Genomic DNA, 62541 nt, shown 5'->3' with positions numbered 1-62541 from the left:
TCTCAGGAAGTCAGCATGCTGCATCTTCACTTTTCACTGAGCACTGCCTCAGAGAGGCTGTCACTGACTGACTGCTTTTCATTGATTCAAATCAGCAAAAGTTTCTACCCCTTCAATGACCTGTCATCATGGTTTTTTTCACAGGCTTAGCAACATTAGCACTCTTGATGGCCGCTTTATGTTTTAATATAGTCCTAATCATCCATTTCACCAGCTAGGAAAGAAAAAAAACCCACAAAAATATTCATAGCATGATTTCTTGAGAGGTTAACAACAGGAGGGTTGGGGGAAAACTGAATCTCATTCTCTGGTTTGATTGTGACCTAAGAGATGCTTTTTGTCATGCTGAGATCTCAGCATGAAAGGGTTGTCAGGTGGAGAACCAAATCCTGTTCAACAGGAAGACATTTTTCCGTGAACATCTTGGTAGAGAAGTGAATTGTCTGAGATGGAAGAGCTCTGAGACCTCTGAGAAGGTCTGATTGTATTGCATTGTTTCATCTACACCCAAGGCCTGATGAACCACATCTGTCTCCCTACAGTCACCAGGGCATCTCGTGTTAGCAATGCTCTTAACCAGTGTCTCGGGGATTAAACAGATGCTCGAAAATGGATTGACAAGGGACTCTACTTCTGCAGAAGGGTACAATGCCCGGTAAGAATATGGTGGGCAAGCACAAAGAACGGGCAGTCTGTCTCCTTTGATCCCTTACGTGTTACTGCATTGTACCCTGACTGGCTTGAGGGCATGGTTTCACAATCTATCAGGAATGTCTAACTTCAGAAGGGCAGCGCGAGTTACAAGTGAGGGCTGTTTCAAAAGCCTGCCCAGAAATGGGGCAAACCTATGTCTTGTCTCCTACAGGAATGTCTGTGGTTTTAACTAGCTGTTGGACTTTAACTGTCTGCCAGGAAATGGGCGAGAGCTATGCCTTTGTCTTTTCCTGGAAGGGAGCCCTCGGTGGATTTGAGTACAAAATAAAGGGTTATAAAAAAAAAAAAGGAATAGAGTTAATATCTAAACTATAGCTTTGATAGGAAAAACTTTCTAATTCTTATATCTCTGTCCCCTCATCCCTGAGTGTCGAGCTCTCTCACATTCTCCAGGACGTTGGGGTCCAATGCCAGACTTTGCTCCTCTGACCCCGGCTTTCTGACTTTGGCCCCTCTCTTCAGGGGGACACATTCCTGACGGTGTCATTATCACTGAGGAAGCTAAGGCCAGGGAGCTAGTCCTATGGCTTGGAGGCCTGAGATGGTAGATTTCACTAGTTTACCTCTCCTCCTGCCTGTCACCCTGTGCTGTGCTCTCCACATGGACGGAGAGCCTCCCCTTAGCACAGGAAGGGGGTGTCCTGGAGCCTCCCAGGGGCAGTGTCCTCTCCGAGATGAGGACTTTCTGGAGGCAATAGAACCCCTTGGAAAATTCAGCCTGGTACCTTGCTTACAGAGTTCCCCACAGCCATACCTGGTGAGTGAGGAAGGCCCAGGAACCTCGATATATTTGGGGACCTTTGAGAATTCACCCAAATCTATGTGTATCTCAGGTGAAGTCTGATGGTGCGTCGTTGGTTGGGCTTCCTTGACTCAAGAATTTTCTGAACAGCCCAATCTGAGATTCAGCAGAGATTCAACAGATGAGGAACATAAATACTTAAAGGAGAGCCCATAACCTTCTCTTCTGTCTGTTCACATAACGTGGCTGTAGCAGAGATTGACCTCATACAGCTGAGGAGGGAGCCCTTTTGCCACTGAGTCTAGTTGCTGCCTATAATGCCCTATAGGTCTGTGGTGATCTCCATGTTTCTGAGTCAGAACTCCTGAAGCATTTCCATTACTTTCATATGTGAAAGGGAAGAAGGGAAGTATACAGCTCAGATGCCCCAGAGCAGGAGCGTCAGACAGTACTTCCTTGAGAGCCTCTGGCAAGCGTGCCAAACGTGACATGCCAGTAACTTTTGCTGGCACCCGAAACCCTCTCTTATAATCTTCCATTTACAATTGTGAATCTTTGTTCTCAGTGTTGAATTTTGTTAAGTCTGGTAATAGGAGTAGCCTGACGGATGAAAGTAGTAGCTCATGCATATCTCTGACGGTCACAAAATATAAACCTGATGCAAAATCTCTGTCATCAGTGATTCAGCAGCAAAAGTCCCACTGATAATATCAAACAGAGTCATAAAGTTTTCTGTCGGACTATCAGTGTACGTGTATACATTAAAAAATAAATGTATTTTTCATCATCATATACAGTACTGTGTTTTTGTCGCTCGAATGAATTTTATTATTTCTTCAAGGTTCTTCACATATGTACACCTTAAGAGATATCAAGTAGGCGTAACATGTTCTCAAAAAATTAGGGTTGGCACGCAGAAGAATTTTGAGTCAGAGATTTTGCTGGTTTTGGCACGCACTCACAAAAAGGTTGCCCACCCCTGCTCTACAGCTTGTTTCCCTGCAGGGCTCCATTGGATTCGAGAGGGTGGGTCTGACTTGAATAGGGCTTATAGAGGCTGGGCCAGCGGTTCTCAGCCTGTGGGTCGCGACTCCTTTGGGGGTCCAACGACCCTTTCACAGGAGTCGCCTAAGACCATCGGAAAACACATATATAATTACATATTGTTTTTGTGATTAATCACTATGCTTTAATTATGTTTAATTTGTAACAATGAAATTGGGGGTCACCACAACATGAGGAACTGCATTAAAGGGTCGCAGCATTAGGAAGGTTGAGAACCACTGGGCTGGGCTATCAATGAAAAGTTTGGAACCCAATTTCTACAATATCCAGTCAACCCCAGGAATCCTCCAAGCTGCTTTCTTGTTTTGGAAGAGGGAAAGATAGGGTTCCTCTAAGTCTTTCAGGGTGAATCAGTAGCCCATCTTTAGATATGAGATGGCCAAAGCATTTTATTGAGGTAAGCAAAATGGAATCTTATCCTTTGAGACCTTATGTACTTTATAGCTAGCTCCTGCAGTAGGTAAGTTGTGTCCATTTGAGAGTCTAGTAATGTCCTAGTACATAAATCATCTACATACTGGATTAGAGTGGAAACTCTAGGAAATTTAAATCAGCTTTTAATATCTGAGAGAAATAGGTGGGACATTCTGTATATCCCTGGGGCATTACAGTCCAATTAAACTGTTGATCTTCCAGGTGAGGTGCCAGCCTAAGACATGACTTCCCACCATAAACTGATTTTTAACTTAAAAAATTTTAATATCAGACCATTCTTTGTGGTTGCTTCAGGTCTCTGAGTTTGCAAGGCTGCCACGCAGGCCTTCCTTGAGCTAGTCAAGTTAGCATGTGGTCCTTTCTTTTTTTTCTTCTTAAAGCCAGTTATAACGTTATTAATTCTTCAGTCCTCTCAGAATCTTTTACATTACTAATCAAGTTCAAACCACAGCCACCAGAACTGAAAGCTCTAGTTCACGTTAAACAGTCAGAGACGAAGACCAGAGATACACAGGACATTGCAAAACTCACGGAGCACTAAGTGCGGGTGGTCCCTTATCGGGCTAATGAATAAACCGGCCCATTTCCAGCGTCACAGCTGAAAGGCTCCTGGAGGCCAATCCCAACCAGGCCGAGATGTGAGCGATACACTTCGACTTCAGCAACAGAAAACGGAAGTCACGGTGACAAAATCAATTTCTAATCACTGCAGAGTTTGTTCCTCCAGTTTAATCCAGTCCCAGTTTTTTCACAGGAAAAAAAATACATTTCAGGCAAATGAGACCGAATTCCAGAGAAGCATGGTTCAGTGTTTTTTTTCTTTTTTAATTTTACCTTTATCAAGGCAGGCCAAGGACAGATGCTGTACATTAAAAACATACGAATACGTCACTCGCGACATCACTTCCTCCGGGACAAGGCCTTCTTCTAGGTGCCGCTCCCCATGAAGCACAGATCGCCGCTAAATGTACAGAGAGCGTCTGCTGGCCCACGCAGCCGACTCCAATCACCAGGACATAGATTAGCGTCCATATCCCCAGGCCACCGACGCTGAAGAGCTTGCTGACGCCTTCTCTCCACTGGCCCAGGTAGAACCGATCCGCTCCGAAGCCACCGAAGGTGATGCTCACAGGAGGGCCGTGGACCACTTGTAGCCACTGGTCCAGTTGCAATACAGCATCTTGGGAAACGTCCGGTGACCCAGGCAATGCACGTGGTCCCGCAACGTGCAGTTGGCGGTGTAGCGCTGCCGAGGACAGGACCCCGTCATGCGGCTGGTGGAGTTGGAGCACTCGTAGTCGGTTTCCGGGAGCTGCCAGCAAAATCAGCAAGTCATGTTGAGGACAGAGTGCTTTGGGGATCTGAATTCCTGACCAACACAGGGAACGGAAGGTTTGACAGTGCAGTCGAAGGTGACAGGCTTCCTGTAGACACAGAAGTTCGTCCCGTACTCCACACGGTGGGCAGGGAGCCTGCTGCACAAGCCATTGCTCGGGCACTTCATCCCATAGGGCGGGATATCTGTGCTTTCTGCTGCCCTGGGAACCACTGTGAACGTGTGCGTGGCGCCCGGATCTCTTATTGCCGGAGCCAGTGGCTGCGAATGCTCTAGATCAGTGGTTCTCAAACTCTGGATCGCGATCCCTTTTGGGGTTGAACAACCCTTTCACAGGGGTCGCCTAAGACCATTGGAAAACACATATATAATTACATATTGTTTTTGTGATTAATCTCTATGCTTTCATTATGTTCAATTTGTAACAATGAAATTGGGGGTCACCACAACATGAGCAACTGTATTAAAGGGTCATGGCATTAGGAAGGTTGAGAACCACTGGTCTAGTCCCTGCCCCTTCCTCCATTATCTGGTCCTGTAAGATTTATTTACCTAAGGACTCCCATTTTACAGAGGCCACAAACCATGAACAACTACACAACCCCCAGAGGGGGTTATCAGTGCTGGTGCCAGGCCAGGTCTTTAGGTGTGGTCTCATGGCGCCCATCCCAACACACGGGCCTTTTTGCAAAGCCCACGAAAGGTCCGGAAGTGAAATCCATATCTGGGGGGCAAGGAAACCAAACGGGTATAAAGGGAAAGCTCCCTCCACATTGGTTTGCACGGGATTTGGAGAGAAACAGTCTCCCCTGAGTCATTGGACTAGTACATGCACAACATCTGAAAATAAATGGTTTCTTCCTATGTCTCCAAGTCTCCTGTGTACTTTTTCGGTCGCCTGGTAAATTCTGTAACATGACCACCAACCAGACCAAGTTCCAGCAAACTTCTGCAAGGACAGAAAAAAAGCCTCTCTTTTTCTTTGCTGTGGCCTTCCACGTTTATGAGAAGCACCTGGTAATTAAACCTCGAGATTGTTGGCTCCTTGTTCGAACTGTGGGACAAGATAAGCTACTCTCAAGCTACATTCTTGCATCCTCCTCCTACCTGCTGTTTCCACAATCAGAGATAATTCACAACAAGGAGTCTCCAGTTAGTAGAAAGTTCCCAATCCTCCTCCCCTTTCAGAGAAGCCTCTTTTGAACTCTATAACGTTTGCTCTAAGCGTGATAAGTCACCTCCTTGGGACATCTGATGGACTGTCTCCTGGAAAGCAAACAAAGTGTGACTTTTTAAGACCACCCCCCTGGTATCTGCTTAACTTCAGCACAATCTCCCTCCCAATCCCCTGCCTTGCTTGTTGCTTAGCAACAGCAATTGCTTGCTCTTTAAAAGCAGAAGCTACTCCTTGTTCCCTGCCCTGTATTGACTAGCAATACCTGGCCCTCTCCTCCCTTGGAAAGTGAAATAAATGTCCTCACTGCATCGGTTCCCTTAGTGTGAATTCTCTCATAGCTCGAATCATCAGCCAAACCTAACAATTTTCAGCTCCCAGAAGACTCCCTCATGCCCTCCCAGGTTCATTGTCCAATCTGAGGTCACCGAGGGTTCCCGTGTCACAGCTCCTTTTGGTTGCAGGAGCCCTTCCATGGTAGGAGCACCATCACTTGTTCCTTCTTTCTCCTGCTGGTGCGCACTTGTGTGGTTTCCTGTTTGGAGCTATGGGAGTGAGGCTGTCGTCAATGTCTGTGTTCATCTCTCTTGAGTTGTTCTCCAAAGTTGTGTTATTTCACGCTCCAATCTGCAAGGAATGAGAGTTCCACTGGGTCCATGTCCCCATCAGTGATGACATCGTCCCTTGTGTCCCTGCTGCTGGAGAGGATAGCAAAGAATTGTGCTTCTGTTCCCTCCTTTCTGCTCCAGCTGTGCTGTCTGCACCTTCAACTGGTTAAATCCTAGTTGACCCAGGGATACAATGGGGATGGAGGGTCGGCCAATGGGACAGGTGACCTCAGTTTACAGAAGCATCTCCAAGAAGTCAATCTTTGCAAATTCTAGTGCATGTAGACAAGGCTCAAGAGGGAACAGAGGTACAGATCTATGTGTGACCTTGGGCACCTTCTACCAACATGGGAGCTATCTGACCTTTAACGGTTCATTCAGGCTTGTCTGATACTCATTGGTTTTCTCTCTAGCACATTGCAGGGACCTGCTTGACTGCAGATAAGTTCATTGTCCCCTCTGCTCTACTTTCCAATCTACTTTTTGGACCCAGCATATCTTGCTAGTCTCTGTTTAATCATTTCCCTCAACTCGGTGCTGAAGCCAGTTAAAGGCAGTTCATTTAATGTTACCCTGACCTCCACTTCATTTGGAATAGACTTCTCTTCTGTTTTGTTTGTTTTTTTAAATCTTCACACGAGAATATTTTTCCCCCATTGATTTTCAGACAGAGTGAAAGGGAAGGAGAGGGTGTGTGAGAGAGAAACATCAATTGGTTGCCTCCTGCACACACCCCAACTGGGCCTGGGGATTGAACCTGCCCTGGAGGTACCTGCCCTTGACTGGGAATGGAACCTGTGACCCTTAGCTCCATGAGCTGATGCTCTAACCACTGAGAAAAAACATGCCAGGGCTGCTCTCCATGTTCTAAAGCACAGAAAGAAAAGGAAGAAAGGAGGAGAGAGGGAAGAGAGAAGAAAGATGTAAATTCACTGAGAGGGAACTCAGAAGCTCCCTGGGTACCACTATAATGGATATCATAACATCCATTATGAGGCTTTCTATTTGTAACACACCTTTTTCTACATGGTGATGTATTTGTAAGAGGAATAGAATTTTAAAGGAGAGAAATACTTTTTGTGAATCTAACTGTCCTCATACAGTCAGGCTGTCACTAGTGAGCCATGTGTCCTGGGACGTGTCTCTGAGCCTCAGTTTCTCTGTGTGGAAAGTGAGTATAACCTGGCCTTCCAGCACCACCACCACCCCTCCCTGTGGCCCTGTCAAGTTGCCCATTGTTTTCTGGACATTGTGACTGAGCATGCTCAGGAGACACAGCCGTACACACACGGATAGCAGCCTCATGACTCGCTGTCATGTCAGTGGCCAGACTCTGAGAACCTGGACACGAACCAAGAGGAAGGACAAGTCACTGGAGTGGGAGTATTTGTTTACCAGTCCCTGAGCCCCATCCTGGCCCCTTCTCCTCCAGCACTTTCAGTTTCTCTTTCCCTGAATCCTTGTCCTCTTGCTCCTGGCTCCTACCCGTTGAATAACTGCCATGTGACTTTGTTTTCCGTTTCTTGTAAAGTCCTTTGCAGTGAAGGGAACTGCCCGGCTGGTGTGAGAAGCAGCCGGGACCACAGAGGTGGTGGACAGATGGCCCTAATCTGCGACCAGCTTTCCGTCGTGAACCCAGTGAGTTCCCAGGCAGTGGGCACAGGCGATGGTACAGGGCTGAGCCAAGGAAGCCGCTCTGGTTCTCTGAGGAAACCAGGCTGGGGTGGCAGAGGGTGTGTGAGGGGCAGACATGCCTGATGGGACAATTCTGACACAACCTCTACCCCAGGCCGGTCTCACCTGCCTCTCAGGACCGAGGGATGATAATCACCCGCATTGGGGCATTGCATAGATGGTGGCAGAACTCCCTCTGGGCGCCCGTCCTGTCCTGGGTGCAGAGGGGAGAAGGGCACAGGTCAGCCCTGGGAGAGTGGGGCTTTGTTGGAATGAAAGGGGAGATCAGCAGGACTTCCCGGGGAGCCCAGCAGCCCGGCTTGGGCACTGACTTAGGAGATGGCCTCCCTGGTTCAGCCGTTTCCTAGCTTGGTGACCTCAGGCGAGGTGCTATTAGCTCTCTGGGCCTCCGTTTCCCCACATGTAAAATAGGGGTAATCCTTGAGCCACCTCCCAGGATTGGGGTAAGGATGCAGGTAGCATAACCAGGGTGTTTTCATTTGAAGTGTTGAGCATGGTTAGGAGTCTGGGGGCAGCAGGGAAGACCTCCTGAGGGGGGTCTGCTCCTTGGGGGGTGAGTTATCAGGGGCAGGTCCAGGGTGTGTGAAGGGGGGCTCTCTGGGGAGTGAGAGAGGAGGGGGCTGCCCTGCAGTGTGGGAGGCAAAGGGCTGCCTTTCCCACCTTTTGGCCACATGTGTGGGCCTGTCTGGGTGGCTGTGTTTAAACCCTCTGAGCTTTATTATCCCCACGCCATCCGTGGGAACCTGAGGTTCAGAGGCGTCGAGGCCACTTCCCAGGTGTCTCCAGATGGTCGAGGAGGAGGGTGCCTTCATTTACCCCAGAAGGGGAGGCGCCCACAGGGAGAGCAGTAATGGGGGAAGGCAGGCAGGTGGCAGCCCCAGGCCCAGGAGGTCACTGTGCCTTGGACCGGCCCGTGGAAGCCTCTCCCGGCCTCAGCAAACAGTTTCCCTGAGAGCCGGGGAGGTGGAGTGATAGGGCCCTTCCTGGGTGGGGTGTGGGGTAGGCGGGTGGCCTCAGGGTGAGAGCGTGTCCCCTTAGGCCCATTGTAAAATGGGAGGTCCCAGCCTCCTTCCAGGCACTCCATTTTCTTATCTTGGTGACTGGTTTTTAGTTTTCAGACCTTGGATTCAAATGCCAGCTCTTTCAAATTAGAATGAAAATCCTGCTTGGGTGGCAGAGAGTTCAAACAGGGCCTGGGAGTACAAACAGGAAGGGGGTGGGTGTAGCCGCCAGAGGTGGGAGGAGAGCCCTTCCACCCCACATGGTCACCCTCTCCCAGGTGACCCAGTGATTTCCATCCATCAGCATTCACCTCCCTCTTCCTCCAACGTGTGCCAGGAAGAGCCTCTGGCCTGGCTGTTCTGAGGTGTTCCAGGGCGTAGGGCTCCCTTTTCTGCATACCGTAGGGGAAAGAGAGGGTGAACCCGTTCCTTCAAATGGAGGAGCCTCGGGGATTGAGAAAATGAAAGACCGACACAAAATAGAAAGTACAGCTGGGCCTGGGTGCCCACATCTGGGTGGGCCTTCGACATCATTAGATTCATCCCCTTAACCCTGGGCAGCAGAGTCAAACTGGGTGGCACCCAATCTTTTGACTTGTCACGCCCCTCAAGGGAGTGGCTTTGCAGGCTCCCTGGGTCCAGCTGACTTAAATTAAAAGGAGTGTATTCTAATCGCCCTCAATATGGAGGACCAGCTGAACACCATGAGGTTCTGCTCGGGGGGCCTCGGCCCCATTCCTTGCCAAGCCCCGCCGGCCTCATCAGGTCCAGCCTCCTCAGAGGCCAGGGCGGAAGCTGGAACCACACGCAGGACAGGACTCGCTGTTTGGCGGGGGAAGCCCTCAGGGAGCCAGGAGTCAGGATGTCTGTGCTTCATCCTGAGAAGCAGCCTGTGTGGGGCTTCACAGCGTGGGTGCTGGACCCACACCCACCCTATTACTGACCGGCTGGGTGGCTTTGGGCAAGTTACCAGACCTTCTGTGCTCAGTCTCCCCATCTGTAGGGGTGGCCCTGATAATGGCCAGGGCTGTTGCCAGGACAACTAGGAACAGCCAGGGAAATGGGCCCAGAAGCACCTCAGAACCCCTGGGGCAGCAGCCTCTTTGCCTGGAAGGCTCCCGCTGGCCCTGCAGTGAGCCCCCTGTGCCAGCTGTGGCTGGGTGCCCGCTGGGGACACTGTGCCTCCAGAAGGAGGCTGTGCATCCTGTGGCCTGGGGGCCTGGCTCTGCTGTCTGAGCCTCCAGAGAGGAAGAGGGGGGAAGAGTCCTCAGCCTCCAGGCCTGGCCAGGAGCTGAGAGCAAGCTCTGACCCACAGAGGGGTTAATCCATCTAAATTAATTCATTCGTCCAGGTAAGAGCTGAGAGGATGCTGTCCCTTTAGATGAGAGAGATGGTGTCTACTTTGTCATGGTCTCTGCCACTCCCTATTGCCCCTACCTGACACTCTCCCTCCTACACATCACCTGCCTGGCTCCTATAAGCATTTCAGTTCTGTAGGGAGCTGGCTTAAAGGAGAAGTTAGAGACTATGTTAACTACTAGAGAAATGTGAAGATTGACTAGGAGCTAGAAGTTATCTCCTAGGTTAATGCAGGTTAAGAGCACATTAGATGAAAGGCATCCGGAAGGTTAGCTTAAAAGTCATGAAGAAACCAATTTTGGAATTTTGCTTAGAGAGACCAAGGGGGAAGGAGGTGGTAGAGACACCGACTATGTGCCAGTCTCTTCCCCAGCCCTTTTCTCACTAACTCATTGATCTTACGCAGAAGGTTAGATGTACCCCTATGGTACAGATGAGGAAACTGAGGCAAAAGAGGTGACATAAGCTCCCTGAGGTCACCCAGGAAATGAGCAGCAGAATTAGGCTCCAAACCTGGATGATGCCTGGCTCTAAAACGATGCAAGCCTCACCATAACCATTGTCCTTTCAAGTGGCCCGGGAAGGGATTTGACAAAACGGGCTCTATGGGGCCAAGGAGGAGTGCAGACACCTCACTAGGGCCTCGGAGGTTGCCTAGGGCCTGGGGAGGGACTGGGGAGCAGGAGCAGGAGAGGATACAGAGCATCCAGGTGCTACCTGAGGTGGCTGGGAGGACAAAGGTCATGGTCACACTGTTCTGTGGCGGGGTGGGCAGGAGGATGCCTTCTTCTTAGCCTTTTCAGGGAGCAGAAGGTTTATCCTTTAGAATAGGCTGGTGGCCTCTTTGGTCCCTTGGGTTTCTGAGTTTTCAACCAGGGCCCTGGTTCCTTTGCTAAGAGCCTGGGCTATGGTCCCGCAGCCTCTCTCTCTACCCTGGTTTCTTCCCCTCTCAGGGTCATGTTCATGCTACTTCCTCCTCTTGAAAGCTGCTCCTTCCCCTTAAGAGAGGTCAGCTCTGGGTTACATTGTCTCAGAGCCTGGTGGTCTCCTTATCAGTCTCAGAATGAAGGTGTAACTCCACGGATTCAGGTCCACTTCCTCACAAGTGGGAAGTTCCATGACACTGAGACTCCATATGCCCAATTTACAGCTGAATCCAGCCCCTGGGACATTGCCCGACACACCATGCTGGCCATTAGCAAGTGCCAGAGGAAACAGACAGAAGGAGCAGGACCCTAACTGACTGCCTTCTTCTCCCTGCAGGTGGTCCCCTTGTCTAGGGCCACACCAGAGGGCCTCCAGTATGGACATCAGATCATTGTCAAAGGGATGTTTCTTCCGTCCTGTGGAAGCAGGTACCTGGAAGTGTTGTTTCTCTCCAGCCTTGACCCTTAGTGAAATGTCAACTGTCTGCTCAGGGTGGTTCACTCTCCAACCCGCCTGGCTCAGGGGATGCTGGATGTTTAGGGCCTGGCCCTGCCAACACTGCATGGAACCCCTGCCCTCTGCCAAGAGAATCTCGACACCATGAACAGAGATTCCCCATAAACACTGGGAGCTCCTAGTCTAAGGCCAGCCCCAGGGCCGATCATGGGCAAGGATTGAATTTTGCTCAGGAAGACCCAGAGATGCAAAAATGATGCCTCCTTTATTTCCCATAACGGCTTTCATTCACATCGAAGCCCTCATTTGACTGATGTGGAAATCTATTTTTATCTCTATATTTCTTAATTTAAAATCTTTATTGTTTACAGTATTACACATGTCTTCTTTCCCCCCCAGTGACCTCTCCCTAGTCGCCCCCAACCCCCTGCACATGCCCTCACCCCCCTACTGTCTGTGTCCATTGGTTATGCTTATATGCATACATACAAGTCTTTTGGTTGATCTCTTACACCCCTCCCACTTCCTCCACTGTGTTCCCTTTGAGATTTTACGGTCTGATCAATGCTTCTATGTCTCTGGATCTATTTTTGTTCATCCATTTATGTTGTTCATTATATTCCACAAATGCGTGAGATCATGTGATACTTATATTTCTCCAACTGGCTTTTTGCTTAGCATAATGCTCTCCAGGTCCACCCATGCTGTTGCCAATGGTAAGAGTTCTTTCTTTTTTACAGCAGCGTAGTATTCCATTGTGTAGATGTACCACTGTTTTCTAATCCACTCTTCTGCTAACGGGCACTTAGGCTGTTTCCAAATTTTAGCTATTGTAAATTGTGCTGCTAGGAACATAGAGGTGCATATATCCATTCTGATTGGTGTTTCTAGTTTCTTGGGATATATTCCTAGAAGTGGGATTACTGGGTCAAATGGGAGTTCCATTTTTAATGTTTTGAGGAAACTCCATATTTTTTTTCCACTGTGGCTGCACCAGTTTGCATTTCCACCAGCTGCGCACAAGGGTTCCTTTTTCTCCGCATCCTCATGTGGAGATACATGTCAGATGGGCTTCAGAAATACCAGCACTTGTCCTTTGTTGATTTGTTGATAGCCATTCTGACAGGTGTGAGATGGTATCTCATTGTCATTTTGATTTGCATCTTCCTGATGATTAGTGACTTTGAGCATGTTTTCATATGTCTCGGCCTTCTGTATGTCCACTTTGGAAAAGTATCTATTTAAGTCCTTTGCCCATTTTTTGATTGAATTGTTTATCTTTCTTTTATTAAGTTGTATGAGTTCCCTATAAATTTTGGAGATTAAACCCTTATCGGATATAACATTGGCAAATATGTTCTCCCATGCAGTGGGCTCTCTTGTTTTGTTGATGATTTCTTTTGCTGTACAGAAGCTTTTTCTTTTGATGTAGTCCCATTTGTTTATTAAAAAATGTTTTTGTTGAGAGTCACGCTGGAAAGGGAAAAATGCAATAATTACACAAAAAACACTAAGTGCAAATTAGGTAAACACAAAGGAAGGCAGCACAGTGGGATGGGTACAACTTGCCACCCAGGTTGTATGCAAGTTGCCAGGCACACATGGAAGTCAGAGGCCCCGGGCCCTCCTGTCCCTACCTTTCTCAATAAACCAGAACACTGTCTGATTTCCGTCCACCTAGGTTTGAGGTGAACTTTCAGACGGGCTTAAGTGACAAAGACATTGCCTTCCACTTCAACCCTCGGTTTGAAGATGGCGGGTATGTGGTCTGTAACACCAAGAGGAACGGACGCTGGGAGCAGGAAGAGAAGATGAAGATAAATCCCTTCCAGATGGGAATTCCTTTTGAGATCAGCTTCCTGGTGGAGAACTCTGGATTCCAGGTGAGCAGGATTCTCCTTCCTCCCTCCCGCTGCCCATCCCCCTGCCCCATCGGGCCTGGAGAAAAGCCTTTAATAATTACCCAGGCAATGCCATTATTTACAGAAAACAGGACCTTACACACCTTCACCTGCACCTATAGAGCATCTGTTGCTTCTGTTATAGGAAATAAGAGCTAGGTAAGTCCCCACCTGCTCTTTGGCCTCGGGTCCCAGGTGACTTCCATCCTCTGCTGCTGCCTTGTCGGCTCCAGGTCCTTGACAGCATTTGTTTTCGGTGATGCTGTGGCAGCCCTTCTGCAGGCCCAGGGGCGGCTCAGGGCTGCATGGTGTGGTCATTGCTCTTGCAGGCAGAGCAGTGCTGCTGGGCCCGGGGAGAGGGATGGCTGTGTCTGTGCTTCTCTGTGTGAACGGGATGCTCCCAGGCCTCAGTGTGCACCCTGAGGTGCCCTCTCCTCTGCTCCCATGAGCACTTTATGAGCATTTAAATGCGAATATTGAAATGGCATCGCAGGTGAGCTGAGAAAGACAAACCTAGAGCAATAAACAAGCAAGAACTCAGAAGCCAAAACTAGAGCCAAGTGGTGTCTGGGTTTGGCTGCCCTTTGGATCACATGTGTGTTCCTGTACCTGGAGCAGCTCTGAAGGCTGGGCCCCACCTATAGGGGATGGAGGTGAAAACCAAACAGGCCTTAATTTCTAGAAGCAGGGGTCCTAGTGCTCAGGTGTGCTCCCCGCCATGGTCTGGGATCCCACTCTTGTAATATGCGCTCCTGTCGACAGGTGATGGTGAATGGAAACTTCTTTATGAACTACATACACCGCGTGCCCTTCCACCGCGTGGACACCATCTCCTTCATCGGTGGTTTAGAGGTGACACAGATCAGCATCGAGGTCAGATTGTCCATCTGGCACTTGTCCCACCGTCTGGGTTCAGGGGCAAGTCTAGCTATGCCTAGGCCTGCTGGGTGGGTCCAAAAGTTCCAGTCAATCTCTCACTCGGGTGACTCTAGGGACACTCCTCTGGCTCCCCCATCCCACTCTTCCTGTGTCACTGTCTCTGTCCAGAGCACCTGCCTCAGCCTGACTCCCTCCCCTCTTATCTGTCACTCTGTACTCCCACCCTGGTTAGGAGGCCATGTGGTCCCAGAAAGAACCAGCTTGGGAATCACACCAAATCTAGCTCAGATCCCAGCTCTGCCATTGTCATCAGCTGTGGGATCTCACACAAGTGAGTCTGCCTCTCCCAGCCTCAGTTTCCTCATCTGTGCAAGGGGCATAGCCACAGCCTCCCCAGGAGGTATGTGTGGGCTCAATGAGGTGATACCTGTCAGAGGTCACGAAATGGCCCCAATGGGCCCACACCGCGGTCTGCTGGACCCTCTCTTTTTTTCCCATTTTTGAATGTGTTGCCAACATCTACAAGGTCAGGAGCAGGTTTGCATTGTGGAGCTGATGCTGGTGATGGCTGCACAACAGTGTGAAGGCACTGAATGAGCCCTCGGCTGTACACTCTGAAATGGTGAAGGTGGTAAATTTTATGTGTATTTACCAAAAATTTTCCAGGTCAGGTGATATCACATGGAAACCTGAATGTCTGGCTTTTTGTGAAAACTGGGAAGATTGGGGTATGCCTGGCCCACATTCCCACAGGGCCCAGGCGCCTGGAGTAGAGATGTTATTTCCACTTTCAGTATTTGAGTGTGCTCCTGAGATGGGTAAAGCACACAGTAGGCCTACAACAAATATGAGCTCCTCTCTCTTTGGTCCCATCTGTTACTCTCTCCCTCTCACCTACTCTGACCCTGCCTGCCTGGCTATCTTCCTCTTGTCCAGGCCCCTGCCTTTCCACTCTTCCTTGGCTCATTAAAGCTTTTCTTCACTTCCTGTCACCTTTTGTTTTTTTAAAAAAATATTTTATTGATTTTTTTACAGAGAGGAAGGAAGAGGGACAGAGAGCCAGAAACATCGATGAGAGAGAAACAACAATCAGCTGCCTCCTGCACACCCCACACTGGGGATGTGCCAGCAACCAAGGCACATGCCTCTGACTGGAACCGAACCTGGGACCCTCCAGTCCCCAGGCCGACACTCTATCCACCTAGACAAACCGGCTACGATCCCTTTTTTTTAAACAGGACACCCGTGCAGTCTCTTTCCAGAGGATGATCTCTGAGGTGCAATCCAACCCCAATCCCTGTGGCTCACCTGAGTCCAAAGAGCAGAAACCAAAAGTGAATTGAACACGGACACCTGGGAGCTGAGCAGTCAGCAGGAAGGACAGGGGTCTGAGAGAGGCTACTTCCAGCCAGCAGGCAGCCAGGGCGTCTAAGCCCCATCATGCCCACCCACGGTTCTCTATCTCCATCCACAGGCACCCAGGCCTGGGACCTGGGACCTGTCCTTGGTCCTTCCCTCCCCTCCTTAATGTCCCCCCAGTGCACCAACGCCTCTCCTTCCTGAAGCCACTGCCTTGGTCCAGGCCAACCTCCCCTCCCCCCTCTCTCCCCTCATACCCACCCACTGCCACAGTGACCTTCCCATAAGCAAATCCTATCTCATTCTCTTCATGCTTAAATCTCTTCAAGGCCCCGGGCTCAAATAAAGCTCCAACTCCCCAGCTGGATGTGCAGAATTCTCCCCAGGCTTGCCCAGCCCACCTCCCAGCCTCCAACCTCACCCATCAGCCTCCACTGCTCACTCTGGGCTGCTTCTGGCCACCATGCTTTTGCAGCTGCTGTCCTGTTGCAAAAAGTATCCTTTGCCACCTTACACAGTCAACCCCTAACTGCCCTTCAATGCCCTGCTTCAATGTGGCTCCTCAGGGGCATCTTCCCTGCCTGCAAGGTTGCTGGATGCCCCACCCCCTCCCTGACCTGATAGACTTTTTAGGGCTCTGTGCATGCCAGGCACCATGTCCGGTTGTAACTGTACTTACATGTCTGTCTCCGTCATTCCACTCTCTCTTTCCCACAAACCATAAGCTTGGAAAACTGACTTGTCCCTTTCTGTATCCCCAGCACTTAGCAGGGAATAGAACAGAGGCCAACCCAAGCTGGGAGCCAGATTTTGCCAGACACCACCGAGCCCCTGGCTGAGTGTCTTCCTGGTCCCCCCTGAGAGAAGGAAACATGGCTCAGTCCCTTCAGCAGCCTTCCCCGGGGAACATGTGTGTCCTTCACTCACTGCCATGCCCTTGACCCTTAGCCCCACCTCATGGGCTTTGTCATCCAGGTGCCCAATCATTATTGCCCAAAATCTCATGAACATGATGGCCCCAGAGCAAAATTCAAAGACTTTAAGACAGGCTGTGCTCAGGCTTCCAGGAAAGGGCCAGCACTAAGATGAGAAACGCACTCAGAGGCCCACAGCAAACATGAGCTCCTCTCTCTTTGGCCCTCATCTCTGTTATTTTCTCCCTCTTGCCTACTCTGTCTGTCCCTGCCCAGCTGGCTTCCTCCCTCTTGTCCGGGCCCCTGCCTTTCCATTCTTCCTTGGCTCATCAAAGCTTCTCTTCACCCCATAGCACCTTTTGTTTTAACGGGACACTGGTGATGTCCCTGTGGTGCAAAATGGTCAGACAGCTTGTGACCTACTGGAGCGCAAGGAGCAGAAAGCAAAAATGAGTTAAACGTGGAGAACATGGGAGGCTGAGCAGTCAGCAGGAAGGACAGAAGGTCTGAGAGAGAGGCTAGTTGCAGCGAAAAGACAGTGATGACCTACAGGCCCCTGCATGCCCACCCAAGGTTCCCTATCTCCATCCACCAGGCACCCAGGTGCCACAACCTTTTGCAGTGAGGATTCAGGATCTGGTGAAGGGGCTACACATAAATGGATAGACTAGACAAGAAATATAAATTTAGAATGCATGGGGGAATGACGTGGAAACCTACTCTCTAGTGGCGTGGCTCCCTGAATCTCTGGACAAATAGTTTTTCATTTACTAGAATATACATTTTACCCTTAGCAAAGCTAACAGACATCAATGGTAAGGTTTGGTAAACAATAAAAGGATTATGTGCTTAGAGGATTGCCTTCAGCCATTCAGCAAACAGCAGGTAATAAATAATATGCTGATTCTCAGCCCTTGCTGAATATCAAAGTCCATCAACCTTCTGAGAGACTTCTGGCATTTATATGTTAACTACTTTTTGATCTTTGCCTCCAGCACCCAGGCCCCTGATCTGGGAGGCATCCTCCATTCTTCCCTCCGTTCCTTAATATCCCTCCAGTGCACCAAGGCCTCTCCTTCCTGAAGGCACTGCCTTGTATTAGGCTACCTGACTCCTCACCCCTCACTCCCTCAAACTGACCCACTGCCACAGTGACCTTTCCAAAAGCAAATCTAGTGGCATCTACTCCCTCCTTAAAAACCCTAAAGGCCCCGGGCTCAATAGAGCTCCAGTCCCCCAGCTGGAGGAGCAGAATCCTCTCCAATCTTGCCCAGCCCACCTGCCGGCCTCCCACCTCACCCACGAAGACACTCCATCAGCCTCCACTGCTCACTGCAGGCTCCTTCCGGCCACCACGCTTTGGCATCTGCTGTCATGGTGCCCAAAGTATCCTTTGCCACCTCACCCAGCCAACCTCTAACTGCCCTTCAATACCCTGCTTCAATGTGGCTCCTCAGGGGCATCTTCCCTGCCTGGCAGGTTGCTGGATGCCCCACCCCCTCCCTGACCTGATGGACATTTCACAACTTTATGCACGCCAGGAATCATGTCCTGTTATAACTGTATTTACATGTCTGTCTCTGTCACTCCACTTGTCCTTGCCCAAACCCGTGACTTGGGATTGTGACTTGTCCCTCTGTGCATCCCCAGCACTTTGCACAGTGCCTGGAGTGCAGTAGGGACTGGGTCAATGAATGACAGATGTGGTTTGCACAGTCAGTAGCAGAGCAGACCAGTCAGGGCAAGAAGACCAGTCTGCTGGGCGGGGAGGGGCCTCGGGCAGGAAAAGGAGCAGGGCCTGGCCCTTCCTTGGCCACTTGAGCAGTGGGGGCAAGGCCAAGGGCATGTCCCTACCCAGCTTCCTGTGGCCCATCACGGTGCATGGTGGGCCCCTGCCACCTGCCACACTGACTTTAGGATGGAGGAGCTCCAGGGGGCCTTTGCATGGCAGCCCGACTTTGGCCCTGGCTCTGGGTGGACGGGGTATGCTGATACAACCAGACACAATGGGTACCATTTTGTATTTGATCGCTTACTACCTGGACAGGCTTGGGCAAGGTGCTTAACCTCGCTGAGCCTGTTCTCTCACTGAGCAAAACTGAAGCTAAGGATGCCTCCCTCATAAAGCACTGAAGCCAGAGCTTGGCACACAGTAGGCCTCACTAAATACTAGTTTTCACCCTCCTGGTGAAATAGGACACGGCAATTAATGGTTTTGCCTCTGGGAGCTGAGGTGAGCTGTATGTTCTATGTCAGACACATCCTTCTCGCTCTCCAGAGGAGCCGGCGGGATGTCCCCTCTCCTCCACCCGCCCCCTCCCTGTTCTTAACCATAGTTGCCTGGGATGGGGGGTGAGCATCTGGGCACCACGGGCTCAGGGAGGCTTGCTTGGGAGCAGGAAGGAAGGAAGCGTGAGTCTGGGTGGCATTTCTTACCACCGTTTTGGCTGTCATCTCCCCATCAAGTGGCACCAATATTAACCAGCATTTTTATTTTTCGTTCCCTTCAGCCTCCAAGTTGCTTGCAGGCCATTGCAGCTCCCATTGTAAGTCTCTTGCTCTTTCTTTGGAAGCTCTTCACTTTGGTTCTTCCTGTGGGTTAAAAGGAGGAGGCAGGGCCAGGCATCGGGCCTCTGACACAGGGCGACTGGCGCAGCTGAGGCCAGACCCCTGGGCACCCTCCTCACGGTCTTGGTTGTGGGGGAGGGTTTGGGGGAGCAGGGGTGGTTGGCTGGGCTGATGAATTGGAAACAAGCTGAATTGTCCAAGCCCCTGCCATTCTGTGGACACAACTGCCTGCAGTTACTTCCTCCTTCAAAGTGAAACTACGCTAGAGAAATTCCCCTGAGAAGGAAGACGAGCTAACAGTCCACAAATGAAGCCATTCCTCTCCAGAGGGGACTTTTGCCCCTACCTCACCCCCTTAAGAGGAGAAACACCTCTACCCTGCAATGTTCAGAGTCTGGTCTGGGCTACTGAGAGGGTTCCCCACTGGCAGCTGCTGGGAGGGTGTGTTAAGTGGTGCCCTCTGGTGGCAGATGGCAGTCTTCACGCTGGTGAGAGCAGGTTAAAAACCTCAATTCTTTCTTCCAGGTGCAAAAGGTCATCCCTGGACACATGTGCCCTGTAAGTCTGCAAGCTCCAGTCAGAGCACAACCTCACTCCCTCCTGCTGGTACAAGTCAGTCGGGAGCCCTGGAGTTAGTGGAGCTGCCTGTGCAGGGGCTGAGGGCAGGTGGCCATGATGGGGTCTGGGACGATGGCAGGACGTTGCACCAAAGCTGACAGGAGAGGGAAGGCAAATGGAAGAATTCAGGGGCTCTAGTCCCAGAGGCGGGATGAAAGAAGTTTAGAAAGGAGGATGGAGACATCTGGGGTTGGAACCTCCACTCAGGAGACATGTACGTCAAAGTCCCTTTGAGACAGCAGCAATTCTGGATCAGGCTGGCTTTACCCAAGACGACCGAGAGGCAGAACCCTTGGGACCAGCTGGAAAACTGGTCCTCTGTTACTGAGAGGTAGTGCAGTGGCCCCAGCATCTGGACCTGAGGCCGTGCATCCTCATGTCCCAGGGATATCACTGCTGGTCACAGATTTAAGCTGCTGCTTCTCTCCCTCCTGCTGGTACAAGTCAGCTGGGAGCCCTGGAGTTAGTGGAGCTGCCTGTGGAGGGGCTGAGGGCAGGTGGCCATGATGGGGTCTGGGACGATGGCAGGAAGTTGCACCCAGGCTGACAGGAGAGGGAAGGCGAATGGGAGAATCCAGGGGCGGAACCCTCACACTGGAGCATCCCCTCTAGAGTCATGGGGGCCTGGGTGCGGGCACCATCCCACACTAAATTCCTGATCTCTTTTCAACAGAATCCTTAATCCCGCCCCCCCCGCCCCCCACCTCCATGGCGGCCACCATCTTGAAACAGCAAAGGCCAACCTTTTCCTTTGAATTAGCCAATTGAGAAAGATGTAAGCCTGTGCTCCAATCAAGAGCAAGGGATAGGTCATGTGCATCGGGGATTATAAAGCCAAGTAGGTGTGTGCAAGGGATTCCAGACCATGTGTGCGCACTCTTCTCGTTGAAGTAAAGATGTTTGCCTTGCTGCCTGGCTCCCGAGTATGTTTTGTGTTCTATGAGGACCTCTGAATTGGGGGCTTTGTCTTCTTTCTAACAGGTATAAATACTAATACAGTAGAAGCTCGATTCTCAAACTTAAATCATTCTGGAAGGCTGTTGGAATAGCGATTTATTAACAAACCAAATCCATTTTCCCATTAGACACAATGTAAATTGAACTAATTCATTCCAAGTCCACAAATGATTCCCTGTTTTAACCTTTCTTTTATACAGTACATGTCTAATGTACTGTTTAGTCTATGAACTCACACCTCTTTGTTTCAATGTACCTAACCTCCCCTGATCACGTTCAGCACTTGTTTCAGGGTGTGTCTCAGGAAGTCAGCATGCTGCATCTTCACTTCTCACTGAGCACTGCCTCAGAGAGGCTGTCACTGACTAACTGCTTTTCATTGATCCAAATCAGCAAAAGTTTCTACCTCTTCAATGACCTGTCTTCATGGTTTTTTTTCACAGGCTTAGTAACATTAGCACTCTTGATGGCTCTGCTTCAATGTGGCTCCTCAGGGGCATCTCCCCTGCCTGGCAGGTTGCTGGATGCCCCAGCCCCTCCCTGTCTCAATGGACATTTCACAACTCTGCACGCCAGGCACCATGTCCTGTTGTAACTGTATTTACATGTCTGTCTCCGTCACTCCACCTGTCCTTGCCTGACCCGTGAGCTTGGGATTCTGACTTGTCCCTCTGTGTATCCCCAGCACTTTGCACAGTGCCTGGAGTGCAGTAGGGACTGGGTCAATGAATGAGGGACGTGGTTTGCACAGTCAGTAGAAGAGGAGACCAGTCAGGATAAGAAGACCAGTCTGCTGGGTGGGGAGGGGCCTCGGGCAGGAAAAGGAGCAAGGCCTGGCCCTTCCTTGGCCACTTGAGCAGTGGGGGCAAGGCCAAGGGTGTGTCCCTACCCAGCTTCCTGTGGCCCATCACGGTGCATGGTGGGCCCCTGCCACCTGCCACACAGACTTTAGGATGGAGGAGCTCCAGGGAGCCTTTGCAGGGCAGCCCGACTTTGGCCCTGGCCTTGGGAGGACAGGGTATGCTGATACAACCAGACACAACTGGGTACCATTTTGTATATGATCGCTTGCTACCTGGACAGGCTTGGGCAAGGTGCTTAACCTCTCTGAGCCTGTTCTCTCACTGAGCAGAACTGAAGTTGACCTTGGTGCAGACACAGGCAGGATTCCTGCCCTGGGACCTCGGGCTGGAGCATGCTGATGTCTGCATCTGAACTTCACCTCTGCCTTCCCTGTCCCTGCCCCAGTCCCCGCCCTCACATCCCTTCCTGGATTTGGGGCTTTTCAAGAGAAACCAGGCCCTTGGCCCTGCTTCTGTCTGCAGCCATCCTGGAGTGGAGAAGGCCACTGGCTGGGCATGGCTTCCTCTGTCTGGGCAGCACCTGGGGCTCCAGCTGCCCAAATTCTAACATCTGAGGATGGGGGGGGGGCGGTACCGGGGGGAGACAGTGGGAGGGGGGTGGCGGGTTGTGGGTCAGTGCAGGCTGAAGCCCATGTTCAGTCCCCTCAGCAGAAAGGGAGCATCCTGGGCCTTCCCAACTCCCAGCCCGGGCCCACCCCTCATCTACCTCTTGACCCCATCCCCACCCTCCATTCAAGTCCATCTCAGGCTCCAGCCACCAGCTGGTCACTCCCCTGGGAGGTGGTCTCCTCAGCCCCTCCTCTTTCTCCAACCTTTAACCTTTGCTTTCAGCCTGTACCAGTCCTTCCCCCACTCCAGGAACATGACCGATTGACACCTGCTGGTCTCCACCCTCTGAGCTTTTCCAGCTGGACGCCCCCTTTCCCAGTGCCCTTCAAATAAAGAGAAAAGAAAACTCGGGGTTGGCACATACGCACAGTGTGATTGTGGTTTATTCAATGTGTTTGGAGACATGCTGGTGTCTGGGATCAGGGCATCCTGGCCAAGGAGAGAGCATAGGGTCACTTTGATGGGGATGGGGGTGCAGATCCATTTCTGCCTTCAGTGGGTCCCCCAAAATCCCACAAGGTGTGGGAGAGAGCATCCAGCCTCAGGCTTTATGGACAGGATCTCTGACAGGAAGCCTGATAACAGAGGTGAACCACGAAACAGCCCCAAGCTCCTGAGGTGGGCCAAGGGCTGGGCCAGAGCCTGGAGGGCCAGAGCCTGGAGGACCAGAGCCTGGAGGACCAGAGCCTGGAGGACCAGGAAGGCTGATGGCAGGGCCGGCTCATCAGAGCCCCGTGTCCCAGTGGGAGGAGGTGGCAGCTGGAGTCAAGAGGAGCTGACTCAGATGAAAGACTTGTGTGTGTGGTTCCACTGTGGCCCCCGGCACTAGGGGTTAGTGAGGTGGGAAAGTGGCTCAGTGTGTGGGGTTCTGCCAGCCCCTGGGCCAGTGCCGAGGAACCCAGGTCTGTGCCCACGTCCTGCTAATCTCATGAAGAATCCAGGCCCTCAGGAACCAGGGTGCTGGCTCAAAGTGTAGTCCTGGAACCAGCAGTATCTACAGCACCTGGGAGCTTGTTACAAATGCAGACTCTGGGGCCAGCCACAGACCTGAATCAGAGTCTACACTGGAAGGAGATCCCAGGAGGTTGCCTGTATGAAAGCATGAGAGTCACTGGTCCAGGTGACCATGTTCTTGACCACCTGAGGGACCCTGTAGGTTGGCATGTCCCCTTCACCCGCCCCCATCACCCCATCTGAGTAGGGAGGCCAGGGAGCCAATGAATCAGAGGCCAAACCCAAGCTGGGAGCCAGATTTTGCCAGTCCCCACTTAGCCCTGGCTGAGTGCCTTCCTGCTTCCCCCTGAGAGAAGGGAACATGGCTCAGTCCCTTCAGCAGCCTTCCCCGGGAACATGTGTGTCCTTCACTCACTGCCATGCCCTTGACCCTTAGCCCCACCTCATGGGCTTTGTCATCCAGGTGCCCAATCGTTATTAGCCAAACTGTCATGAAGCTGGAGGCCCCAGAGCAAAACACAGAGACTGTAAGACAGGCTGTGCTCAGGCCTCCACTAAAGAGCTGGCATCCCCCCACCCATCGCCCACGGGGGATGCCTCCTGTGTGGGGCTCAGGTGAGACCTGTGCTCCCTCCCTCCATCCCGGGTTGTCAGAGGTGCAGGTGTGCTGCCCGCCTATGCATTTCAGGTCAAGCTGGCACATCCCTTGGGTTTGTTTTTTTTTTGTCCAGGCTGCTGCACCCAACAGTCTCCAAGTCTATATAACTTAGGGCTGCTCCCCTTATAAAATACAACACACACAATGTGATTAAAATAAAATGCATTTCATATAAATATCTCCATCAAGAGGTCATACATGGAAGGCCTAAACAGCCTCAGGAGCTGACTAGGGTTTGCTTTTTTAAATACAAGGGCATAAATAACTGTACATGGGGAGAAGGGCCAGGCTAAACACAGAGTGGCCCGTCATCGCCTCCTGGTGGTGCCTCCTAGAGGTGCAATCAGAAGAAGGATCCATCCTCACCCACTGGCCAGGCCTGACATTGCAGATCTACTCTCCAAGGGACCAGGGACAACCCAGTTCCCCATGAGCCGGGGAAGGGTGGGCTCAAAGGAGACAAGAGGTTCCACTCAGTGCAGGCTGCTACTTGGTAGCAAGTCAAGTAAAGGGGAAGGAGATGGGGAAATAAGGTGGGAGACTTGGGGGTATAATTTCCCACCATCTCCCCAGACCCTGTGACGTCAGATAATGGAGAGTTGGCTCCATCCTGCAATTCTCGGCAGCACCTTTAACTTCTCCTGTGGGCTGTTGGAGCTCTGGGATCGCTAGGCCGTCCCGCTGCCCCATCCTTTTTCATCTTGTAGGGAAACACAGCACTGAAGATGTCTTCATGATAGCGCTTCTGGCTCTTTAAGGAACAAGGATCACCGGGTCAGTCCTGCTGGTCCAGCCACCTCTCATTCATCAGGTCCAGGCTAGAATGAGCTCCTGGGGTCCCCCAGCTTCCTCATCACTCCTACACTCATGAGCCGTTTCTCTTCCCAATTGTCATGCTTGGATCATGCTTGAACCTCACTTAGAATCTTTAACTCCTCCTCTGCCTGCTCAGGCGGGGACCTCCTAAACATCTTTCCAGGCTTTATGGTGGACAGAATAGCTGGCCTAGTGCTCTGTCTACAGGAAGCTCCCAGAAATGTGAGCAGTTATATATACACGTTTGGTGAATGCTACATACTTTCTCCAAGTTTAGAAGCAGTGTCACTCTGCACAGGAGCCTGTTAGAGGCTCTGAAAGTCTTATGGTAAAGCAGCGTGTCAGCGTTTGTTTACTGAGCAACCAGACTGGGCTGCACAGCCAGGCTTCTGACAGCCCCTCCAGCTCTGGCCTCCACCACCTCTAGGATTCCTTAGACGTTCATGACTGTGCTGAACCTGACTCCCCTAGTTCTTATTCTCCTGGTCCTGGTTCCCTGGCCCAGGCCCCTGACCTGCATCCCTGGCCTGCACCCCGGCTGCCATACCTTCAGCTGGAAGAAATAGTCCTCGACCTGCTCCTCACTCAGGCTCAGCCTGGCAGCCACCAGCTGCTTCAGTGTGTGGGCCACATCCCGGGCCATGCGCACGTCCCCACAGACATAGAGGTGGCCTTGCTCCTGGTGGAGCACGTGGAGCACCTGGTCGGCCAGCTGCTGCTGAAGGATGTCTTGAACGTAGACCTGAAAGCAGAGGAGATGGTGAGCCCCGACCCCAGCTGCTGAGTGGGGAGGGCAGCCAAGCGTCCAGTCAGGCCTGCTGGCCATCGGGAGGCAGCGAGGTGAGTGATGGGCTACAGGCTGAGCACCTCCCCGCTAGAACATTGCACAGGCCTGGGCTGGGCCGAGAGAGATGAATTCTAGCCGAAGCCCTGTCCTGAGGCGCTATTGGTCCAGTGGGGTCCTGATGAACTCTGCACTCACCATGCTTCAAAGAGGCATCGATCAAGCCACTTGCCCTGCCCAGGGCTCTGAGGCCCACCTGCCTACACCCCAGAAAAGGGATTCTCTCAGTGCAGACTGTCTGTGGGCTCTCCACTGTAATGCAGAGCAGGGCACAGAGTCCTGGGCCCCTAAGTGACATACAAGTCCAGGAGCCAATCGGGGCTCCCAGTGACCCCAGCACTGGGCCTGGAGCACTGGCTCTGGGAGGAGCCCTGATGGGACAAGTTCATAAGCGAGGAGCCAAGAGTCTGTCCCAACTCCCTGGGCTCAAGGGGTAAAGTGTTTCCTGGGCCTGTGATGGGTGCAGTGGCCACCCTCCAGCCTTGCTGTGGTTGTGCATAAAGCGGCCTGGACCACCTCTCCCCAGGCAAGTGAGTTTCGGGGGAAGGATCTCAGCAGGCTATGCCCGGGGATTAAGCCACCATGTGGCCCTGACTTCGTCCTGAAGGTCTCAGGGCCTGTCTCTTCTCCTGGAAGAGTGAATGGAAGAGCTTCCCAGCATCGCTCTGACAGTAACTGCCTACAGTTTAGAGCTGAGGAGATGAAGGCTCAGAGATGTGAGGGGCGTGTGTGTGGGGAGCCAGGGCACCCACCATAGTCTGTGCTTTTAATGCTCCTCCCACTGCACGGGCAGTTGCCCCATTACCTTGGGCTGGCCAGGCAGGCGAGAATAGGCTGTGTGCACCTCATGCAGCACCCCCTTCCGGGCCATCTCCAACATCTCCTCCCGGTAAAGGTGGTCCTCATCTGGGCGCCGGCACCCAAACACCAGGGTCATGTGGCCTCTCCGGAGCCCTGCAAGACCCAGCAGGCTGCAGTTACAAGGGTGGCCACGAGAGGGTGGGCTTCAAACCTGGCATCTGGCCACCCAACTTGAATTCTCATTTCATCTCCGCAAGTGTCCTATCTAGCACTTTGCCCACCTCACAGATGAGGAAGCTGATGCCCGGGGCATTCATATCACTTGTCCACACAGGCGGAGGCAAACTGGGACAGGGGCCAAGCAATGTCTGTGGGCAGTGGCACAACTCTCTTGCAGCTCAGTTCTGGCCACCTGGTGCCCCCCATCCAACACTCAGAACCCCCCAGCTGTACCTTTGTGCTCAGTGTCATGGAGTCGCTGCTGCCAGAAACTGCGGAAGGGGGCGATGCCCGTGCCGGGCCCAATGAGGATGCAAGGACGGGAGGGGTCCTCGGGGAGCTGGAAGCTGCTGGCACTGATGGGGACAGAAAGAGACAGGCCCTAGTCCTCAGATACCATGGGTGGGATGCACATGCAGGACAGAGGCTGGGTAGCTGGGGTGTGTGCTTTGGGCGGTAGTGTGTGGGGGGGCGGGGCGTGTGGAGAAGACAGTTATCTCAAATTTGATTCCCAAGTCCTGCAGGCAGCTTCATTTCCTCTGGCCTGAGCCACGATCACCTTGCCCTGGGTCCTTTTTAAAGAGGCTGAGCCTCACTGTCCTCTGGGCTTCATCACCACTGTCATCTCCATCCCTGCTAGAGTCTTGGCCATGTTCTCTAGCGAGGAGGTAGATGGAGAGGCCCCGGGTGACCCCTAAGCCTTCTTTATGACCCAAGGGGTCCAGAGTGGCACCTACACCCAGGTCCCTCCCTTTCAACCCCAAACTCCCTAAACCAGTGGTCCCACCGCATACAGAATGGAGGGGGTACTTACCTTCTTACAAAACAAGGCACTGGGTCTTGGGGTTTCAGACTGCTGAGCCATGTGCTGCAGACACCGTGGTGCAGGGGACCCTGGCCATCTGCAAGGACAGCACAAACTTGACCAACATAGCCCCCCACCCCCGGTGTGTGAACTGCCGCAGTGGCTCCTGGAACTCCATGGGCTTTAATATGGGAGCTGTTTTTCTCCTGGTTCTGAGGCCCGCCCTTCATATACTCAGAGCTGGTGAACGTGGAACGGGACGTAGAGAGCAGGCAAGCCTCTCCTTTGGCCACTGCAGAAATTGAGTCTCAGAGGGACAGTGACTTGTACAGGCCACTCAGGTAGCAGCAGAAGCAGGCCGCAGCTCAGCTTCCCTGGCCCCTACTCCAATGCTCCTTCTAAGAGTTTCTCCAGGGACCCTCCCAGCCACCACTTGGCTCCAATGACAATTGCTCAAAGGGGCCCTTGGGGGTGGCTACAGTCACTGCCCCAGAGTGTCTTTCCCAATACAGTCCTGACTGGCAGGAAGCCTGGGTGATGGACAGCCTCCTGAGCATTCCGGTCGGTTCTGACATCTGTGTGTGGCCCCTCCTTGACTTGTGGAAACCCCAGCTTTTCCCAGGGTACATTCCTTTCCCAATGGCCCAGAATATAAGGGACCTCCAACCAACTTGAGAAGTCCCTTTGGTTTTCCTCTGGATGGAATCTTGCTCTCATAGAACGTGCCTGCCTCTCCTCTCCTGGGCTGAGAGCTGAGCCGGGGCCTGTCTAGCACAGCAAATGGTCTCTGCCCGGAGATCAGAACTGTGTGACTGCGCTGCTCAGAGCACAGAGGGCTCAGAGGTGTGTGCCGGCTCCCCTGCTTTGCTGCCCCAGTCAATGCTCTATTACCAAGGGCAAGGCACAGGCACAGTCCATCCAGGGGCGGGGGGGAGCCAAGCCCAACTGTACAAGATTTTGGATCTTCAAGTCTGTGTCAGTCCATCCCCCATCCCCTGCCCTCATAGCACCCTTCTCAGCACCTCCACAATGACAACTGTCTATTTCTGTGGGTTTCTCTTCATTGCATCCTCTCGATGGGAAGCTCCATGAGGGCAGGGGCTCCGTGTGCGGTATTTCCACACTGACCATGGTGCCAAGGGCAGAGAAGTATGGGACAAATCATTGCTGAGTGAGTGTGTGAGGGAATGAACAATCAAGGCAGAATCTGCCCTGTATTCAGGCTGGACTATCAGGTAAACTAAGAATCATTAGGCTCCCACTAAGTATTGGGTGTTTCCCACCTTTGATCTCATTAAGTTGCCCCAATAGAGGCAGGACTGCAAAGTGGCAAAGTGGAGTGGGGTGGTTAAGAATTTGGTCCCTGCAGACGACCTGGGTGTGAATCTCAGTTCTCTGCTTGCTAATGGTGTGACTTTGAACAAGTGGCCTCAGTTTCCTCGCCTGTAAAAAGCACACAGTAGCCATCTCACATGACTACTAATGATACGCATACAAAGGGGCGAGCTCAGTGCCTGGTTCAGAGTAATCTCTGCCACACACCTCCTACTGCTGTAACAGCTCTGCAGGTGGGTGTTTCACTGATGAGACCAAAGCTCAGACACGTTGAACAGCTGCCCAGCAAATAGCAGAGTTGGACTGCCCCAAAGCCTCTGCCTTGGCCTTACCTCGGGTGCGGTAGGTGAGCACGGCCACGGTGAGGTGGACCTCCGAGGGGGTGCGGTCCCTGGAGGAGCTGATGGAGTAGTACCGGGGTTTCAGGACAGGGAGCTGGGAGAGCAGGAAGCTGGCAGAAACCCGCAGGGACGGGAACGCCTCCAGCACCTCCAGGAATGTGGGACTGTTGGTGAACTTCCACTTGTTGTATTCTGAGGGCTGGAAGGTAAGGGCAGTGTGAGCACCTGCCCCACTCCGAGGGAAAAGGCTGTCACAGTACAGGTTTCATTCATACGTTCGTTCGTTCGTTCATTCATTCATTCATTCTAATTCATTCGCTCCCTCAACAAAGACTTAAAAGCACCAGGCGCTGTCCAGGGTGCTGATACTACCAAGCTAGAGAGACTTTATTTCCTGTCCTGAAAGAACACAGGCCAGTGAGTAGCATTGATCTCACTTTTGTGCTGAGAACTTCACTGTCAGCAACTTGTGGGCAAGAGCCAAATCTTTATTATAATCTCACTTGGAACCATACAGACCTGGGTTCAGATCTTGACTGGATGCTTGTCTTAGAGCTGTGGGATCCTGTCCCAATTGCTTAACCTCTGTGAAATGAGGAGAGCATCACCTACTTTCTTGTGTTAAGTGAGAAAATGTGAGCCAAGTTACAGCAGCACAGCCTCGGGATAATGGCAGTGGAGGTGTCTGGAATCACGGTAATTAGCAATAATGATGATGTAATAATGACATCCAGTGCTTTTTGCAAAGACTTGGGCCTAGAAAGTTGCAGGTGGGTTAATGCATTCTCTTATTAATTTATTAATTCAACCACCCATCTGTCACTATGCCCATTTATCCATTCAGCTACACCATCCATCCTCCAATACTTTCTACGTCTCAGGCTTGTCCAAGATTTGGAAATACAAAGACAAGACACAGTGGCTCACTTTCCCTAGATAATTTTGAAGGACGTGCACTTTGGTTGCATCCTGCAGACACTCAGAAAGACCCAGTTTACTCAACACAATTGTGCCTAGAAGTGGGATGGGACAGGAAGCCTGACCTCCCACCTGACTTTGGCAAGTCTCGCTTTGGACAGCTGGGTGGGTCCCACTTGGAGGTGAAAGGCCAGCTCTGAGCTCTGCCCCCCTCCCCCCAACTCCAGGACCTGCCACTGCCCCACCCAGCAGCCCCGAACTTCACCTGGCACAGGGTCTCTAGCCTCTGTCTCTCCAGTTCTTCTGTGGCCAGCTGGGCCAGCTTTCGAAGCAGCAGCTGGGTTGGGGGCGTGGTGATGTCCAGGAAGTAGGTGAGGGCCTGGCTGAGGGAGCAGGGGGGCAGCCGCTTGTCCCTGACCCAGTAGCTGCCTGGAATACAGTCAGGATGGAAAAGGTCCCATTTAGGTTTCCCAGAGGGTGATGAGGCCTCTGGGGCAGACTCCCTCCTCCCTCCAGCTGCAGGGGAGAGAAGACACTGAAGTTCTGACTCCAGGAACAGCAATAGGGCTCATGTGCCCAACTCATGAGCAGGAAGATGGGCTCAGATATATGGGTGCAGGAAAGGCTGGTCGACAGCCCTCCAAAGGGCACCAATGGTGACTCAATCCTATAAACTAACTATGCACCAGAGTCCAGTCACTCTTACCCAGGCCTGATACCCACGGTGGATTACAGACTCACAGGGACTAAATCCACCAAAGACTGATGTATGCCCAGAGGCCACTTATTCATTTAGAGAAAAGCCCATGACTGCAGTCCCCTGAGTTCCTATACCAGGAAGTGCTAGGAGAGCCGCCAATCACCCTGAGTGAGATAGTGAATCTCAAGGAGTCCTGAGGGGCTCTATACAGGGGGGTCACAGCGTGGATGCTGGGGCCAGTAGATGTGGGTTCTAACTCTGGCTCCCCACTTACTAGCTGGGTGACTGAACTCTCTGAGCCTTGGATTCCGCCTCTGTGAAATGGATGTGATCACACAACTTGTCTTGCTGGGTTTGTATGAGCATTGAATGAAATAGTGCGGTGTGATAGCTGGTACAGCATCTGGGACACAGGTGCTCAATAAATGTTAGCTAAAAATATTAGTGTTACATTGTTTCATCTTCTAGACCCAAGGCCCAATGAACCGCATCTGTCTCCCTACAGTCACAAGGACATCTCTGTCCCCTCATCCCTAAGTGTCGGGCTCTCCCACATTCTCCAGGACACTGGGGTCCAATGCCAGCCTCTGCTCCTCTGACCCTGGCTTTCTGATTTTGGCCCCTCTCTTTAGGGGGACACATTCCTGCCGGTGTCATTATCACCAGGGAAGCTAAGGCCAGGGAGCTAGTCCTAAGGCTGGGAGGCCCGAGATGGTAGATTTCACTCGTTTACCCCTTCTCCTGCCTGTCACCCTGTGCTGTGCTCTCCACATGGACGGAGAGCCTCCCCTTAGCACAGGAAGGGGGTGCCCTCGGGCCTCCCAGGGACAGTGTCCTCTCCCTGGTGAGGATGGCCAGGAGGAGCCACACTCTCCATGAGCCCTGCTCACTGCCCGGGAGGGTGGGAATAAACCAGAGCCTTGGTGGGGCCGCAGTATGGCATTAGAATGCCATGAAAATGTGGAGAGGGTATATACTTGGGGATCTGAGGAGGCTCCTGTGGTGTATTCTCTGACTTCTAGACAGATGTTCATTAGCCTGTGGGGAATGAACCTCCCTCCATTCCTGCGTTTATTTGGTGCCAGGAATTGTGGTGAAGGTTGCATTTGTATCCGCTCATTTGTTTTTCACAACAAGCCTACAAGGAAAGCTCTTAGCATCTCTATTTTAGAGAAAACAAATAAAGCCTAGAGCGATTAGTCCATATGCCCAAGGTCACACTGCTGGACCAGGGACTTGAGCCTTCAAACCTCACCATTTTTACAGTTTCCACATTTCTCTCTTCTGTCACCATGCAAGCTGCACATATATGCCTTCGGTGGGGACTAAAGAGGCAGTGCATGTGAAACGTTGGCATATAGTAATTACCCAACAAGTGCTAGCTGCTACTGTTACTGTTATAATAATTATGATGAATAACATCCTTGCATATCGACCTCCTGTACTAGGTGGTGAGTTCTCTGAGGGCAGACACCAAGTCTCATTCATTTATTCGCCCAGGGCCTGTCTGTTATATAGACGAGACCAGCTAAAATTTCGATAGAAAAATAAAGGAATCAGTCAATCATTTAAAAAATGGCCAGTTAAGCAAAAGAATGAAGGAAAAAGGGCCTCTGATGTTGGGCAGATGGTCCCAAAGAAGCACCCTGTTTGCTGGCCTGCCACCTGGTTGAGAACTGTTTGTAAGGCGCAGGCGTGGACGCCACCCCTCCTCCCCGCCCCAGCAGGAAGGGGAGGGTTAGCTGCCTGCAGTGCAGGCCCAGGCCCAGCCCATCAGCTGGTTGGGGGGTTGGTGGGAGGATGTTGGGGCCGCCTCAGCAGAGGGTCCCTGTAGAGGGCTCACCGGTCTCGCTGAGGGTCTCCAGGCACACGGGTTGGTGGGGTGCGGGGCCATCCACCACTCGCTCCAAAATGCCTTGAACCAGGGCTGGCTGGTTGCTTGGGAAAACCCCCAGGTGCTCTCCAGGCTGGTAGCTGAGGCCTGGGCTGCCCTCATAGGAGAGTTCCACCAGGAGCGTGGTGCGGCTGGAAATGGGGAGGAGAAACCGCTGGTAAGCCACCAGGACTTCCTCCAGGGCTCCCGGCAGGTGGGCCGCTTTCCCCCGGAAATATGCCCTCCTTTCATTTTCCTGCCTGATTCCATGAGCACGGTCACCAGCGCCCCCCCCCCCCCGACCCCCCCACTCCCCCCTGGCTAGGGCACCCAGAGGGACCTGAGGCTGGGCAGACTTAAGGCTTCTCCGTACGGAGAGGGTGGGCAGCACCCTCCCTATGCAGTCCTCCCAAGCCCACGAGGGCTTGACCACGGACTCCACCTAAAGAAAGCATCTCTCCAGGAGAGATGGAGGCAAATCCGGTTCTTGCTAGAACAAAGCCCAGTTTTGCTAATGAATGGGGAGGACAGCACAGAGAAACAAAACCTACAGAGAATCCACAGCATGGGCCTACCCTGGCAGGAAAGTCCTTCCCTGCTAGACTTTTCCTGAAAGTTCTTAAGGAAGAGACAAATGGCCCTAGCTGGTTTGGCTCAGTGGATAGAGCACTGGCCTGTAGACTGAAGGATCCCAGGTTCGATTCCAGTCAAGGGCACATGCCCAGATTGTGGTTCGATCCCCAGTAGGGGGCATGCAAGAGGCAGCCAACCGATGATTCTCTTTTATCACTGATGTTTCTATCTCTCTCTCCCTCTCCCTTTCTCTCTGAAATCAATATATATATATATATATATATATATATATATATATATATATATATATTTAAAGGAAAATAAAAAAAGGAGCCAAATGGTTGAATTTCCCTCGCCCCCCTTTTTGGTGAGAGAGTTAAGTGGCAAAGGGCAGGAAGTGAGGCAGGCCCCCAGTTGGGAAACTGGCCCAGGATGAATGGAGACCAGATGTAGAGGACTGGTGGCCACGGGGTTACCGGTCAAGCCGGCCCTTACTGCTAATGCCGGTGGACACAGCTCTCTTCTCAAAGACTGACTTGCCCTGCACTTCCTTTCATTAAAATGAAACCTGTGGACCATCACCCAGAGCCCTGCGCTCTACCCTACCTGGATTTGGGGCTCTGTAGATTCTGCCGCGATTTGAGCTTCATGGTGAACACATTCTTGGCGTGCATTCCACTGAGGGCTGTGGGGACAGAGAGGCGGTGAGATGGCCAATGGCTCCCAAGCACCGGTGGGGCAGCCTCCATGTGCCTGAGTCAGTGCTATCCGGACACTGCCCTCGGGAGGTCCCACTGAGGGCGTGGGAGGGTTTCCAAGGACATCCTGGACCCGCAGGAGAGCACCGTGGAAGCGGGGGATCTCCTAAACAAGCAGAAATGTGCAGGCCCACCGGACGCATGGGACAGCTAAAGGGGGAGCTCGAAGGCATGGCATCTGGGGGCACCACTGAGAGTTCACAGCCTGCGGAATGTTCTGGAATTGCCTCTGCAGATGTTCTTTACAATACGTGGCTGCCATCGGAGCCGAAAGGGTGGGGCTCAGATCTCAACTTGGCCACATGCTGGCGACTCACATCGCCTCCCTGAAGTTCCTTTTCTCTGTGCCTGTCTTGCAGGATGAGTGTCAGGGCTCGCTTAGAGTGGGTGGGCAAAGAGCCCAGCACAGTGCCTGGCACACAGGAGGCCCTCAGTTGGTGTGGCCCTCTTCTCTCTCCACCTCCCTCCCAGGGCTTCCTCCTTAAATGGCCTCCCTCAGAGACGAAGCAAGGCCTCGATTCTGGCACCCCAACCGGCTCTTGGAGGCAACAAGAGAGAGACGCCTGGCAGCCCTAGGCCCGCTGCCCCTGTTCAGAGGGTCCCCTGCTCAAAGACCCCACTAGGCAGGAAGGGCCAGCCAGCCGTGTGGTGCAGGGAAGCAGGTACCTTTGTTGAGGTCCAAAGGCTGAGAGTCCCGCACGAGCCGGTAGTGGTGCGGGGTCCCAGGTCACATTGGTGGTGTAGAGCTTGGGGATCTGAATGCGGTGTTTGCCGCGGACATCAAACGCCTCACAGGCTGCCTGGAAGGGGTCAGAGGGAATCCGTGTTCGTGAGCGCCCTCATCATCAGCGGCACCACCACCACCGGGGAAACGCTTCGCTTAAGGGAGGAGTTTGCTAAATCAGGAGTCAAACCTCGGGCAACAAAGACCTGAACTGTGTGGTCCCCATCCCCAAGCTCTCTGTCCCCAACAAGACCAGGTTGTCAAGAGGCGCTGGATAGTCAGAGGGGAAAAGATCTTAAACCAAAGCTCCCAGGAGTCAGGGAGGTGTCCTGCTGCCTTCTCCTACCCGGGGACACAGGCCTAAAGTGGAGCTCTTCCAGGGGGGGAGGGTCGAGGAAGAGCAGCAGCGACCTGAGCTCACAGGCCTGCAACCTCAGCCTCACCTGGGACCATGCCTGCAGGACCAGGCAGAGGTCATGCCACCCAGGACGCCCGGCACAGTTGTCCTGGGCATAAATGCACCACTGCCCCCTGTCCATGCTGTGGGGCAGCACCAGCTGTGAACTGACCTTGAAGGTTTGCACGGCCCAGCTGCGGAAGGCCTCTTCCTGCCCACTGAGCTCGTCCCCTTCCCCCATCGGGGTGAGCTGAGACGCTCCCAGGTGGGACAACTTCTGGTCGACATCATGAGCGAAGGCGCAGAACTGAGGGTACATGCTGGAACCGAGGCCAAACACGGCATACCTGCCCGAGGAGGACACACACATACAGAGACTGGAGTGAGCCAGCCATGCAAGCATCTCCCAGCAGCACCAACAGCCCATAGGCCGGGCTGAGGCACTCCCAGTGCAGCCGGGCACAGGGCCCAATAGTGGATGCCCCCTTCGGGGCTTCCCTAGCGCCAGAAGCTTGTCATCAACTCCCATGACCAACCCTAAGTTTGGCCTGCAGACCTGTAAGAGGGGCGTGGATTCCCTGGCTTGAGGACAGGCTCTCTCCAGGCCTGGACACCCCAGAGAGGACCCTCTAATATACACTCAGTGCCAGACTCGGCCCATCAGGCAGGGCTCGGACAAGAGGGGGTGGGAACAGCCTTACCTGAACTTGTTGGTGAGCTCTTTCAGCATGAAGAGGGATTTCTTCAGCTTCTAGAAAGAGAAAGAACCACAAATATCTCAGCACAGAATTTATAAAAGCAAATGCTGCTTCTTTTCTTCTGGTGGCCCATTCAGAACTGGCCACATCTGACAGAAGGTCCAAGATCCACAAATGCAAGTTGGTTGATGTGTACCTGGCTAGGGCTCAGGGACAAGTCCAGCCTTAGCCACTCATGTGGCCTTGACCCTCAGTGGGGGGCCCGGAAACAGCCCAGCCCCCACCCCACCCAGCTCTGTAGAGGGTTTCCTGATGGGGGCGCGAGTGAGCCTCGCTTCCTGTTTGGAATTGGTGAGAGCAATAACTGTTCCTGTATTTTCTAAAATAACCCTGATTTCCCAGGGACTCAAGATTATTTTAGGTGGTACATGACCACCTAGCAGATATAGTGTCAGATCTCCTGGTAAGATAGAATTCTCTCCTCTGTAATTTTTTTTCAGTTATTCCCACTTCAACTTTTTGTTGTTGTTGTTGTTGTTGTTCTCTTAAACACTAGGGACAAAGTCTCACATTGGTAGTGATGGAGCCTTAACACCTCTCTGATACTTGCCTACTATTTTTTTTTTTTTTAAACCCTAAGCAAGCCATGGTCAGCTAATAGTATCTAGCTAAAATTCAATAACTCTGTTTGGCTTTCATTGAATTTGTGAGAGTGAGATAGAGTTTCCTTTAAACATGAATTTGAAAGGTAGGTCAGTTTGCTGAAATCTATGAAGTATGTCGTAGGAAAGGTCACACGTGCATATGGCAATCATTACGAAGGGCACAGGCAAATGGCTGACGTTGGGCAACCAGAGTGATCTGAGCACTCACCCCCAAGTGTCCTCCTCAGGATATGCTGAACCCCCACATCCCTTCCTTGGGCCCTACCACCCCCCAGACCCCTGGGACCTGGGCCACCTACCGCTCCATTGCCGGGGGAGTCTCCGTTCCCAAAGGTGCTGGTCACCACCAGCAGCAGCTGCTCCTCCTCCAGGCTGCTCAGCCTGTACTCGTCCATGCAGAGAACCTGCATGGCACCGAGGGTGGGCATCAGCCCTGGTTCCCAGGCTGGAGCCCTCTGTGCCCTCCCCTGACACCCTGTGCTTTCCCGCCCCGACCCAGGCCCTTAGCCGCCTTCATCACCGAGGCCCCCCGCCTCCCCCCAGCACAGGTGTGGCACAGAGAAGGCGAGTGCCTAACAAATTCGTCAGATGAACCCCCTTGAATACATGGCCTCAATTCTCCCTGCCTCCAGCCCCACCTCCACCATGTCAGCAAGCTGGGGGGTCTGCCTCCAAACTACTGCCCGGCCCAGATCAAAACACTTCCGCCACTTCCGCGGCTATTTTGGATTCTTAGTGCATGGACATCTTCCACCAAAATGGGGTGAGCAGGTTACAAAAATGACAACTCCTCTGGCACCTCCGGAACCCAGACACTTTGCCTGACGCTAATGTCAGGTGAAGGGTGTCACGGCCTCCCCCTACCCGGGCCCACCTGCCTTGGGAGGCCTGCAGGGGTGAAGAATGACGTCCAGCACTGACAGGATGGGTGAGCCACCCTCTGGGGTTTTATTTGTCTGCACTTTATTCACCCTTTGCCTCCTTCACATTCAGCACTGCACCCTGTAGGGAAGGTGTGCAGTGAACGGCAATAAAACTCATCTAGAGCAGCTCATGGAAACTGAGACTTGGGCTCATTAGGAAAGTGTTTCTTGCCCGACCAGTGTGCTCAGTTGTTGGGCATCGACCCATGATCCAGGAGGTCACGGTTCAATTCCTGGTCAGGGCACATGCCTGGGTCATGGGCTCGATCCCCAGTGAGAGCATACAGGAGGCAGCTAATCAATGATTCTCTCTCATCATTGATGTTTCTATCTCTCCTTTCCTCTCTGAAATTTATATATATTTTAAAGAAAGTGTTTCTCAACCTGCATTCCCTGGAACACTCTGAAAAATGTATCAACTGTGTAAGTTTGAGAACCCCTGGACACACCTATCCTCCTATGTGTGATTTACAACGTAGAGCCACACGTCCAGGCTCTGAGACGTCCTGGAGCAGAGCACTCTGACTTTCCCAGACTTCCCTGAACACAGGCAGGGGAACGGCACACGTCCAGCCGGGTCAGGTACCTTGGGGTTGAAGGCACAGCTGAACAAAGCCCCTAGGTCCTGGGCCAGCGTTTCCGATTTTCCCGTCTCCGTCGCAAAGAGGATGGTGGCTCTGACTCGGGACGCCATGGTCTTGCGCATCAGCATAGAGGCAAAGAGCACGGCTCTGGGGGGACAGACAGATACTGTGCTGGGTCATCTTTCCAGAGGAAGATGGGGGCCCAGGAGGGTGGGAGGGGACAGTGTTTAAAGTGGGCAGATTGAGTTAAAAGAACCCACGTTTCTCACCAGCTATCAACCCTGACTCACCACCTTCTCCTCCCCTCGCCCACTCCACCTGCTACTTAGCCCCTTTGGGAAAATGGAGGAGAGAGGAGGTTGGGACAATAGTGACATGTGACCCTTGGAATTGGTGTGGGGACCTCTGGGAGCCAAACTCCATCAAGATCACTTCTTTGTTCCCTGCCCTTCAAGGCCTAGAAGGGCAGGCTGACTGGAAGGAAGATGTCAACACTGGCCACGCCCACTTACTTAACCAGGACTTGAAACCGAATCTCTCTTCTCTGGGGCCTCCGCTTCCTGTCCTGCCAGAGGTGGGTTTTCCAGGCCTCCACCTTCAGGAAAGAAGGCAGATGTGAGAGCCAGGCCAGCCCGAGCTCAGCGTGGACTTGGGAATGCTGGTTGAGCATCAACCCATGAACCAAGATTTCCCCCATTGGATTCCTATTCAGGGCACATGCCCGGATTGCGGGCTCAATCCCTGGTAATGGTATGCAGGAGGCAGCCAATCAATGTCTCTCTCTCTCTCTTATGGATGTTTTCATCTCTCTCTCTAAAATCAATAAAAACATATTTTTTTTAAAAAAAGAATACCTTGCCCTAACCAGTTTGGCTCAGTGGATAGAGCGTCGTCCTGGGGACTGAAGGGTCCCAGGTTCGATTCCAGTCAAGGGCATGTACCTGGGTTGCAGGCACATCCCCAGTAGGAGGCGTGCAGGAGGCAGCTGATCAATGTTTCTCTCTCATTGATGTTTCTAACTCTCTATCCCTCTCCCTTCCTCTCTGTAAAAAATCAATAAAATATATATATTTTAAAAGAATACCTTTACAAAATAAATAAAAAGTATTAAGAATGTCTGTATTCTTGGTCTTTCCCCATATGTCCTACACGAGTGAGCATGCACATGCACACGCGGATGCACACGCATACACATGCATGCACGTGCACATACATGCACACATGTGCAGACACACACTGTCTCTACCCTTGAGCCCCCAAGACAGAGACAAGAGGAAAGCCCTCTGTTACCTGGTAGTAGTAGAAAGGGGACAGAACGTAGTTTAACATCTCCTGGTGGAACACGGGGGTGATGCTTCCAGAAATGGGGGGCACCAGCCAAATCCAGTCGGCGGGGCAGCCCCCTCGGGACCGGTACTCATTCTGCATGTACTTCATGAAGGACTCTGCAGCTGAGTGGTGGTCCATGATGGTCACATTTTGCTTCTAAATCAGAAGGAGGCAAGAGGGGGAGTTGAGACAAGGGACGGGGGAATCTGGAGAGTGGTCGGTTGACTGCAGGGCTCCCAGGTAAACCCTGGGAGGCCTGGAAATCTGTAAAATGGGACAGCAATTCCTCCTGGTCCCTTCCTGGTGGCTGAAAATAAATATCCAGAGGAAGGCACGCCGAAGGAGCCAGAAAAATCACCATCACCATGGTCAGCCCACAGATCAGATGGTGGCCTCCTATTGGCGCTCTGGGGCAGTGTCCAGCTTCTCAGGCCATGCCCTCAGGTCTCCCCAAATTCCCAGCTGATGGCTCTCTCTCTGGATGCTGATAAATCAAACCACAGCGCATTTTTGTTGGGAGAGAATCCCAGGAGTCACTTCCCCACGGATGTGGCTCTCTTGGCCAAGAAGGAACTAGACCCCTCTGAAGAGGACAGAAGCACTGGGAGAACCATAGTGTCTGGAAGACAAGTGACCAACATCCTAAAATTAAAAGCCACGGGGTCTGAGCTTCCCACACTGACCCAACAAGGGCCACACCCTCAATGCCAGAGGCAACCCATGCAGCCAGGAGACACTTGCTTCCTGTAGTGGTTCCAACGTTGGCCTCTTATTGGCCCTGTGACCACAAGTCATTAGTTCCTGAACCTCACTAAGCCACAGTTGCCTCGTCTGTAAAGTGGGGATGCTAACAGTTCCTCATGAGGTTATCGAAAGGATGCAATACGTTATTACAAGTAAAGCACAGAACGTGCCCAGTAAAGTTAGCTGCTGCTATTATTTCTATCTGCCAGGCAGTGCATGAGGCACTGGCATTATAGACACGAAAGACACGGCCCCTCCATGCATCAGATTGTATTCTAATTAGGGGAGGAAGAAGAAAGCCCGTTTTTCACGTGGTCTGATAGCAGCTACGTGGAGGGGTGCAGGTGCTGATGGAGGGCAGAGGAGAGGGCTTAGCTCAGAGGCCTGGAGGAGAGATGGGGCTTCCAGGGACAGCTTATAAGAGGAGGTGAGTCCCGAGTGATGGGTACAAGTTAGGCCAGAGACAGGCATTCCTGGAGGAAGACACAAACATGAGTCAAGGCCAAGAGGAGGAGAGGAGCTACTAGTAGCTGATGGAGGTCCCAGGAGGCCCCCTCACACCTTCTAAAATTTATACATACATACACCATACATACGCAACTCCTGGGTTCCAGATCAGTTTTAAGCTCTGGAATGGATTGTTGTGATAATGACAGTAACAATAATAAATAACAACAACAACAACATGAGTGCTTGCTAAGTGTTCACCATGGGCCAGGCAGTTGTGCTAAATTGCATCTATTTCACTGAATTCTTACAGTCACCTAGGGAGGGGGGGACAGTTATTATCTCTGTTTTAAAAATTAGGAAACAAGGCCAAGGTTTTCGGGGACAGATCCGCATCCTGCCAGTGTCAGGGCCGATGCTGGGAGCCCCAGGAGTCAGGATGTGTGGTCCACGGGTGGCCCGTGGGGCCTTCCCAAGCTGGGCCAGCCCCACGGGGCTCTTCCTGTCCTGTCTCAAGGCCACCCCCTCCCTGAATCAAGCACAAGCTTGACCTACCTATGGGGTGACCTGCCCTGGGGAACAGCGTGTGATCGTAAATATTTACTGGGCGATTGTTTAATGTCAGCTCCCCACTACACTTCACAAGGACAAATGTTTGTCTGGTTTGTTCACCACTCACGCCTGTGGCCCAGCCTAGGGCCTGGCACATGGAAAACGGTCAATAAAACTTTGCTGAATGAATGAATGACTCTCTGCCCAGTGGTTTGGCCACCAGGGCACCTGCCAGTTTTGTGGAGATGGTCCCAACTTCTACAGTAATATCTTCACACACCCCATGCCTCCTTCCCAAAGGATGTGTTTATATGCGTAAGAGCAGCAGATGGTCCAGTGGGCTCAGTCTCACACAAGAACCAACCTGCTATGTGTAGGTCCAAGGGGTGGACACTGTTGCTCAGAAATAAGAGCACCACTGCTCATGTGGTTGTGGGCTTGTTCATTCACTCAACACACTTTTTTTTTTTTTTTTTTTTACCATGTGGCAGACACTCTTCTGGACTCTAGAGGTAGAGCAGTAAACAAGAGAGATAAGACATCTGCCCTATGGAGCTTTCATTCTGGGGTGGACTGGGGGTGGGGACAAAACAACAAAGAAAGAAAGAAGTAGATGTAGTATATATTGTCAGGAGCTAATAAATATTATGAAGAAAAATAAAGAGCGTTAAGGGAAGAAGAGAGAGAGAGAGGGTGGAGGTGGGGTGAGGGTGCCGTTTTATATGCATGGTCAGTAAGGAATCCTCTGAGGAGGTGACATTGGCACCTTGATGAAGGGAAGGGGCCGGTCGTGGGATGATTTGTGGGAAGAGTGTTCTAGGCAGCGGGAAAAGCAAGTGCAAAGGCCCTGAGGTGGGAACTGTATCGGTGAGTCCGAAAAACAGCAAGAATTCTAGTGTGACTGGGAGGTTGGTGGGAGATAAAGGCCCGACGGGAGAGGCTGGGGGAGGCGGAAGTGTAAGGAGGTCCTTCCTTGGTTTTGTTGTAAAGGGACGCAGAAAACAAGGTGGGAGGTGGGGGAGGCATTGGGTTAGCTAGCCATTGATTTCTTTGAGATGAGAACCATGACAGCCTATTGATATTGATAAGAATGACCCAGTGGAGGGAGACACTGGTGAGACAGGAGAGAGAAGGGGGGAATTTTCAGGATTAAAGTCCTTGAGAAATTGAGAGAGGACAGGATTCAGTGCCTAAACGCAGGGGTTGACCAGTCTTGGGAGGAAAGTAGCTGCCTGTTGCTAGAAGCCTGCAAGTTGTACTAGGAGACCTCGAGTTAGTGGGAGGGCTTAACTGTCTGTATCCCCAGCACCTAGCACCGTGTGTGGCGCAAGCTGGGTGTTCCATGCTTGTTTGGTGCATAAATAAATGAACAGCGCTGTCGTGGGAAGTCAAGCATGGCATGCGAGGCTGGGCCAGATGACCTTCTAACCAGAAAGGCCCACAGAACCCCAGTCATACCTGGAAACTGTGGAGCACGGCGACATTGATCTCAACGACAGCCTGGTCCTTCCAGAGCGAGGCCAGCTTGTGCGTTTCCAGGCCCATCCTTCTGCCCACCTCCTGCACAGGCAGAGAAATGGCGGTGCATCGGTCCTTGGGGCCAAACCACAGGCCCACACCTCCCGCTGGCCCAGCTGGACGGCCCTCCATACCTCCAGGATGTTGTAGCGCTGGACGTCACAGAAGTCTCGGACCCCGATCTCTGTGCCCATGTACCAGCCGTTGAAGGGGCACCCTGGGAACTCCAGGCCACCTGCCTCGAGCAGCATGTTGGACACAGCAGGCAGGGCGTACCACTTCAGCCCCAGCTCCCGGAACCACTCGTACCTGGCAGGGACACACGGCCAGTGGGTATTGGGGCCTTCACTTCTGCCCGCGCTCACCACCACCTCCCCGCCCCCCAAAAAAGCTTCAGAAAGAGTCAACCAAGAAAGCTCTTGTTCCAAGGGTTGATCTCTAAGTTCATTCCCCCTGGAGGGGTGAAGGGGTAACGAGGTGTCCTTCATTGATTATGCATTCATTCACTCATTCATTGATTCACTCAGTAGTATAGTAAGCATCAAGTATGTGACAGGCCAGTGCCAAATGCTGAGAACCCACATAACATAGTGGTTAAGGACGCTAGAGTCAGAAAGCCTGGCTTCAGGTTCTGCCTTACTGCTTACCAGCAGTGTGAACTTGGGATGTTATTTAGCCACTCCGAGCCTCACTCACCCCACCAACAAAATAGAGGTAATAGCATCAAACTCGTGAGATTACTGTGAAGACAGTACTATCATTCATTTATTCCAGGATATTTATAATTGAGCACTTACTATGTGCTAGGCACCCTGCTAGGTGTTGAGGATATATTGCTGAACAAGAAAGGCAAGACTCTGCCCTGGCTGGTGGTGCTCAGTGGTTAGAAAACCACCCCACACACCAAAGGATCGTGGGCTTGGTTCCTGATCAAGGGCACATACCCAGTCAGGGCACATGTGGGAGACAACCAATCTATGTATCTCTTTCACATCTATATTTCTCCCCCCCTCCCAAAAAAAATAAATAAAACAATGGAAAAATATCCTCGGGTGAGGATTAACAACAAAAAAGGCAAGATCCCTATTCTCAAGGAGTTTACAGTCTATAGACTCCAGTCTAGACTATAAACAGGCAAACAAACAAATAAATAGGAAAATAAAAACCAGGTGATGTGTTAAACAGAGGGTGGGGGCGCTACTCTAGATCAGGAGTGGCTTCTGGGAGGGGGAATACCACACTGACAAGAAGGAATGTACTCTGAGGAAAGGGCACGGGAACAGCAAGTCCAATGGCCCTGAGGCGGACTGAGTTCCGGATATTCAAGGCGCACACACAGAAAGAGAGCCCAGCCCAATGATGGCGACATAGTGAGTCTCAACATAGGCAGGTACTTCTGTGATTGTGAGAGCTCTCTGGAGCAAGGGCTGAACCAGATGAGCTCCCGAAGTCACTGTAACCTATGCTTTCATCACAGTCAGGCGAGGCACCGCTAAGAGAACTGGCAGGAAGGCAACAGAGGCCTGTGCTGCTCAGTGTGAGGATCTCAGAGCCCCACAAGGGTTCCTCTCCCAAGGTCACTGCTTCCCAAGCTCCTAGAGGCCCCATTTGTCCAAGCCTGCGCTTCCCCCTCCTCATCAATACACCCTCATAAGTCGGAAGCCCCAGACACAGTGCAGAGTCGCTGTATGAGGGTGACCAGGGGGGCCTTGAAAGCAAGCCCTTTGGGGCACCTGCTGCTGACTGGGCTTTGGAGGAGATGCAAAGAGAGGCCTGAGGATGGAGGTCTCCCTCAGGAAAGGAGGGGGACCTGCATGTTAACTCACACCCAGCACCCTCAGCCTGCTTACTTGGGATGTTCCATGGGCACCTCGAGCACAAGGTCAGGCGGGATCTCGAAGAGCTCAGGGTCGCGGCCACCGGCCTGCAGGACCAGAGGCACCACGTCGAAGCGGCCGTACTTGGGTTTCCAGCCCAGGTCAATGCACAGCTGGGGACAAGATAGGCCCGTGAGTCTGCAGACCCAGGCACCTCGCCCCCTCGAGGTTCCACTGTCACCCTCCAAGGCTGGACCTGGTACCTGGGTGAACTCCACGCAGGCAGGGTCCCCTCGGATGGTGCCATCAGGCATCTGGTAGCCGGCATAGCGGATGAGCTGGGAGTTCCAGACCCGGAAGTCGTGCTTCCCATCGCTCCGCTGGGGGAACACCGTGATGGCCGACCTTCCCCAAGACAAGGACCATGCTGTTTACCACCTGGCTCCGGTCGGGGCTCCCAGCCACCCCCCTCTGGTTCCCTGCCCCTTCCTGTCTTCCCACTCCCCAGTCCTCTGCACCAGCTCCTGCAGCTCCCCAACATGCCCAGCTCTCCCTGCCTCTGTGTAACCTGCCCCACTTCCTGAAATACCGTCTCCTTCCCTCTTCCATCTTAAAGACCCACCTCCATCCCCTCCAAATGGTTCCAAGTCTGAAGGAAACCAAGGATACAGGCTATTGAGGGTGGCTAAGCTCGCGGAGGCTCTGCTCATTACTAGGGCTCCCTAAAGAAGCCCGAGTCTCCGCTCTCTCTCTCCCTGGTTTCTCCTGGAGCCAGAGGCGCCACCCCTAAACCCATTTGTATCTTCTGGCTGAGCCTGGAGGTGGGTGGACCCCAGCCATCGCCTCGGCAAAGGGGCTCCCACCTGATGTTGCCGTTGTTGGTGGAGTAACGCAGGTGTCTGCAGATGTGCTCGAACATTTCCTGGGCAGTGGAACAGCTCCGGGCGTCGAAGACCTGCACACAGCCCCCCAGGCACGCCCACCAAGATCAGTGAGAACTCAGGTCTCTGGGATGATCAGAAGCTAAATCACGAGGGATCCGAGGGTGGGCCCCAGACCCCCAGGGCCACACACCAAGCAGAGAAGTGCTTCCTCATCTCTGCATCGACACCTCCCACCCCAGGGCTGCCCCGTCCAGCCTTTCTCCTGCTCTCCTAGGGGAGCCCACGCACCCCCACTTGGAAGATCCTATCAAAACCCCAGTCCCAAGAAAACTCGATGGCAAGCACCATGGATCCGGATTCCCGCAGCCCAGCCTAGTTTCTCTACAAGGTGAGCACATTGGACACCAGGCCTCCAGCATATTTTGTTACAGGCGGAGGTGCTTTCACTGGCATCGCTCGTCGATTTCTCTGTCCAAGGGCTTGCGATATTCTCCAGCAACACAAGACCCCCTCGAGGTAAAGATGTCCTAGGAGGCTACGCTAAAGAAAATGTTTTCTAGGGGCCAGGGATCCAAACAGCCCAGGCAAACCACCTCTCTTGCAGCACCAGGGCTTCCACAATAATAATAACAAGGTCATTTGGTTTCATGTTGGCCGCTAGTCTCCCAACTTGAACATCAGAGAGAAAGATCAGCTGGAAACCCCGGGGCTGACCTCGGACCCTAGGCTTCCCACGGGGGCCCATCTTAGGCTCAGGGGTGTGCAGAGAGAAGCTGAGGCCCCGGGTTCCGTCCGGGAGCCCTGGGCACAGCTCTGCTTGGCTGTTCGGGGGGCCTCTGCCCAGGGCCCGCCCATCCGCCGCTTCCTCTCCCGCTAGGCTCTAGGGAAGTGCACCTGCAGGTTGGACCACTGGATCCTCCCGATGCAGCGCGGGGCATTGCGCCAGGCCTGCTTGGTGGCGTAGATGAGCTCATCTCCCGTCAGCTGGTAGGTTCCTGTTGTTTCTATCTCCTTTGTTACAGCTTCCACCCTGGCCAGATGTTCCTCTATTTTTGCCCTGGGGGACAGGAAGACATCAGGAAGATCAACAACGAGATAGCCTTACACGGGCATTGATTCAAGCCGCAGACGCAGGAACTGAATTAGGACACCAGGAGGTCAAGATGTCTCCTGGAGACCGGCCCCTCCAGGTCAGCCTCATGGGTGCGTGACCTGGGCCCTGAGCTTAGAAGGGCCCCGCGCTTGGTCTCATGCTCTGCTGGCACTGTGTTCAAACTCGGAATCCCTTTTGAACAGGGAGCCCGCGTTGTCTTCGATTTTACACGGGGTCCTGCAAGCCATGTCGCTGTTCCCGATCCCAGCAGCACCCTTGTGGTTTCTGGGCACTGTTTCTCTAATCATGTACATCTCCGCTTGGCGAGCACGAGCAGGGAGTGCGTGCAACCCCCCTCAGACACACTCGAGACCCAGAGGAGCATCCATCATGCCACAGTCCCGTCTGCCTCTCGGCTGGGGAGCAGCCGACCACCTTCCCATGGTGAAGAGATGAGCCAATCAATCCCTCCCAGGGCATCTCCTGTGCACGGAGTACCTGCTAGGAGCCCGGTACTGGTGAAGTCACTCACAGTCGGTGTCTCATTGGGCCTGTGAGGGAGGCGTTTTTGTGTCCATTTTATCGTCAAATGTATCAAGGTTCTAGGAGGTTAAGTCCCCCCACAGGACGGGAGTGTGATAAAGAGCAAAGTCAGGACTCAGATCCAGATTTCCCTGATGCCACGCCCAGGCTCTTCACCTTCCACCTCCTACCCCAGGGGGCGTGCAAGCCCAGAGATGCTGAGGGCCTTCCCACGCTCTCCACAGGGAGTGGCTCTCAGGACTCCGCCTGCAGGGCCCCAGGGCCTGCTCAGGAGGAGCCCTTCACAGCAGGGTCCAACCTCCCAGCTCTCCACAGACCCCGGGTTTCTCAACCTCTGCACCTCTCAGCCAGCAAGGCAGGTGAGGTTTCTACACGGGCTCCTCTCCTCCCCTCCCAGGCTTCAAAAACACCCTACAGGGAGGAATTCGGGCAGAGAGGCTTTGAAACACACACACCACCACCACCACAACCTTGGGCTTTCCAATCAGCACCAAAAATGTTTGAAATGGCAACAAACAAAACTATTTAAGGAATGAACTCCTGATTAAGGAGAGTGAACAACTCAGAATAAATGGCCTTTCTGCGGATGAAGAGTGCCCCGACCACTCTTCCTTGATTAAGGAAAAAGCTCAAAGACAAAACACTTGACACCATTTATCTTCAAGGATACGCCGCTGCTGGGTGAAGGTTGAGGCAGCCCTTTCTCCCTAAACAAAGCTCCTAGCAACACTGGCTGCACGGCACCCAAGCATGGAAACAGCAGCCATGACCAGAACACAGAGGCCTCGTGCATACTTGTTACCCTGTGACCATATAAGAAAGAATTCTTTTTTACATGTTTACCCCATTCCTTTAGAATTTTATATTTTGCCACGACTTTCATATGGTCATGGTTCTGAGGCACTGAAAATGCTATGATGCCTATTAGTTCTGGAAGAAGAAAAAAGAAAGTGGCTTTTGGCATCGGTGAACTGGATTTAAACAGAACATTGAGCAAGTTATGATTTCTATCTATACATTCCTTCCTTCATGAAAGACCGAACCAGCCCAGCTGCCTGTGCCTGTGGCTGCGAATGTAATTATGGAGATGGACTGCCGTTTGTCCTCCACAGCCCCCAGGACCTCATGGGGGTCCCAGGTATGGACTTGTGACTGAGAAAAGGCTCTTCCCTCCGAGAGAAGCAGAGCAGCCCTGGGGCCTCCCCCAGCTAACATCCGCCCGGCTGCCTTCAGACACCAGCAGGACCTCCCAGGTCCAGCATGGAACATTGAGGTTAAAGCAGGGGCTCTAGTGCTAAGCTGCTGGGGTTCGAACCCTAGCTCTGGGACTTCTGAATGTGTGACTTTGAGTGGGTTCATCTCCTCCGCAGCCTCAGTTTCCATGTCTGAAACATGCGGAGGATAATAATGGTGCCAATCTCATCGAGGCGTGGTGAGCGTTACTCACAAGGCACTCACGCAGGGCCCAGAACATACTTAGCGCTCGGTAAGTGTTAGCATGGATACAGTGGCCCAGGGAAGCCCATGGGGAAAATTCCCAACCCCTGGTTCATTAGTCACCAACCTCACTGACAGCCCAGGGCGCCTGAGCCTCCCAGTCACTCAGCACCCAGCAGAGGTTCCAGTTGCACAACACACAGCCCGCACTCCCCTGCGGGAATGGGGCTCTCAGTCCAGCTGTGCGTTAGCATCGCCGGGAGAGCTTTGAAAGAACCTGGATGTCTGCTGCCTCCCCACTTCCTGGGGCCCTGACACTCGTGGCCCAAGGGACCCTGACATCAGCATTTTGCAATGTCCTCAGGCAACTCTTCTGCGCAGCCAGGGTTGAGGATCACTGGCCCTGGGAGGTCACATTTCTGAGGCACTGAAAATGCGATGATGCCTATTAGTTCTGGAAAAAAAGGAAATGGGCCCTCCCGGCTCAGACATTGTCTGGTCATAGGAGAGGGCATGTGGTCTCACCAGAACCGCTCTTTCTGCCACGGGGGTCCCAGGTGCACTTCTGTGGCTCACTTCATGCAGTGAAGTGCCACGTGGGGCTGCACTATAAAAGCCACACTCCCCGCCCAGCCCGTTAACCAGCCGATCCATGCTCTTGGCCATTCTGTCTCACAATCCCTTCGTGCATTTCTTATTTTAACGGTTTAAAGGGGCCTAAGTGAAAAGTCATATATTTTATGAAACCCAGGAGTGTAGAACCCCACAAAGTTCAGTGCAAAGAGCATGGCCTGCCTTCTCCAAGTCGGGTGGCATGAATTCTAGCCACTGGGTGACCTCAGGTGTGTCACTGGGCTTCCTGTTCATACCTGCAGAAGGACTTGGCTAGGTGGTCTCCAAGGTCCTATCGATTGCAAACATTTAATCACGAAAGGGTGCATATCCAGTCACAATCAAGGTGACTGTGAGCCAGGACATGGTTTGAAATCCTCACAACAATCTTATGAGCAAGATTCTATCGCCACCCCCGCCTGTTACAGATGAGGAAGTTGAGGCACAGAGAGGGTGAACAGATTTCCCAAGGATGCAAGACTAGTTACTGGGGGAGTCAGGATTCGAGCTCAAACAGTTACACTCCTGACCCACACTTTTAACCACCATTGCTCTGCCTCTTTGTCTTACGATTATGAAAACCCACTCTGGGGTCTTTTTCCCTCGGGAACCTGTGCTTCAGCCCTGGATCCACTGCGAATCTGGGAAGGAAAGGGGCCCGGAGTCAGAGGGAAGTGGCTGGAGACAGGAGAGCTCCCAGGAAGGGGGAGGCAGCGGGTCCTGCAAGAAGTGAGCCTTACTCTTTGAAGGAGCTGTAATATTGGTTGACAAATTCGATAGCTTGAGGTAGAAGCTCATCTGGGGAGGTAGGCTTGTCCCTGGGTCCTCTGGTCAAGCTTTTGGAGTTCATGATGGATCCCAAGCAACACTTGGACCTGCAAGCCAAATCCTGCAAAGAGAGAGGTGGGTGGTGAGGTGAGCAATTTTGATGGCCATCCTCTTCTCCGGGCCATGTCCTTCCACTCTGGCTGCTCCAGCACCCCACCATCCCTCTCCACCCCTTTGGCACCTCCTCCTTGGTGTCCACCAGGCTTTCTCCCCACTTAGATTTCTTTTCCTCTACTGGCTGGCCCCCACTGGGTGTGAGCTGAGGTTGCTCCCCCTCACCCAGGTTCAGCCTCTTGGTATTATTCCCAGCCAGCTCCAGACCCAGAACAAAGTCAACATCTCTATCCCTGGGGACATCTCGACTACCTTCCCATTTAAAGAGACTGATGTGGCTCCTGGGAACACACTATTGGTGTTCGGCAACAATGAACTGAAATGAGATGGTGCAAATCCCAAAGTCAGAGGGTGGCACAGAAAAAGTACTGGAAGGAAGTACACCCAAATGTTAACTGTGATCATTTCTAGAAGGTGTGGGAAATCATTCTGCTTTCACAGTCTTGAAATTTTCAATTCTTTCCCACTTAGATGCATCAGATAGAATGCATTCTAAATTTAGAATGACAAATGTAGGGAAATATCAAAGGGCCTTAAAGGACACTTAGTACAACTACTCATTGGATGCTTGATCCCCTTTCTAATATCCCTAAACTGGAGGCCTGGTGCACAGATTCATGCACCGGTTGGGTCCCGTGGCCTGGCTTGTGCCCTCTCGCAATCCGAGACCCCTCGAGGGATGTCAGAGAGCTTGTTTCGGCCCAATCCCCACAGGCCAGGCCAAGGGACCCCACCGGTGCACCGGGCCTCTAGTATGCATGTAAGATCTTTGGTTAATCTCTTCCTGCCCTTCTCCCTCCCCGCTTCCCTTTGAGATTCATCAGTCTGTTCCATGTTTCCATGCCTGTGTATTGAGTGTCTGCCCCTGGTCAGTGCACGTCATAGCTACTGGTCGAACAGTCGCTTAGGCTTTTATATATAGATAGCTCTTGAATCCTCCTAGTGATAGGAAACTCACTACCTCTTGATATAGTTCAGTTAAGTTTGAGCAGGTCTGTTAGAAAGTTCTCCCTGATACTATGCTGAAACCTGTGTCTCTGTGGAAAAGAATTAATTTGTTCCTGAAACCGTTGATATCACCTCTGGATTATCCATTATCCGTGAGGGGGGTTCACAGCAAGTTGGCCTCATTTACTTCCTACTGTTATCTATGAGGAACACAGGTCTCTGTTCCCAGCACCTTTTACCCAAGTGGAAGACGGCTTGCTATGCCCAGGGGGACATCTGTCTGATCCTCTAAGGGCCCTGATGGCTTCACCGACTTGGGACAAAGGTGGTTCCCCCTGAAGCCCCAGACTTCTCACCGCTTTGGCCTTGTGGTGAAGTGTGTCTTGGAGAGTCATCCCACTGCCCCAGTTTTTGACCCTCACGTGTCGTGGGCAGGCCGATGGGGGCGCATCCAGCTTAACCAGGGATTCTGGAGACTTCTAAGAGGGAGAAGAAAATAGGGATTTCCAAATGCCTCCAACTCCAGGATCCCATGGGTCTCTCCCTGGCCCCTGGGCCCTGCTTTGGCTTTGGGTAGGGGTGGGGAGCTAGGGTGGGTAACAGGCCAGGGTGTCGGTCCATGTCCCTCCCCGCTTCCCGGCAGCCTGGCCACCTGGACCAGCGCCTGCTCGGAGTTCCAGGTGCCTGGGCCACTGGCCAGGCTTCTCTCCTCACCCAAGACCCTGCCAAACGCTCCCTCAGAGGAATTGCAACAGTGGGGACTAAGATTAGATGTAAAGGAGGCTACTGTCACAGTCAATACCGCTGAGAACAGAAACCAGGATGAGGAATAACCTCCCACTGCCTCCACAGAGGCATTTAAGAAAATGAAAACCGTCTTCTCTCCCAGCCCCTCCCCGCCCCCCCCCCCCCCCCCCAATTCTCTGCCCATCTCCCTGGAGCACTGAGGTCCAAAGCACTTAGGGAAGAGAGAACCATGGGATAGAGGCTGGGGCTGGGACCAAAAGCCTCAGCTGTCGAGTCTGGGGTAATGCCACTTCTGACTCCATGATGGTCTCCTCTCACCCATGCCAAGTCCTCCAGGTGCCAGTGCACCTTGGGGACCGCCACTCCGGATCACCACGGATCATCCTGCTCTCCCAAAGCCCTTCCTCATCCCCGCCTGTGTCCCCTGGGTCTCCACTCATTGCTCAGACACCAGCTTCCACCAGGCTGCTCAGCCTGCACCTGCCTGGGCGAGGCGGGAAGGGGCTTCCCACGCCCCTGTGACTCACTGACCTTTGCCGTCCCCGTGAAGGGCTGGGGGGCCTCGTTCCGGTGCTTGCTGAGGCTGTGACACTTGGGGTCATCCTGTGTCACCGGACTGTGAAAGGAAACAACTGTGATGAGATGGCGTATCTGAGGGCAGAGAGGGCTCTTAGAGTCCCTTCTGCCAGCCTGTCACTTGATGGGTGAGGGGACCGAGGTCCGGAGAGTGGGAATGAATTGCTCATGGTCTCCAGCCAAGGAGGATGTGTGTATGTAGCGGGGGAAGCAGTCAGCCAGATCCAATCACCCCACCATCACCACCCTCCCTCCTCTTCTTCTCTTGCCTTCCCTCTACAAAGCCAAAACAACATGAAGGGAGGTGAACCAAAGCTGGGGGCCCAAAGGACAATCCACAGAAGCTTCAGGAAGATGCCTCCCTCAAAAGCTGAGTACAGCCTGGCCAGTGTGGCTCAGTGGTTGAGCATCAACCTATGAACCAGGAGGTCACAGTCATATTCCCGGTCAGGGCACATGCCGGGGTTGCGGACTCGATCCCCAGTTGGGACGCACAGGAGGCAGCCGATCAATGAGTCTGACCATTGATATTTCTATCTCTCTCTCTCCCTCTCCCTTCCTCTCTGAAATCAATAAAAGTTTGGTGTTTTTTTTTAAAGCCAAGTACTATTGTGGGTGGGCAGACAACGGCTTCTCCCAGCCCAACAACACTGTCCACCACCCACTCATTTTGGAGGATTGGAGCATTTTTATTTAAAGCATTCGATTTGTCTCGGTTTATTTATATATTCTAAATTTTTATTATGAAAAGTGTTAAACATATACAGTCAAGATAATAGAATAATGAACCCCATGGGCCCTTCACCCAGATTCAACCCAATCAGCAATTATCAACCCATGGCCAGCCTGTTGCAGCTCCACTGCTCCCGCCCCCACCATCAGTCTAAAGCAAGTCTGAGAGGCCCTGTCGTCCTTAAACATCTCAGTAAGTGTTTCTGGAAGATAAGGGCTCTTTAAAATAAAACATATTGGTTACATTTATCTTAAAACAATAGATTTAAAGAACTTAGCCGGGCCCAGCCAGTGCAGCTCATGGTTGAGCATCTACCTATGAACCAGAAAGTCATGGTTCGATTCCCAGTCAGAGCACATGCCTGGGTTGCAGGCTCAGTTCCCAGTGTGGGGTGTGCAGGAGGCAGCCGACCAATGTTTCTCTCTCATCATTGATGTTTCTATCTCTCTCTCCCTCTCCCTTCCTCTCTGAAATCAATAAAAATATATTTTAAAAAAAGAATTTAGCCTGTCCTTTGGAGAAAACCCTGATAGTCTGAAATCACTGAGAAACCATTGGTTCTGGTTTAGGATTTCAGGTTTGTTCTCCCGGCAAATGCTGCAGGGAACAGAAGACCTGTGGCTCCCCTGGCTGCATACTCATGAGCACCCTCCAAGCATCACACCCCACACATGCCTCCTCCTGGGGTGGGTCACACGACAGGGGCACGTTAGTAGGAAAGCTGGTTGTGTTCCATGTTCTTTGCACTATTTCCCGGGGTGTGCACACACATCAAGGGGAAGCGGGGTGAGGAGGGTTACAAAAGGGCCTCTCAATTTCCACTTTACACTTATCTGTGATGTTGGAATATGACAAATGGGCATGCATTGCTTTTATTACTGACAAAAGTAATATTTAGGTTGTGCCCAGTTTCTCCACTAGTATAAACAACACCCCAAACTGTGAACATGGTCTGATTGTGTGTGTGTGTGTGTGTGTGTGTGTGTGTACTAGTAAAAGCATAGAAAAACACAGTCAATGTTAACAGTGACTAGCATTCAGTGATGAGAGCATGGACATTTAAAATTTTTCTTTAGACTTCTCTGCATTTTCCAACTTTTTACAGTGACCACAAACTCCTTTCCCCAATGGGGGAAAGTTTTTGAATTTGAAAATGAATAAACAAAGTGACGCACAGTCACCTCTCTCCCCAGGTTAGCAGATTTCTTTAGACCAGCTGTTGGGAGATGGGTGACCAGAAGCCAGAGGAGCATGTGAAGGTTCTGGATACTGACTGACCAGCTCTTGCACTGTCCACTCGGACACTCAGTGCAAGTTGGGCAACCACAGCTGTGCTTGGTCCTGCTTGCTCCTTCGTGGCAACAGGGGACCCTTACGGTCCTGCCCGCTGCCAGCGCGGTGCTAGCTCAGACCGGGGACCAGAGCTGCAGTCTGGTTTGGGGGAAGCAGGGGCTGACCTGGTCCTGACTCGCCCGCAGTTCCCACTCCTCCCTACCCAGCCACCGAGGGAGGGGGTCGGGGAGGAGCTCTGGAAAACGGATCTTATTTGTAAAACAAGAACCTTCTTGCTTTCTTACATCTGTCCTACAGGCTGCAGCAGCCCCAGTGCTGAAAAAGCCTAGCAAGCTTCCCAGTGCCGAAACACTCACCATCCCACCCCAGCCCTTCTGGACGCGGCTCGCGGGCGCACGCGGGCCTTCCCTGGGTTTTGTGGCTACTGCACTGCAACCTCCTAGGCGTCCCAACCGAGGAGAACACTTTAGTTTAGGCGAATCCTCATCGGATTCGAATATTCCAACCCTCCTGTTTTCACGGGAAACCGACGCTCAGAGAGGGTCAGCGCCACGTCGGGTGGCAGCCCGATGCCCGCGCGGAGCCGCCCGCCTCCCTCCCGGGGCGGACCCCCCGGGGGCAGTACCTGGCTCGGCGGGAGCCGCAGGCCGGCTGCGGCCGCAGGATCTTGCGGAGAAGCCCGCAGAGCCGGGGCCGGGCCGCCTCGCACGCCGCGCTCAGGCCCTCGCGCATGGTGGCCGCTGGGCGCAGTGGGCAGGGTCCCCCTCCCCGCTCCTCGCCAGCCGCTTCATAGCCGCCGACCCGCAGCCCCGCCCCGGGGAGGAGCCAACGGGAAAGTCGGCCTGGACTGGGCACAGGCTCCAGCCCGTGGGGAGCCCCGGCCAGAGTGTCCTGGCGGGACCCGCATGTCCGCAACAGGCGTCCGCAGGGAAGTCTGCCCTTTGGATGCCACTAGAGTCTGGTGGCGAACCTTTTGAGCTCGGCGTGTCAGCATTTGAAAAAACCCTAACTTAACTCTGGTGCCGTGTCACATATAGAAATTTTTTGATATTTGCAACCATAGTAAAACAAAGATTTATATTTTTGATATTTATTTTATATATTTAAATGCCATTTAACAAAGAAAAATTAACCAAAAAAATGAGTTCGCGTGTCACCTCTGACACGCATGTCATAGGTTCGCCATCACTGCACTAGACTTCCTCTGGGCTAAGCCCCCCTGGGCAAGGACTGCGTAGCTCGCACTGTAGTGCTTTACAGTTTACAAAGAAACCCTTATCCTGTTATTTCATCTACTCCTTACTGAATGCACTCAAGAAGGAAACTCTATATTGTCATCCCCGCTTTGTAGGGGCGGGGCGGGACAGAGAGGTTAAGGATCTTGCCCAAGGCCACACAGCAGCCCCAGGGCCCCCACCCAAGCTCTCTCCTCTCACAGGGCTGCCCTGGGAAGTGCTATTTCTTTTCTGCACGGTCAGTGTGATTCCAGGAAGGAAGCCAAAGAAAGAGCAGGACTGGGGGATCACTTTTAGTGGGAGACATGGGGGGTGGGCAGTTGCACCAGGAGCCCCCTCAGGTCCTTTCCCGGCTCCTGGTCCTTGCGATCTGGACTTTGCTCCCTCTGTTCCTGGCTCCTACCCTGGAAGCAGGAGAACTCCTAGGGTCCAGAGAGGCTGGGCAGCAGCCCCTGACCTTAGAGTACACAGAGCCGTCCTGGACATATTCCAGTACGTACATTTAACCCCAGCCCAGAATACAGCGGAATGAAAGAAGGTATGCATTTACTCTGAGCCAACTGCAACCCAGCTCAACCGCGTTCCAAGTCACATACGATAGGTTCTGGCTCTTATTTTTTATACCTGAATGGATTTGGCAATGACTTTTAAAAATAAAAATATATTAACTGGTTCCCATTGCTTTCAGTATAAAATCCCCTTTGCAGTGCTGCTTCCTCTTCCAGTAATAGCCTCCCCCACCCCTTGCCCCCACCTCCCTGCAACTGTAGGTTGCAGTCCAGCTGGGCCTACCTCAGAAGAGCTCCTAGTGCCTCCTCGTTCTTACATCTGTCCTACAGGCTGCAGCAGCCCCAGTGCTGAAAAAGCCTAGCAAGCTTCCCAGTGCCGAAACACTCACCATCCCACCCCAGCCCTCCTGGACGCGGCTCGCGGGCGCACGCGGGCCTTCCCTGGGTTTTGTGGCTACTGCACTGCAACCTCCTAGGCGTCCCAACCGAGGAGAACACGTTAGTTTAGGCGAATCCTCATCGGATTCGAATATTCCAACCCTCCTGTTTTCACGGGAAACCGACGCTCAGAGAGGGTCAGCGCCACGTCGGGTGGCAGCCCGATGCCCGCGCGGAGCCGCCCGCCTCCCTCCCGGGGCGGACCCCCCGGGGGCAGTACCTGGCTCGGCGGGAGCCGCACCTCCTACCTCCTACCGCTCCTGTCACCCCAGCCCAATGTATAGAGCTCGTTAACCCCCCATTCTGCATGCACTCCTCCCCAAACCAGTGAGGAAGGCACCATTTCCCCGCCCCTCCCTGACAGCAGGAACTGGGTCTCTTCTCTCTCCCTTTCCCAGCCCAGCATTTGGTAGGCCCACAAGGAGAACCCATATCCTGTAGAGCTTATGAGTTTGAATTTGGTTCAAACCTCAGTTCCACCACTTTCCAGATATTGACCTTGAGTAAATCATTCAACCTTGTAAAAAATAAATAAGGATAATAAGATGTTGGCTAGGATGCTGCCCCAGTTCTAACCACTGGACTCTATAGCCTCCCATTCTCAAGTCAAGGATTCCACATTCCCTTCCCATATACTTCCCCTGGAGATTCCCATCTCCTGCGGGCCAGGACTGTGCCATGTTCCTTCCTTTTTCACACGGTATCAGGCACAGTGAGGCACACAATAAACAGTGGTTGCATCAGATTCCAACAGGTACCTCCAAGAAGCAACTAGATCAGACCTGACATCCAAGAGATGCCCTCCAGTGAGAAGCCAGGATCAGAGAGAGGAATTGTGAGTTGGTGGCGAAGGGTGAGGGAATGAAAGCAGAGAGGAGATGAGCAGAAGGTGGAGGTGGCAGGGGGAACCTTACCTGTAGGGAGCACAGATGGTTTCTCCCATATTGTTGTTGACATCTGGCTCCTTCGTCAAGTGTGACTTAGCTTGGAACAGGAATTTCCAAAGATGAGCCATGTCTGTGGTTTTGCAAAGCAGGTCACTTCCCTGGATTTAAACTCAGAGGTTCTTCTCTCTGGGGCTGAGGAAAGGGAAGGAGATGGTGACAGAAGGTTGATGAAGGGTTTACAGAACCGGGCCTTCTCAATAGGGTTGGTTTCCTAAAGAATCATACAAAAGCTAACATAGGTCTTGAGCAGCCACTTCAGCAATGCTGGCTTTGGGGATCCTGTGGATACAGACTTTAATTCTACAAAACTACATAACAGTCTAAAGGAAAAATGCTGGGCTGAAGCTCAAAGGTCAGGGTACAGCCCCCGAGAGGTTCCTTTACAGGACCTGCTAGTCCACCTGACTTGAGCAAGAGTTATCGCTGATTGGCCCTGAAACTTGGGTGCCTTTGCCTGGGGCTGCAAGGTCTTCTCCAGCAGCTCTAAGTAACAACTGTCAACTGTCATTTTACACAGGTTACTGGGGAAGGCATTCAAGTTGTAGCGGCCTTTTAAGATGTTGCAATTGTTGTCGATGCTACCTTTTTAAAAATCATTTGGGAGGGAAATAATTATTTGTGAAAAATGCACTCAACTCTTAATATTTGAGATCAATCATCTCCTTTTAAAAAGACTAAAAGGAGACCTCACTACCTCGACAGTGGGGTCAGTGGTTGAGCGTTGACTTATGAACCAGGAGGTCACAGTTCAATTCCCGGTCAGGGCACATGCCAGGGTTTTGGGCTCTATCCGCACTAGGGGGTGTGCAAGAGGCAGCTGATCAATGATTCTTATCACTGATGTTTCTCTCTCTCTCTCTCTCTCTTTCTCTCTCTGAAATCAATAAAAGTATATTTTAAAAATAAGTAAGTAAGTAAAAGGAGACTTAAGTGGAGGCCCAGGTCTGGGCTGGGCTGTCGCCAGCATACCTCCTCACTGGTAAAACCCCTTACAGTGGGAGGCAATGTGGTCCAGGTAAGCATCTCAGAGCCCCTACTGGTTACATGACCTGGACCAAGTTATTTAACTCAGATTTATTTCTTCATCCATAAAATGGGCTTAATAAATATCCATCTGCAAAGAATTTATTCAGGAGGGGAGAGGTGCATGTTATAAAAATTGGATTAAGATCATCTATGTTGTTTAAAAAAAAAATCTTAGATTACTTCTCACTCTCCAGTCTGAAATTTCCAAAAAGTGTTTTTCTTGCAATGTAGCAAGCTCAGCAAATTTTTGCAGGAAAAAGAAAAATCTGAATAAGATGCCCTGTTCCAATGGCCAGGCCTCATGTTGACATTTCTCAGGCTTTCCACCAGTTTATCTTTGCAGGCAGAAAATTCCCAAAGTTTTCGGAGCCTTCCCAAACAGGAAGAAGCAAACCCTCTCTAAACAGCAGCTGCCCCAGAAATGAAGACAACTCACCTCTCAGCTGTGCTGCCTCGACAGACAAGCAAACTGGGGGGCGGGAGACCTGAGCCTCGAGCCCTTCGGAACCGTCTACAGCTGCCCTCACCAGGGCTGGCTGAGAGATTGTAAACCAGCGATGCTGAGTCTCCTAGGGCCTGAGAGCCTCAGTCTTCAACTCGTTGCAAAGTTATGATCACACTGGCAGCTAAGAGGTATTTATATCCCCCTGTGCCGCTCAGGGAACCGTTTTTGCATAAAGGTCCCCTTTTTTTTTTGTTTCCAAAGGGAGTTTCCCCGGCTGGGTGTGCAGTTAGCTCATTTATGACGAGGACTCCTGGCCCATGGGTGACTTGATTCTGCTGTGACATCACCCCATGTGGTGGATCCTCAGTCATCCACCTCTTCCTGGTCCCAGGTCCAAGGCAGTTAAGTAGCTCCTCAGCAGGTAGCAAGGACGATGAAGGAGTCATCCTGGAGCCAGGTTTTATTTAGCTAAGCCCACAGCGCTTCACTTTCAACATCTGGGGATTTTTTTTTTTTTTTTTAAATCTCAGCAGGTGGCTCTGGTTAATTCCTGTCCAGCCTTTCAGTTTCCAGTTGGCGGCAGGCATCCAGGAAGCTGGAGAGCAATGACAGTATGGAACATACTGGAAGATGCCCAATTGCAGACGGCCAGTGATGCTGGGTGGTGCCCGTGTTCCAAGCAGGTCCCTGAAATATTCAGCTTGAGGTTGTGGGAAGGGCAGAGGAGTCATTGGCACAGGGAGACCTCTCAGATGGTGGTGTCACTAATGTCTCACCCTGCAGCTCTACATAAGCTACGGTAGAATTATGTTCTGCAGAGAAATAATTCCTTCGTTATAATAGAAATTATCGTATAACTTCTAACATGGAAACAACTTTTTAATTTCTTTTTTAACACGGAAAATTATAATTTTTTTTATAATTTCATTTATTATAGTATTTCAAAGAAAATATTCCTCTATGGTATGAATTGTCCCATTAGAAAAGTAAAATAGCCCTAGCTGGTCTGGCTCAGTGGATAGAGCATCGGCCTGCAGACTGAATGGTCCCAGGTTCCATTCTGGTCAAGGACACATGCCCGGGTTGCAGGCTCAATCCCCAGTAGGGGGAATGCAGAAGGCAGTTGATCAATGATTCTCATCATTGAGGTTTCTGTCTCTCGCTCCCGCTCCCTTCCTCTCTGAAATCAATAAAAATATATTTAAAGGAAAGAAAAGTAAAATAACAACTACATTAGGGAAGAGTAAAAAAATGGAAGGAAAACACACACACTCACACCCTGGATCTCATCATCCTATCACATCTCTGCCATCATCCATTCATTTCCTTCCTATCTTTCCCAAATTAAATGCAGCATTATGATGAATTGAATTTGTCTAAGACAAAGTTACAAAAAAGGCATGAATAGGATCTCTGTTAATTGAATGAATGAATGAATGAAAATAGTAGTAGACTGCAATGAGTTTCAACATACCAACACCATCCTCTTTGAGACTTCAGCCAGTTTGTTGAAGGAGACCAATACTGCTTGAGGAAAGACCAAGTCCCTGGGCCTAAGGAGTGCAAAGCCGAAAGATAGGAATGAATAATTATTGTACATGCAGTGATGGAGGAGGGATGGAATGCCACCAAAATAGCTGAATCTGCATTGCTCAGGGAAGGTTCACAAGGTAGAGGACTCTAGAGCAGGGATTTGTGGGATGATGAAGAGTTTGTTTCACTCTAACTCCTGTACCTGCTTTCACATATTTTGGCTATACCTAAGCAAATACATGTATTAACTCCTTCAACAACCCTACGAGGTGGGTACTACTACTTGCCTTTCATGGAATCCTCTAGAATCCCATCTAATGGCATCAGAACACCTGGTTGGTTTTGCTTCAGAAAATGCAGTTATTCAGTTATTCGACCTGTTAAACATGTGATTGCATGGGCAGTGAAATCCCAGGACGTGCGTGCACTGCCCTTCGCTTGAGGCTGGTACATGGCTCCCTCCCTTGGATGCTCCCACCCTCGATGGAGAGGACCGCTCCCAAATGCAGTCCCTGGGGAGCATCTTTATGTCCTCATTATCTTGGTGGCTTACCTCCTCAAGGGGCCTCCCTTGCATGACCCACCCCGAAGGGTGTGGTGCTTATAACCACCCAGCTACCTGTGTGTCCATTGCCTTCTTTGATTCCTCATACCCTGGACAGGTGTGAAAATCAAGGCACCTGGAGTCTCAGGTGAGTCTGTGGCACAGAAAGGCAGGAACCCAAATCTCTTGACTGGCTCCCCTCTGAGTCTCCCCTGCCCATAGGGGTAGGCACCGTGCTGTCCTTACCACCGATATCCCCAACGCCTATTAATTGGCACAGAGTGGGCACTCGCAAAGGCATTAGCTGAATGTATGATAACAGGATGATGAATGAAGGAGGAGTGGTGTCAATCAAAGGGTGTCTGGATTGCCTGTGCTGGTGGCGTTGAGAATGGTGGGGTTGTTGTAATGTACCCTGTGAATCACAGAAGGATGCCTCAAGAAGTCGAACTAAAGAGTTACATTTATTGCAATCCGGGACTATGAGGGGCCATTTTGCTTTCCCAGATCTCATAGTCATAACATGTTGGCAAAGCCAGACTTAATATAGGCAAAGATCACAAAGGTATTGATTACATCTCAAGGTTTGGATTGAGGAACCTGGTTTGCAAAAAAGCAGTTTACAGAAGCAGAAGCAGCATGTTACCCAAATTACAGTTTTGGGTCTCATGGGGTCACTGAATTGACAGAAACACATTATCTAGAGCCCTCGGGTCTGGAATGAGGAACCTGGTCAGACTTAAGCATGTTATTAAATTACAGTTTTGGGGTCTCCGGAACACTGAGTCAACAGGGACACGTTACCTGGAGCCCTCTGACCTTGGATAACTGTGCTGTCCTTCCCGGGTAAAGGAAAATGTGCTTTCTAAGACCAGTATGACCACTACAAATGGGATTTCACATTACAATCAATAGGGTATTTAATCGAATGGGATGATTTATATAATTCAGAAAAATCAAAATAACTTTTCTATTGTTAAACAAAGCAAATAAGTACAGAAGCCAAACAGCAGGGTTAGAGTTAAACTATAGTTTCTATCTGAGATGATTGTTACCATACTTCAGGGTCAGATCAAACCTTGATTCCGCAACCTCGGGACTTGGTTTCTGGCTAGGAAAGAATTCAGAGGCCAGACCCAAACTATAGCAAACATTTATTTAGAAAGTCACAGAGGTAAGAAGTGAGTGGTAGAAGAAACAGGCTCAGGAAACAAGTAACGGAGACAAAAGAAAGGCCTTTGGAGCTTAGCAGAGAAGAGAGTAAAGGTAATTCACCTGGGGCAGGGAAAGGGGGAGGAAAAAGACAAGGGCCTGCTTCCGGGAGGGAGTCCTCTGTCCTAAGGGCTTTTAAGGGTGGAGATTTAAGGGAAGGTCCCACGGGATGATCTCAATAGAATATTCATCAGTTTTTCAAGTGTGTCCTTTCAGGGTCCTGATCTTCATTAAATACTTGGCACGAGGGCAGGGGGTCCCTAGTCAATGCAGCTGGTCCTGAGGTCAGCCATGGCATCACCTGTCTGGTTTTGCTACTTTTCTAGGCCTGGAGCTGAAACACAGCTGGGGCCTAGATGTTATCCCTATGGAGGAAAGGTCGGGAGTCTAAACCACATTTCCAGAGATGTGAAAGGTCTTAGGGTCCAAACCACATGACCAGCGTGACCAGCAATATGCTAGGGGAGAAAAGGGTCACCCTAGGGCTGAGGTCCTCATTTCCCCAGTATTGCCTGTTGCTAGGCACCCGAGGCTTTCTAGCCTGGTGACCTCCTGCACCTGGCCCATCGTCCTTGCTCCGCTCATGTCTGTGTAACTGCCTCCCACACCTGGTGCAAGGCAAAGGCTTAGTAATCATTTCCCTGTTCCTTTGCATTCTAGGAAAGTTGTGA

The 62541-nt window shown here is 51.9% G+C and overlaps 2 protein-coding genes and 1 pseudogene across 2 annotated transcripts; 1 reads left to right on the top strand and 2 right to left on the bottom strand.

Moving 5' to 3' along the window:
• Nucleotides 1-3511: 3511 nt before the first annotated feature.
• Nucleotides 3512-6423, bottom strand: LOC138995002 (TM2 domain-containing protein 3 pseudogene; annotated as a pseudogene).
• A 1118-nt stretch (nt 6424-7541) lies between these two features.
• LOC138993768 (galectin-9B-like) lies at nt 7542-20661 on the top strand. The gene is made up of 7 exons (XM_070393113.1): nt 7542-7712; nt 11393-11484; nt 13194-13395; nt 14176-14286; nt 19076-19111; nt 19659-19691; nt 20425-20661. The coding sequence occupies exons 1-7, from the start codon at nt 7674-7676 to the stop codon at nt 20431-20433; spliced, it is 522 nt and encodes a 173-aa protein (XP_070249214.1). The 5' UTR covers nt 7542-7673; the 3' UTR covers nt 20434-20661.
• A 3301-nt stretch (nt 20662-23962) lies between these two features.
• NOS2 (nitric oxide synthase 2) lies at nt 23963-57178 on the bottom strand. Its single transcript, XM_070392933.1, is given in 27 exon segments — nt 23963-24543; nt 25156-25350; nt 26258-26406; nt 26707-26828; nt 27287-27374; nt 28945-29152; nt 30137-30300; nt 32415-32596; nt 33624-33702; nt 34442-34493; nt 34495-34575; nt 35069-35243; nt 35598-35647; nt 36559-36663; nt 37769-37913; nt 38279-38361; nt 39057-39251; nt 42297-42398; nt 42491-42665; nt 44207-44346; nt 44437-44578; nt 45037-45128; nt 45952-46114; nt 49483-49631; nt 50989-51111; nt 51911-51995; nt 57078-57178. Coding segments are annotated over 27 exon segments (3465 nt in total). The 3' UTR covers nt 23963-24423.
• Between the last annotated feature and the right edge of the window lie 5363 nt (nt 57179-62541).

This window comes from Myotis yumanensis, unplaced genomic scaffold (genome assembly GCF_028538775.1).
Source record: "Myotis yumanensis isolate MYYU_CA2020_CCGP unplaced genomic scaffold, mMyoYum1.0.hap1 SCAF_16, whole genome shotgun sequence".
In the NCBI taxonomy this organism is placed as follows: domain Eukaryota; kingdom Metazoa; phylum Chordata; class Mammalia; order Chiroptera; family Vespertilionidae; genus Myotis; species Myotis yumanensis.
The sequence above is the reverse complement of the archived record's forward strand: the minus strand, read 5'-3'. Positions and strand labels throughout refer to the sequence as shown.

Bases quoted from the DNA above. Each gene is read 5' to 3' on its own strand.
- LOC138993768 (XM_070393113.1), top strand. From the start codon at position 7,674: ATGGCCCTAATCTGCGACCAGCTTTCCGTCGTGAACCCA. The intron at 7,713-11,392 runs GTGAGTTCCCAG...TTCTCCCTGCAG, and splicing joins AGCTTTCCGTCGTGAACCCA to GTGGTCCCCTTGTCTAGGGC. The intron at 19,112-19,658 runs GTAAGTCTCTTG...TCTTTCTTCCAG, and splicing joins AGGCCATTGCAGCTCCCATT to GTGCAAAAGGTCATCCCTGG.